The sequence below is a fragment of the Hyperolius riggenbachi genome, chromosome 8 (assembly GCF_040937935.1).
Source record: "Hyperolius riggenbachi isolate aHypRig1 chromosome 8, aHypRig1.pri, whole genome shotgun sequence".
Lineage (NCBI taxonomy): Eukaryota > Metazoa > Chordata > Amphibia > Anura > Hyperoliidae > Hyperolius > Hyperolius riggenbachi.
In genome coordinates this window covers 46,643,352-46,705,508 of record NC_090653.1, presented here as the reverse complement: position 1 = coordinate 46,705,508, position 62,157 = coordinate 46,643,352, and the positions used below count along the sequence as shown (strand labels likewise).

General features: G+C 44.0%; 1 protein-coding gene across 1 annotated transcript; it reads left to right on the top strand.

Annotated features, from left to right (window-relative positions):
- The first annotated feature begins 1,888 nt into the window (after positions 1 to 1,888).
- Positions 1,889 to 21,438, top strand: LOC137528115 (signal-regulatory protein beta-2-like). Its single transcript, XM_068249398.1, has 5 exons — positions 1,889 to 2,189; positions 7,748 to 8,065; positions 10,859 to 10,981; positions 15,861 to 15,883; positions 20,489 to 21,438. The coding sequence occupies exons 1-5, from the start codon at positions 2,180 to 2,182 to the stop codon at positions 20,624 to 20,626; spliced, it is 612 nt and encodes a 203-aa protein (XP_068105499.1). The 5' UTR covers positions 1,889 to 2,179; the 3' UTR covers positions 20,627 to 21,438.
- The last annotated feature ends 40,719 nt before the right edge of the window (positions 21,439 to 62,157 follow it).

Below are 62,157 nucleotides of genomic sequence, written 5' to 3'. Positions count from 1 at the left end.
ATGTCGCTCTCTGTGAAAGAAGAAAAGGAGGGTGTATCACCCTTCCACCAAGGGTGGAAAACTAGATATGATGATGTACTGAGGCGCTAATAGAATAAAATGCACTAAAAAGTTTAAAATGTTCCGTTGGCGGTGGTGGACAAGCCAAACAAAAACAGACACGATGCTGTCGATTGAAGTCAAAGATAATTTATTCACATGCTCCGAGACAAACTGCGACGCGTTTCACGGGCAAAATCCCGCTTCTTCAGGCATTAAAGTAGAGGAGTATCGCGTATATCAAAAAAGGGCGGCGGGAAAAAAGGGTGCGTAGTGTAAACGATAAGCAGTATTATCGTTTATAAAAATATTGTGTAGAATTTCGTTTACAAATAGTGTTTTAAGAATTTATAAATCATTAAATAATGTGTATGAGATCGGCAATTCTTAAAACATTAATCTTCCCTGTTTCTAAACGGAAACTTATATTTTCGTTTGTTAAAAACCTTCCCTGTACCTATCCCTAACCCCTAGACCCCCTGGTGGTGCCTAAACCTAAGACCCCCCTGGTAGTGCCTAAACCTAAGACCCCCCTGGTGGTGCCTAAACCTAAGACCCCCCTGGTGGTGCCTAAACCTAAGACCCCCCGGTGGTGCCTAAACCTAAGACCCCCCTGGTGGTGCCTAAAACTAACCACCCCAAAGCCCTCCCTGTACCTACCCCTAACCCCTAGACCCCCTGGTGGTGCCTAAACCTAAGACCCCCCTGGTGGTGCCTAAAACTAACCACCCCAAAGCCCTCCCTGTACCTACCCCTAACCCCTAGACCCCCTGGTGGTGCCTAAACCTAAGACCCCCCTGGTGGTGCCTAAACCTAAGACCCCCCTGGTGGTGCCTAAACCTAAGACCCCCCTGGTGGTGCCTAAACCTAAGACCCCCCTGGTGGTGCCTAAACCTAAGACCCCCCTGGTGGTGCCTAAACCTAAGACCCCCCTGATGGTGCCTAAAGCTAAGATCCCCCTGGTGGTGCCTAAACCTAAGACCCCCTATGGATAATAATGTTTTACAAACATTAATAAATAAAAAATGTAAATAAAAAAAGTAAATAATTTTTTGGGGTGGATAATAATGTTTTAGAAATGTTTTAGAAATAGTGATTTAGTATCTTCATAAACGTTATTCGTCACGAGCTCATTTTGTAAAGTGAAATCATCACAAACATAGTTATAAATCCTTAAAAATCTCCGGGCGCCGTTTGTAAAACGTTAATAATCTCCGGCGCCTTTTTTTCCCTGTTCGGCGCCCATTAAACGATATTTATAATGGGAGTGAATGGGGGAGCCCTTTTTGTCCACTTGTCTCATGCGCCCAAATCTCCTGCTTCCGGAGTATCACACAGCTCTAGGTCACCTCTGTAAGGCTTGGCACCTGTACAGAGGTGCCAAGCCTTATCTGGACCTAGAGCTGTGTGATACTCCTCTTATTTAATGCCTGAAGAACCAGTTCTGCCTGTCATTGCAGTGATGGGCTGACTCTGCATTTGCTTCAGTCTGCACATTACTGCAATGGAATTGTATGCAAGTCTGTGAGGATTCTCAGTTCTGCCTGTCATTGCAGTGATGGGCTGACTTTCCATTTGTTTTTGTCTGCACATTGCTGCAATGGAATTGCATGTGTGTGTGCAAGGATTCCCAGTTCTGTTTCTCACTACTGCAGTAAGATTGTGTGGGAGTGTCTGAACACCTGCAAGGTGAGTGCCTCATTAGTGGAGTATTTAAGATCCAGACTTCCCAGCAGCCTTTACTGTCGCATTGTTTGTCCTCCCTGCTTGTGCAGCCTCAGTGCTTGTTCCTGTCTTGCCTGAGTCCTTGGATTTATAATCTGTCTGTTTTCTCCAGTCCTGCATGACTTCTTGGAGTTATAGCCCGTGTGTTTGCTTCTGTCCTGTATGCTGAATTCTGGATGAATATCTACATACCTGCTGGTGGACTTGAAGTTATCAATACTGTCTGGGTAAATACTCCTGCAAAGCTGCTTCATGAGCATAATGTTGCATGCTTGTTCCTGAACTGTCTGGAATCTACCTTGAATATTTTTCATGTACATACCTTCACTGTAAATAAAACATCACTTTGCATCAAATCCTGGGCATCTGCATCTTTGGGAGTTCATCTGCACGAAGCTAAGCCTCGCCAGACAGAATGCCTGCTGGTGAGCATGACAATAACAACAGATACTGTTCCTTGTTACTGTTTGAAAAAAAAAGTATATATTGTTTGCTTGTAACATTGATTTTGTGAAATTTCAATGCCAATATATTTCTGGATATGTATTATCTCTTCTGTATGCTACTGTATACATATATTTTGGCAAATAAAAATCAATGCTTAAAAAAATACCTTTTAATGGCTAGCTGATAGAGTTAAATGATGCAAGCTTTCAGGGATCTAGTCCCCTTCTTCAGGCATATTTCCAGATGTTTGCTGAAGTAAAACACTGACGCAGGTAAAAAAAACTGGAATTACCGTATATACTCGCAAGCAAGCCGAATTTTTGACCCCCCAAAAGTGGGCCAAAAGTTGGGGGGTCGGCTTGTTGCGAGTGATGTGCCAGAATGGGTAGGTGGGTGGGCGTGGTAGTACCCCTCCCCGCTCCCCCCCCCGCGGCCGCCGCCGCCGCCATTACCTTAGGCGGCGCCGCTTCCTCTATCCCCGTCCTGCTCCGGTACCTGACTCACAGCAGCGCGTCCCTCGGCAGCTGCTGTGATGACGGAGGAAACCATAAAGAGCGGTTCCCATAGTAACGGCATCGCCGCTACAGGAAGCCGCTCTCTATGGTTTCCTCCGTCATCTCAGCAGCAGCCGCCGAGGGGCGCGCTGCTGTGAGTCAGGTACCGGAGCAGGACGGGGATAGAGGAAGCGGCGCCGCCTAAGGTAATAGCAGCAGCGGCTGCCGCGGGAGGAGCGGGGAGGGGCACTAACAACCTACCCACCCACCTACCCATACTGGGACTATACTGGGGCACTATGCTAGCCATACTGGGGCACTATGCTAGCCATACTGGGGCACTATGCTAGCCATACTGGGGCACTATGCTAGCCATACTGGGGCACTATGCTAGCCATACTGGGGCACTATGCTAGCCATACTGGGGCACTATGCTAGCCATACTGGGGCACTATGCTAGCCATACTGGGGCACTATGCTAGCCATACTGGGGCACTATGCTAGCCATACTGGGGCACTATGCTAGCCATACTGGGGCACTATGCTAGCCATACTGGGGCACTATGCTAGCCATACTGGGGCACTATGCTAGCCATACTGGGGCACTATGCTAGCCATACTGGGGCACTATGCTAGCCATACTGGGGCACTATGCTAGCCATACTGGGGCACTATGCTAGCCATACTGGGAACTATCCTAGCCATACTGGGCAATATACTAGCTATACTGGGGCACTATGCTAGCTATACTGGGGCACTATGCTAGCCATACTGGGGCACTATGCTAGCCATACTGGGAACTATACTAGCCATACTGGGAACTATACTAGCCATACTGGGAACTATACTAGCCATACTGGGAACTATACTAGCCATACTGGGCAATATACTAGCTATACTGGGCAATATACTAGCTATACTGGGACACTATACTAGCTAAACTGGGCACTTTACTAGCTATACTGGGGGACTACCTACCTATACTGGGCACTTTACTAGCTATACTGGGGGACTACCTACCTATACTGGGCACTTTACTAGCTATACTGGGGGACTACCTACCTATACTGGGCACTATACTAGCTATACTGGGGGACTACCTACCTATACTGGGCACTATACTAGCTATACTGGGGGACTACCTACCCATACTGGGCACTTTACTAGCTATACTGGGCACTATACTAGCTATACTGGGCACTATACTGTCTATGCTGGGACACAATGGGGGGGATCACGCGGCCAGCATTTCCTACCCCCGGCTTATATGGGGGTCAATCATTTTTTCCTGGTTTTCCAGGTAAAAGTTGGGGGGTTGGCTTACATGCGGGTCGGCTTGCTTGCGAGTATATACGGTACTCAAAAATGCAAAACATGGTTCCTGTGGGAACAAGTCAAAATATATTTTGACTTGGCTCCCACGCCGCCGTCCTCAGTCTTCTGCAGCTCCGGTACCGGGTCCCGTAACTTCAACTAGTCACGGCCAGTCTGACGTAAGAGAAGTGCGCCCTCTACATATCTCTCAAGCGACTGCTGGAGAGATACATAAAGAGCACACTTCTCTGTGCTCTTTGACCCAACTTGGGTTGAACACAGTCCTGTTTTTTTAAGCATTTATACATGAAAGAAACAGCGAGAGATAAGGTTTCACTACAGGGGAGTGCAATGGTTAATTATTTCTGATTATGCTGAGTTTTATAGTTTAAATAGAGTGTGGTTTGTAAACTGTAATTATGACAGAATGATGCAGTTATATATATAAAAAAAAGCCATACAACTGAAAATAAAAATATGAGACTCTTTTCTTTGAACTTTGCTACTAATATTCTATTCATTATCAGTACTACACATGCAATGTATGCAAAATAATTTCTTTATCTGCACTTACAGTTAAAAAATAAAGTATTTTTTAATCTCTAGCCATAAGGCATACATTGTCAATTCACCTATAACAAACATGAAATTACTTAAAGCGGAATATAACCCTGCATTTCAACTTTGCTCTAAAACATTATTTACAGCATATTATATGCAACCAGCATTTTTTTTTTACTAAACCAGCATTGGAAGGGTTACACACAGAGCTTTAAAGTTCTGTGGAGAGAAAGGCTGCAGCAGCCAAAATTTAGATAGATACATTTAAGTAAACACAATGTAACAAGTGAGGAATGTGACTCATTCTCTCTCTGTGTCCGGGAGCTCCTGCACAGAGTGTGAGTCACATTCCACACTTGTTACATTGTGTTTACTTAAATGTATCTATCTAAACTTCGGATGCGGCAGCATTTCTCTCCACGAAACTTTAAAGCTCTGTGTGTAACCCTTCCAATGCTGGTCTAGTAAAAAAAAAATGCTGGTTGCATATAATATGCTGTAAATAATGTTTTAAAGCAAAGTTGAAATGCAGGGTTATATTCCGCTTTACATGGAACACCTTTTGCTTTTGACACGTTATATATTAATATATTAATTTGTATGTTCTTCTGCTGTGTATCTGCCACTGAATTCATGGTGCCTACCATAACATCTTTATAGTTCCCGATGTTATTTCTTCTTCCTGATTACCAAAATGTACAGGCCTGCAGAGCTTAGGATTCCTCCAGATTCCTCCAGTGCTCATACAATTACAGGAGTCTTGTCTTAGTTCTGTTTTATTGTATACTAGAAATAAGCCTGTTTGTTTAAAGGATACCCGAGGTGACATGTGACATGATGAGATAGACATGGGAATGTACAGTGCCAAGCACACTAATAACTATGCTGTGAACCTTTTTTTTCTTTATCTGCCTGAAAGAGTTAAATATCAGGTATGTAAGTGGCTGACTCAATCCTGACTCAGACAGGAAGTGACTACAGTGTGACCCTCACTGATAAGAAATTCTAACTATAAAACTCTTTCCTAGCAGAAAATGGCTTCTGAGAGTAGGAAAGAGATAAAAGGGGTCAATAGTTCATAGATTTTAGCTCTGGCATACTTCAATGAATGTGTCATTGAGCAAAAACAAGAAAACAGTTGAAACTTAAAAAGTAGATTTAAACATAAAATAAGACTGTGGAATATCTTAACCTTCCTGGCGGTAAGCCCGAGCTGAGCTCGGGGTAAGCCGCCGGAAGGCACCGCTCAGGCCCCGCTGGGCCGATTTGCATAATTTTTTTTTTGCTGCACGCAGCTAGCACTTTGCTAGCTGCGTGCAGTGCCCGATCGCCGCCGCTACCCGCCGATCCGCCGCTATCCGTCGCGCCGCAGCCGCCCCCCCCCCCCCAGACCCCGTGCGCTGCCTGGCCAATCAGTGCCAGGCAGCTCTATGGGGTGGATCGGAATCCCCTTTGACGTCACGACGTCGATGACGTCGGTGACGTCATCCCGCCCCGTCGCCATGGCGACGGGGGAAGCCCTCCGGGAGATCCCGTTCTTTGAACGGGATCTCCGGATCTCCGATCGCCGCCGGCGATCGGAGGGGCTGGGGGGATGCCGCTGAGCAGCGGCTATCATGTAGCGAGACTTTGTCTCGCTACATGAAAAAAAAAAAAAAAAATTTAAAAAAAAAGATTTGCTGCCCCCTGGCGATTTTTTTGCAAACCGCCAGGAGGGTTAATAAGTCATTTTTAGGAGAAGAAAGATAGATGCAATTGTTTATTTGATTAGCTTATTTTTACTTCGGGTGTCCTTTAAAAACAGGCGCTAGGGTTTGGCCCTGATTCCCTTACCCCTTCTATCACCTTTTCTCCCTGCAAGGCGATGCGCACAAAAAGGTTGCACGACACGCGCACTCATGACCACGCTCCCTGATGCTCGCAAGCCACACAGCCGCAATGCATGCACACACGCCCGCCTCCATGCACTCATCCTCCAGTGCTGTGCCAAGTCTGTCCGGGTGCCGCACATACACGTTTGGCAAAATGCACAGACACAGGAGGACGCAGAGACGCCGAGATTATTATATAGGATAAAGAGATTCATTTTTATTTTTAACATGAATGAATGCACAAGAACTGCTCTTTTAATTAATTGTCGTTTTACGTAAAACAAGATGAAACACAATTATTGCTGAGAAGTAAGTATTTCTCGTCAGTTCCACTCTGTGCAATTCAAGAATAAAAGTACAATGCAGTGAGGCATCACCAGCGAGAGACTTGGATTTAAAAAAAAAAATGGCAATTTAGGCTCACAAGCAATTAACTTCCATTTGCAGAGCACAGAGTTTAGGGCAATTAAACTCAGCAAAAATATCAGCAATGCCGGTTTAGCACACATTGGGCTTGATTCACAAAGCGGTGCTAACTGTTAGCACGTCTGTGAAACCCCCCTTAACGTCTAAACGAGCTTTTTGCGCGAAGTGTCCATTAAAGCCTATGGGACTTTGCATGCACAAAACTTTGCGCGCGGAACTTAGCGTGCGATCTGGTTCAGAAATTCGGTGCTAACCTACCTAGCACCCTGGTTAGCACGTCTAAAGACTTTAGACGTGCTAAGTAGGTTAGCACCGCTTTGTGAATCAAGCCCATTGTGTGTTGGTTTCATAAATGTATGGGCCTGAGGGGAAGCCCCTCATAGAGAGAGACTGGTTTCATATTGGTTCTGACCAGAGAATATTACCAGCACTATTTCAGTTTCCAGACCAGATCTTGTGGTTCTGATCCAGAATATGGAAGGCCAGAAGTTAAATGTTTTTTCTGTTTTCTTATATTGAAATCTGCAGTGCTGACTTTGTGACTTTTGCTCCCGTTGCCTACATTTCCTTACGTACAGTTTTTTTTTCTTTAATGTAGTCTTTTTTCAAATTTTCTTAAGTTTAAAACTGTCCATCAGAGATACAACCTTGATTGTACAATCTAACCAATTCCATGTAGTGGAAGAGTTAATTGAGTGAAGATTCTTTGAATGAACACTTTAGGAAGTGCCTCATATTACAGAGAAGCTCTAAGATTGTACAGTCAAGATTATATAATCTTTTAATACTGTACTATCCTTGTTCTTAGTTCTGCACATTTGAGCTTGTTGTGGTTGTTCCCTTATGATATCTATTATGCTTAAAAAACAGGTTCTGACATTCCAAGGGTGGTGATGGAGCAGCCGGCAGTCGTCAGTGCTCAGTCAGGAGAGTCCGTGACTATAGAATGCAACGTGACAAACAAGTCTTCGGCCTACTTTGTGACCTGGTCACTGGGCTGTGGGAATCGCACACCTCTCCCTAATAGTGACAGAGTGCTCTACAGATCTTCAAACCAACACATTACCATACAGAACTTAACTGAGGAGGACTCTGGGACATATTATTGCCATGTGGAAGGAGCAGAGATGGGATTAGTAAGTGGGAATGGAACAAGACTGAAAGTAACTGGGAAGCCATGTCCAACAGGTATTTATAAATGAACTGCTTTGAGAAATAATATAGGTGTCGGCATGGGGGACGTAATTTAGGAAGGGAAATACTTCACAATATTTCTGCATTTTGCTTTTCCCGTCTTTTTTTTTTTTTTTTAATTCAGAAATCGTGCAAGCACTAAACTTATATTTAAAGAGAATATGTACTCTACAATTCTTACAATAAAAAGCATACCATTCTATTCATTATGTTCTCCTGGGCCCCTCTCTGCTGTTTCTGCCACTCACCCCTGCTGCAATCCTGGCTTGTAATTGCCATTTTTATGCAGTGTTTACAAACAAAAGACATAGCAAGTGATAGGCTAAGAGGAGCTCGGTGTGTGATTCATACAGAGTGTGCAGGGGGCCTGGAGAGGGTGTGTATAGCTTCTATCCAATCACAAGCAGCACAGCACATGCCTGCCTGACTGCCTCAGCCCAACAAAGCTGACAGGAGAGAAGATTAGATCATATAACAGAGATAATACAGCCACTGTGCAACTAGGAAAGGCTGCAGTTAGACAGAGCACATTAGAACAGGTATAGGAACTTATAGGATAGAAGAAATAAGGCTCAACATTTTGTTACAGAGTCTCTTTAAGGCCGGTTTCACATGAGCTTTCATGTAATTCTTGGCAGCGAATCAAATCATGAATGAGGCTCTCTAGCGCTCACTTCCTGTGGCCAAAATATGTATTACAAGCAAGTGTATTGCCAAAATCTGCTACTGCACACCGCAACACAAATTTTAAAATATCTGCAAGGCCATTGACTTACATGACTTCCGGTCAATGCACATCGCCGTGGATGACCCATAACGTGTTGATGCTTTTGCATCAGATGCAATGCTTCCGGTGCAGCGTAATGTGCATCCCTTGATTAAGGTCGGGCTATTGGACATGGAGCTTGCGTTGCTATAGCAGTGCATCTTCATGAATCAAGCCCAGTATCACTGTGGAGTAACATGAGTTGAATTTAACTTTGCAACACGCCTGCCCTATACTTGTGCCTCAGATTTGAACTTGTGCTGTAGAATTCATTAGTATTATTTATTGTATTTATTACAAGGATCAAGGTACAAGATCATGTGACAGAGTGAAGGTCTTAGAGATCCAATTCAGTCTGTGGGAAGGGTACTCGATGAAGGGGATGCACAGGGGCGTAGCAATAGGGGTTGCAGAGGTTGCAACCGCATCGGAGCCCTTGGGCCAGAGGTGACATGAGGGACCCTCTGGCAAATACAGTATTAGCTCACTATTATTATTATTATTTATTGTATTTATAAAGCGCCAACATATTACGCAGCGCTGAACATTAATTTAGGTTACAGACAATATTTAGGGGTGACATACAGCAATATGACAATACAGGAATACAAGAAAACCAGATCACACAGCACAGTATGAGTACCAGGTAATGCTTAGTCAGTCACTGGATTGAGCATGGAGTTAGGCAAGTTAGGTTCACTCAGATGCATAGCATGGGTTCACAGTAATGGAGGTGCATTATCAGGTAGGACACAAAAGGAGGAGGACCCTGCCCAAGGCTTACAATCTAGAGGGAGAGGTAAGGACACGAACGGTAGGGGACCAGAGTTCAGCTGTAGGTTTAGAGCACTTGGGCCTGTGCTCATAATAATCACTTCTATAGATACTTTGAACAGTGGTAATTATTAACAAACTGTTGCCCATTCCCCTTCTTACACCTCTTATACTGTAGTTGCCATTGGCAGGTTTTGGTACGCTGTATCAATTGTTACGTATAGAGTGCTTGGGGGGCCCCATTGTAAAACTTGCATCGGGGCCCACAGCTCCTTAGCTACGCCACTGAGGATGCATGATCAAATTGGATATGCTAAAAGGGGATGGAGGTTTAAGCATAGTAAGTTAGGGCATAGATGCAGGGGGGAGGCGATCTTGAAAAGGTGCGTTTTGAGGGCCTGTTTGAAGGTGGTGAAGAATATGTGTGTGTGTGTGTGTGTGTGTGTGTATGGTGGTGTCTGATTGGTGTTGGAAAGGAGTTTCAGAGGGTGGGGGCAGCTCTAGAGGTCCTGCAGTCATGCATTGGAGTGAGAAATATGCAGTTTTCAGGCGCAGGTAGTTGGAGGATCGGAGGGGGCGGCCAGGTATATGTTTGTGGACTAGTTCAGATATGTAGGTTGGGCAGGTCTTGTGTACAGATTTGTAGGCTAAACACAGAATTTTGAAACTGATCCTGAAATGAAAAGGGTGTCAGTGGGGGATTTACAGAGGGTAGTCGTGGAGGTGGAGCAATGGGAAGAGTGTATGAGTCTGGCTGCAGCATTCGTGGCAGATTCTAGGCAGGCAATGCAGTTCAGAGGGAGGCCTGACAGAAAGGAGATGCAATGGAAGCAGAAAGATTTGGTTGTCCATTCAAAATAATGGGAAGCATGAGAAATGCCCGTGGCGGATTTTGGAGATGTTGCGCAGGTGGAAGTTGCAGGACCGCCTAACGTTTTGGATGTGTGATGCAATGGAGAGCCCAGGAGAGACACCTAGGCAGAGGGCTTAGGAGGTGGGGCGAATTGTCTTGTTGTCAACCGTGATGTGCCCATGGTTTTTCCTTTGTGGCTAAAGGAGTGGTGGAGGTCATAGAGATGTTCTGGAAGTGAGCAAGAAGTGGCTAAAATGACAAATGTGATTGTTTCAGCCTGGCTATAAAAGCTCTGATAGGGCAACATTTATCTGTTGCTTGTAGGTTTATAATATATGTACTAAGGCTGTGATGTTCTGTTGTGTGTTGCTTTCATCTAATTCTCCTGTTTCAGATAAACGAAGGAAGGTAGAAGGAGAGGTACATAAGAAGGTGATTGTCCTCAGCACTCTTGTAGGACTTCAGACTTGTGTTATAATCATTCTGCTGGTGGCGCTTATGAAGTATTATCTCCCAGGTGAGGAATATTTCAATTTTCAATTAAAGGAGATTTCTAGTTGAAGTCTATGGACTATCTCCTAGTTTTAATGCTTCTGCTTCCTACTCCCCCCCCCCCCCCCCCCCATGTAAGCAGTGCTTGTATGAGATAAAGAATACAATCTGATTACTGGTTTTTTTCAGTGAACTAAAGGGCCACTATCACCCAAACTGTATAAAATGTAAATAGGGCCAGGACAAGGCTCTCCAACACCAGAGGCAGAGGATCCGAATTCCCCCCCCCCCCCAGTTAAGGTAGTCACATCTCCCCAGTCAGGGCCGGCCTTTGACCTGAGCGACCGGAGCGATCGCTCAGGGCGCCGGCTTCCAGGGGGGCGCTGCGCCGCATTCCTTCCGCCCTGGCCGCATATTGTGCTCACTGCTGAGGCGGCTGCGGGCTCCGGCTAGGTTGCGTCTGGGTCTTACTCTGGCTCCGCCCCCTGGTGGTGATGGGGGCGAAGACCAGCAACTGCTGCGGTGCTCTCTTGGAGGCAGTGTGAGACTCCGCCCCGCGATAGGAGGATGGAAGCGCGCACCGCGCAGTACGTGTGCCAGCCACCGCGCCCTGGCTGTGACTGACTGTCCTGCTCGAGACCTGGCCATCTGCATATGCATAGCCTGGGCGCGCTACCAGTAAAATTGAGAATTGCGCAAAAAAAGCGCATATGCATAGGTAGAATTTAGTTAGTGTTAGGTCCCCTCCCATGGAGGAAAGACTTCTTCGACAGTGGGAGGGACAAGTACCTAACAAATTGCAAATGGTTAGTGAAACTAACATCCTCCAAGTGGTAGACAGGTCATGTGTATGCTCATTGTGTATTTGAATCCCATGAGTGGGGTGTGCACTTTTTTGCAGGTAAGCACTCATCTGTTTTTAAGTAGCGCTGTTCATTTCTTTGCTATGTTTGACTGATTTATTTCTGGTCAGCTGCTCCCACTTAATAGTTTTTCTTTTGGTGTATATGCAGAGCCTCTGTTTGGGTTCAAGGTGCGTTTGCAGTTTCTGGGGGGGCTCAGCGCATCTCTGAGCTGAGGCCATTCAGAGGCGGCCTGGTGATGCGCTGATCCCACTTTTTTTTTGCGCAATTCTCAATTTTACTGGTAGCGCGCCCAGGCTATGCATATGCATAGGTAGAATTTAGTTAGTGTTAGGTCCCCTCCCATGGAGGAAAGACTTCTTCGACAGTGGGAGGGACAAGTACCTAACAAATTGCAAATTGTTAGTGAAACTAACATCCTCCAAGTGGTAGACAGGTCATGTGTATGCTCATTGTGTATTTGAATCCCATGAGTGGGGTGTGCACTTTTTTGCAGGTAAGCACTCATCTGTTTTTAAGTAGCGCTGTTCATTTCTTTGCTATGTTTGACTGATTTATTTCTGGTCAGCTGCTCCCACTTAATAGTTTTTCTTTTGGTGTATATGCAGAGCCTCTGTTTGGGTTCAAGGTGCGTTTGCAGTTTCTGGGGGAGCTCAGCGCATCTCTGAGCTGAGGCCATTCAGAGGCGGCCTGGTGATGCGCTGATCCCACTTTTTTTGCGCAATTCTCAATTTTACTGGTAGCGCGCCCAGGCTATGCATATGCATAGGTAGAATTTAGTTAGTGTTAGGTCCCCTCCCATGGAGGAAAGACTTCTTCGACAGTGGGAGGGACAAGTACCTAACAAATTGCAAATTGTTAGTGAAACTAACATCCTCCAAGTGGTAGACAGGTCATGTGTATGCTCATTGTGTATTTGAATCCCATGAGTGGGGTGTGCACTTTTTTGCAGGTAAGCACTCATCTGTTTTTAAGTAGCGCTGTTCATTTCTTTGCTATGTTTGACTGATTTATTTCTGGTCAGCTGCTCCCACTTAATAGTTTTTCTTTTGGTGTATATGCAGAGCCTCTGTTTGGGTTCAAGGTGCGTTTGCAGTTTCTGGGGGGGCTCAGCGCATCTCTGAGCTGAGGCCATTCAGAGGCGGCCTGGTGATGCGCTGATCCCACTTTTTTTGCGCAAGTTCAAAACTTGGCAGGAGTATATCTAAGGGACCGCATGAACTCTTTCTGCATAGAGGTTCTAACACTGCATGCATCCAGGGTGTGCTGTGCTGTCCCTGGGATTTTCTGTGCCCAGATGTCTTCCTGCTGTGGCTTCTACTAAGCTTCAGTACCATGAAATCCCCCTCTGGCATGTTATGTGCATCTTTGGTCTCAGAGATGACACACACAGCATTGCTTATTAGGCCAGATTGAAATCTAATATAGGCCATTATTACTATTATTAGAAATCTGTTTTTATTTTATCATGTAATGTTGATCCTATTGCTATATGAATCTTATTACTATATACTACCTGTTACCCACTAAGTGTGTGTGTGTGTGTGTGTGCGTGCGTGCGTGCGTGCGTATATGTGTGTGTGTGTGTATGTGTGTGTGTGTGTATATGTGTGTGTGTGTGTGTGTGTGTATGTGTGTATATGTGTGTGAGTGTGTGTGTGTGTGTATATGTGTGTGAGTGTGTGTGTGTGTGTATATGTGTGTGTGCGTGCGTGCGTGCGTGTGTATATGTGTGTGTGTATGTGTGTGTGTGTGTGTGTATATGTGTGTGTGTGTATATATGTGTGCGTGTGCGTGTGTGTGTGTGTGTGTGTGTGTATATGTGTGTGTGTGTGTGTGTACACGGTGTTTGTGTGTACCGTACACACACCGTGTGTGTGTGTGTGTGTGTGTGTGTGTGCACGCGCGCACACGACGAGATGAAAGAGGGGGGCACCAAAATCAGGTTTCGCTCAGGGCGCTGTGAAACCTAAGGCCGGCCCTGTCCACAGTAGCCAGATTCACTCATAGGTAACCAGATTCTCCCTCAGTATCAGTAGCCTGATGTCTCCCCCAAGTATAGGTAGCCTTGATTCCCCATACCCCCTCTTCCCAATATAGATAGCCAGCTCCCCCTCAGTATAGGTCATTTGATGCCCCCCCTCCCCCCACAATAGAGCTAGCTAGATTCACCCCTCAGTATAGGTAGCCATTTTCCCCCCAACACTAGTGTAGGGAACGTGGATTCCACCTCAGCATAGGTCACCTGATGCCCCCCCCCCCCTTTAAGTATAAGTAGCCAGACTTCCACACCAGTTTAGCTAGCCAGATCTCCCTCAGTATAAGTCACCTGATGCGCCCCCCCCTCCAGTATAGGTAGCCAGATCCCCCTCAGTATAAATCACCGGATCCCCCCCCCCCCCAGTATAGGTAGCCACATTACACCCCAGCATAGGTAGTCAGATTACCCCCTCTGTATCAGTAGCCTGTGGTGCCCCCCTCCCCTACAGTATAGGTAGCCAGATCACACCCCTCTCCATGGGAAAGTTGTGCACGAGTGCGTTCATTCTACCAGGCATACACAGACCGTACTCACACATGCGCAGTCCGCATGCAGTTGTCCACAGCTGTGAGTGTGGCCCGAAGATGAAGACCCTATGCTGGTATGGTGGGCTATGGTAGAGTCACTCCTCACTTCAGGTGTGCTTTCATTAACACAAATGGGATCTCACTATGCTTCCAGCAGCCCTGCCTGTGGTCTGATATAACCAAGGGTTGAAAAAATATTAACACCGAATAACCGCGTTTTTTTAATTAATTACGGGACAGACCTACAGATTCACTTCTGATTTCAACCCTGGTCATCCTCAGTAGATCTAGCCAAGAGAGTGGATTTTTAATCACCCTTATATAAACCACAGTGGTCAGACAGTCCACTGAGCACATTACCAGAGAAAGATTCTGAGGGTGTGTTAAGGTTCTTCATGTTAGATTTGAAATCATGTGACAGCATGAATTTCGCATAATTCTAATTTTGCATCATAGTTTACAGTTACAATGTAAAATCGTAATGTATTTAGTTTTAAACCATAATCAGGAAGAGAATCATATGTGAATGGTTAAGTTTTGCAACAGTTCTGCAATCAATTCAGCTGATCTGCACACACAATTTTACTGGAGGGTGGCCGACTGCACCCCCCCTCCCCTTATGATCTGACTCACCGGATGTTGCGGCCAGTAGGGCTCGTTGTCGCTCTTAGGGTATGGGCCACCCCATAGCCTCTCTGGCACTCTCCAACAGTCTTCAGCTTTTGTAACATCTACATTATAGACAGCTTTCAAACTTTAGAAAAAAGCAGAGGACGCCTCCACAGTTACTGAGAAGGAACATGACTCCAACATAACACAAAGTAAGCAGAAAAGTATTCAAAATATGACAAGCAATAAAATCAGTATCCAGGTTAGGTCAGTCAGGTACTCCTTATTTTTACTGTGTCTTTGTTGCTTGCAATGTATTGATTGCCAAGTGATTTCGTAGTTAAAGCGGAATATAACCCTGCATTTCAACTTTGCTCTAAAACATTATTTACAGCATATTATATGCAAAAAGCATTTTTTTTTTACTAGACCAGCATTGGAAGGGTTAAACACAGTGGAGAGATATGCAGAAGTTCAGATTGTTACATTCTATTTAGTTAAATGTATCTATTGAGAAATGTTACACACTCTTTGGCTGTCCTCCAGCTCCTTCTCAGACAGAGAGAGTGAATCACATTCAACACTTAGATACATTTATGTAAACAAAATGTATCTATGTCAGCTTCGGATGCGTCTGCAGAAATCTCCAGGAACTTTAAAGCTCTGTGTAACGCTTCCAATGCTGGTCTAGTAAAAAAAAAATGCTAGTTGCATATAATATACTGTAAATAATGTTTTAGAGCAAAGTTGAAATGCAGGGTTATATTCCACTTTAAGGTGAGAACAAGTTATTGAGATAATTAATGAGCAAATAATTGTACCTTTGGGCCTTGTTTCTAATTTTCCTTTTACTGCTCTTAACAGGTTTCCTGGTCTCCAAGAGTAAGGTATGTTCTAGATATATAATAAAATATCTATGCATATGCTTTGGACCACAAGGGGTTTAAATATTTTTTTCTTAAATTGATATATTCAATTTTTTGAGCGTAGCCTTGTAAACAAATAAAACATCCATTTTATTTACACTTACAATATTTAAAATGTACTTGTATGTGAAAATCTAATCATCAATATATTCCCAATCAATGCATGTGCGTCATCTGGAAAGTAAAGACCGTCTTTTTTTAATAGGCTTGCTATAGGTATAGAGGATGTATTTTAATGTAATATTACTTTTAGCCACTAGATGTCCCCACATAATATATACTGTGAACAAAGTATTGAGAGTAAGTAATAAGGTAATATCAAACTCTTTTGAGAAATTTCCTACTTGGTGGGAGCTTTAAAAATATTTTATTGATACGGTTCGAAATCATCTACTTGGAGTAAACTCAGGAGATAAGTTAATGGGATATGGCTTAATGGCCCATATGCAATTCATTTTTTTCTCCAGAGTTTTATCCTAAGTGATGATTTTTCATCTTCTTTTTAAAATAACTTTTCAACATTTTGCAAATTGAAAAGGTACCAAAAGTAGAGGGAAAAGCACTATCAAAATTATTTTGTTTATTTTCTTACTTGCTTGCGGTTTAAAATACATTTTATTGACAAAGTGTGAAAATATGAACTTGGAAAAAAACAAGGAGGGAAAGTTAATTGCATATGGGCCAATGTCTCCACACAATCAACTCCTTTATTTAACCACTTCTCATTCCAGGGTTTTTTCCCCTTTAAGATTCCTAACAATTTTGTCATTTCAGCTGTGACTATTGTTACATCAATAACTTTTTGACTACCGTATTTTTCAGACCATAAGACGCTCCGGACCATAAGATGCACCTAGATTTGAAGGACAAAAACCAGGGGATTTGTTTTTATAGGATTTATATATACTGAACCTGATGCGCCCATGGTGCAGGGGCGTCTTCTGGAGATTCTCCCCCCAAGCACCTTATGTCAGTGTCTTGAAGCAGAGATTAGACTGTAGGCTAAAATCTTTGATCTGCTACAATACATTGCACAACAAAGTCCATTGGTACACTAGACTCAACAATCAGTATTTACCAGCCAAATTTACCAATAAATGTCAACCAATAACACATTAGGGCAGCTGAAATAATAATAATAATAATAATAAAGTGCTAAGTGCAGTCAATGCATATAATAAGAAACCAGCTATACTCAGTGGATAACAACTGAAAAAGTGATATAAGCATAAATAGCAGCTATAAACAGAGTGTGCTCCCACATACAAACATAAACACAGTTGTGAAACCACATTACCACCACATGCAGAGAAGCCCATCTGTGAATAAAAGCAGCTTTCCCCAGGAAGACCAGTGAAAAGCACTATCAGTGTCAGATGTGCAGCCGGTTAAGATCACTCTCAGTCGGTGCCGGGAGCGGCGGTTCTATTCTCAATTCTTCGGCAGGCACGGTCACATACTATGTCTTTAAGAGACCCTTGCTTGATGAGGTCATCAACCAAGGCCCCTTAGCTACAGTATGTCATCGTGCCTGCCGAAGTATTGAGAATAGAACCGCCGCTCCCGGCACCGACTGAGAGTGATCTTAACAGGCTGCACATCGGAGGGAGGGATGAGAGGATCAACAGGGGCCATTACTGTTGTCACTAGGCTAGACGGGCTGTCATTGAAGAGCAGGTGAGAGCGGAACGGGCTGCCACCACTGCGCACCAGAGAGAGGGAGGGATCAGCGGATCACTGGGGGCCATTGCCGCTGTAACTGCACCTGAAAAAGAGCAGGGTCAGTGACACTGATCAGGCGGCAGCTGCTGCGCATTAGAGGGAGTAAGGGCCCAACAGACTGCCAGGGATTCATTTTAGGGGAGGCTTTGGAGCCACGTTCGGACCATAAGACGCACCAACATTTCCCCCCTTTTTTTGGGGGGGGGGGGGGGGGGGGGGAAGTGCGTCTTATGGTCCGAAAAGTACGGTACTTATGCCATCGAAGTCATACACATGTAGTTTTTTTCAGGTCAATCTAGGCTTTCTTTGGAGAGTATTTGTTTTCAAGAATTTAATTTTACAGGCATTTTGATATGGAACAAATAGGTGTAAGTGCAGAAAATACACATTTTTTTTCATATTTCACCATTCACAAATTTTACATGAGAAGTGCAACAGTTATAAAACATATCAAAATAGGTTACTTGTCTTTTCCCGGTTAAATTAATAGCCTACGTGCCATATTTCATCACCAGTTGGGAATGTTGCAGACCATTATCGGCAGCTTGCTTGTTTGTAGCGATTGGACCCGATTGCTATGGCGCACAGTTTGGGGACCCCAGTGCTGTACAGATACATTGCTAGGCAACAGCACAGGAATGCATATGTACAGTGTTGGGTCCCGGAGCTGTCGCCCTATCAATTGCGTGCAATCGCTACTGGACGGCAGCCATTACAGGTGTCCGCTAATATTATGGCTAAGTATAGGTGACACAAGGGGTTAATTAGTTATGTAGGAGTTAATATTTTACGTGGGGAGGGAAGAGATACACTTTATTATTTAATGGGGACACTGTCACTTTAATACTTTTGTTTACTTTTTTTAATTCTTGGTATCATTCACAGTTAAAGTCATTGGGAACCGCTTTATAAAAAGAAACCAGATACTTACCTAAGGAGAGGGAAGGCTCTGGGTCCTAATGAGCCTTCCCTCTCCTCTGCCAGTGCCGTCGGTGCAGCGCTGCCTCCCCCGTTCAAATCCCCCACCGCGAGGGACTTCGGAAGTCTTTGGGAGCTGAGTCCTCCCGAACGCAGGCAGCTCCATACTGCGCATGCACGATTGCGTGCTAGAGGGCGCTCGCAGTATGGAGTGGTCCATCTTCGGGAGTACTCAGGCTCCCAAAGACTTTCCAAAGTCACCTTCCCCGGTGAAAGGAGCAGTATTTGACCAATTTAGTCAAATACTGCTCCCGGGGACAGCGCAGCACAGAGGTCACCGGGAGAGTAGAGGGAAGGCTCATTAGGACCCAGAGCCTCCCCTCTCCTTAGGTAAGCATCTGGTTTATTTTTTATAAAGCGGATCCCAATGACTTTAAATGAATGCACGTTCGTGCACGAGCAGGACGGACGGGGGCGTGCACGTGCGGGAGCTCTCAGCAGCCTTTTAACTGCAGGACGTGAATTTCACGTCCTGAAATCTACAGGGAGGCCAATTAGGACAAGTGGTTAAACATGAAAGCAAACAGGTCTTACTTTATGGATGACCCTCCTAAAATAAAATGTTTCCTTAACTGATTAAAAGAAAAAGGTCTTCACTCTCCAGATGATCCTCATATATGAGATAGAAACAATAATAATACAAATAATGGGTGATGGGAACAACCTGTACCTTGTACACTTCTACATTTGTCTATTTCCTAAGTTCTACACTTGTCTATTAATACATTCTACACTTGTCTCTTTAGTACATTCTACACTTGTGTCTTTAGTACATTCTACACTTGTGTCTTTAGTACATCCTACACTTGTCTCTTTAGTACATTCTACACGTAGCTATTTTGTACATTCTACACTTGTCTCTTTAGAACATTCTACACTTGCCTCTTTTGTACATTATACACTTGGCTCTTTAGTACATTATACACTTGGCTCTTTAGTACATTTACATTTACACTTGTGTCTTTAGTACATCCTACACTTGTCTCTAGTACATTCTACACTTAGCTATTTAGTACATTCTATACTTGTCTCTTTAGTACATTCTACACTTAGCTATTTAGTACATTCTATACTTGTCTTTTTAGTACATTCTACACTTGTCTCTTTAGTACATTATACACTTGGCTATTTAGTACATTCTATACTTGTCTCTTTAGTACATTCTACACTTAGCTATTTAGTACATTCTATACTTGTCTTTTTAGTACATTCTACACTTGTCTCTTTAGTACATCCTACACTTGGCTCTTTAGTACATTCTACCCATGGCTCTTCAGTACATCCTCCACTTTCCTTCTTAGTACATGCTACCATTGGCTCTTTAGTACAGCCTACACTTGGCTCTTTAGTACATTCTAAACTTGTCTCCTTGGTACATCCTACACTTGGCTCTTTAGTACATTCTACACTTGGCTCTTTAGTACATCCTACACTTGGCTCTTTAGTACATCCTACACTTGGCTCTTTAGTACATCCTACACTTGGCTCTTTAGTACAGTCTACACTTGGCTCTTTAGTACATCCTACACTTGGCTCTTTAGTACATTCTAAACTTGTCTCCTTGGTACATCCTACACTTGGCTCTTTAGTACATCCTACACTTGGCTCTTTAGTACATCCTACACTTGGCTCTTTAGTACATTCTACACTTGGCTCTTTAGTACATCCTACACTTGGCTCTTTAGTACAGTCTACACTTGGCTCTTTAGTACATCCTACACTTAGCTATTTAGTAAATTCTACCCTTAGCTCTTTAATATGTTTTACACTTGGCTCTTTAATATGTTTTACATTTGTCTCTTTGGAATATTAAGCGAGTGAAATTAACTATGATGAAATATGTGTAATCTCTCTCAACTCATATAGGATGAGGCAGAAGAGATGGTGGCTGATCATGGACTTCATTATGCTGAGATCTTGAGAAAGGATGCCCCACAGCACCCCAGGACCAGGCTTGTGGAGGACACGGTCACATACACAGCTATAAGCACTTGTAAAAAATAAGCCTCTTATCTCGCCTCTCTATACAGAGTATTTTCATCTAAAATGTCAAGATATGTAGGAGATATGTGACAGAAATAGGGGAGGCTCGTGTGTATGAGAACTCATAGATAGGCATAGGACCTGTTTGGTCAGCTGATACATTTGCAAAGCTTGGATTTCCTGTTATTACTTCCTGCTTTAACACATGATTATGACCAGCAAATCAGAGTCTTACAAATCTATAATGAAACACAGCTTTTCTATGAATTCTCATAGACACAAACATCATTAGTCAATATTATTGGAGGCTGAAACTACTGACTGGCCCATGAGGTTATCATCAATAATATATCATTATTTTGTATAAATGTGCATCTGTGTGCAGCACAGGGCCATTTTATAGCTAAGGTAAAAAAGCAGATGCCTAGGGTTACACCTGCAGGAAAAGACACCACAGATCTCTTCTTAGCACACTGGGCCTGATTTAATTCACTTTTTCTCCTACGTTTTCTCCCAGGTGATATTTTCTCATTAGAAATAAAATGCCTTTTAAAGTGGTACAAAACCCAGCATTTCTTCTTTGCTTTAAAAGATTATTTACAGCATATAATATACTACCACAATTTTTTTTAGCAGGACAGCATTCAAAGGGTTAAAGCACAGGACTTACTTTTTCAATAGAATGCTTCCTGCAGGGAGATTTGCATTCAAACGGGTGATAACATTATCTTGTGTTTACTTAATTGTAGCAGAGAGGAATGTAAACATTCCCTGACTGTGTACATAAACTTCTTCTAATGTGTCCTGGACAGGAACACTGCTCAGAAATCACTACTGGGTACAATACAATATAAATACACCAGTTATGAATAAAATGTAATGGCAGCTTTTAGAGCAAATAAAACTGTACTTTGGGAACTTGTAATTTCTAAATGAATAATAATACTTATACCCAAAAGCAAATACGATAAGTGTATGGGATATCAAAAGTAGGAAAACACATTTTTATTGAATATTACGTTAGAGTTTAATAATGCTTTAAGCCATCAGCAAGCCAGAAAATACACAGAATAATTTTGATGGCACTTTTTCAATTGCAGAGGGAAAAAAGTTATTTTAAACAGAAGATGGAAAATCATCAAAATTTAAAAGAAAAAGTTAATTTGATCAGGCCCACTGTGTTTTATGGAATTCTTATGCTAGGACTACACGGTTAGTTTTTTTTAGCTGATTAGATGGTTCGATAGATAACATGTCCGATCTCCCTTTCGATCCTTTGGCCACTCGTTTTCTGATAGAAGTGAATGGAAAAAGATAAGAAAAACGAGCGGAAGATAAGAGAATTGACTGCAGATTCGAGCGGCAAAAACAATCAAGAGCAGAAACGCACAGCAGAAATGAACCGTGTATTCCCAGCATTATACACAACTGGTAGTTCCATTAAGAAAGGGCGGAGGGTAGTTTTAACACCTAAGTGATTGCTGTCACTAAGGAGGCATAAATAGTGTAAGAATGAGATTGTAAGTGCTAATAATGTGTTATTAAGTGTACATTGTTTTAGATTTAGCAGTAGGAGAACAGAGGCGCCAGCAGGATAAAAGTGGATAAAAACTTTAAAATTTGCTGGGAGGAAGTGGTGGACTTACCTCCATAAAGCAGACACGAAAGACTGTCTGAATAGTAGTCACATTTATTAATTAGTACCCCAAAACAGTGCAACGCGTTTCGCAGGCCCAGCCCGCTTTATCAGGCAATAAAAATGGGGACAAGACAGAATTTCAGCAATAGCAGGTGTAGCGCCTCAGCGCCTGAGGCGCTATTGCTGAAGTTCTGTCTTGTCCCCATTTTTATTGCCTGATGAAGCGGGCTGGGCCTGCGAAACGCGTTGCACTGTTTTGGGGTACTAATTAATAAATGTGACTACTATTCAGACAGTCTTTCGTGTCTGCTTTATGGAGGTAAGTCCACCACTTCCTCCCACCAAATTTTAAAGTTTTTATCCACTTTTATCCTGCTGGCGCCTCTGTTCTCCTACTGCTATACCGTGTCCACCCCTGGTGGAGGGGTGATCTACCCCCTTTCGCATCTACAGAGAGCGACTTCTTATCCCTGAGTGAGGACAGGTCTAATCTCCTCACCTGCCTATACAGTGGTTGCCTGTGTGGTAACCCATGTTTGTGAGTATAATTTTCTCACGATAACCTTTAATTCATTTATGCTTAACATACTACACTATATTGGGCTCTCGGTTTCTCTACACTTTATTGTTTTAGATTTGGTCTGAATTTCCATGCAATTATTCCAACCTTTACTTTACCACTAAGGTGTTTTTCCCCTTATGGACCAGAGCAATTTTAAATTTCAGTGCTCCTCCCACTTATTCATCAATACCTTTATCACTATTTATCGCACAGAAATGTTCTATATATTGTTTTTTCCGCACTAATTAGGCTTTCTTTGGGTGGTTGTAAGAAAGGGCGGAGGGTAGTTTTAACACCTAAGTGATTGCTGTCACTAAGGAGGCATAAATAGCGTAAGAATGAGATTGTAAGTGCTAATAAGGAAAAATAAGCAAAAATTGAAAAAAATATGCTATTTCTCAATTTTCAACCCCTATAGTTTTAAAAGAAACAATGTTACTGTAGATAAAACTTACCCATTGTATTTTCACATTTGTCCAAGCAATCACGACATTTTAAATAATGTTCCTATTACAATGTATGTTGACAATATATTATTTGGCAATAAAGGTGTATTTTTTCATTTTATGTTTTTGGTTTTTTCATTGTACTTTATTAATAATTACAATACCTAATTTGCAAAATAACAATAATATACCCTTATGGCATACATATTGGATATAAAAAGCTAAGTCCCTAACTTAACAATTTAATATATTCTTTTTTTCTTTTTTTACAAGTCATTTATTTTGGTAGCTATGGGGGTAAGGCAGGGGCAGGAAGGGGTTGATGATTTCTATTTATGTGTGTAGGGTTTTTTTGTTGTGTGTATGTGTACTTAACTTTTTCCACTAGATGACTGAACCACAGCTTTCTTTGTTGAAAAGAAAGTGAAAGTTATTTTTTTTTCACTTTGAATGCATAATATCTGCTGTTTGTTACAGCAGATATTATCTTATCTTACTAATATTATAAATGAAAAAGTTTGAATGTTTGTATGCTTTCTACGCAATCACACAACAATGGCTAAACGGATTTGAATGAAATTTGGCACACACATAGAACATTACCTGGAATACCATATAGGATACTTTTTATCCTCATAAACAAAAAGTAGAGACAATTGGTCATTGGGTGACTGGGGTTCAAATTCAGTAAAGGGGGTGTAGCCACAAACAGCCATTTAGATTTGTTTCATTTCAATGCAAACTATTGATGCCAAAGACAGCAAAGCTCACAAACTTGAGTGATTGAGTACTTGTGTGTTAGGGTTAGAAAAAGTGAGCAGAGCCAAGGCAGCCAAATACATACCCGGGCAACGTCGGGTCATCAGTGGGCAGAGACAAATACAAACGTCACTGGGAAAATGTCAACTGTAGACATTCTTACACTGTTTATGGTATGATTCTCAACCTTTGCACAGTTGGTCACTGGTTGACTGGGATTAATATTGAGTAAAGTGGGTGGAGCCTACAAAAAAACAATCAAAATTCACCTATTGATTTTCTAGGGGAATATTTCATTGCTGCCATTCTTGCACTGTTAATGGCACAAGTCTCACACCTGATACAGTTGGTCATTGGGTGACTGGGGTTCAAATTCAGAAAATGGGGTGCAGCCACAGATTTGTTTAATTTCAATGCAAATTACTGATCCCAAAGACTGCAAAGCTCACAAACTAGGTCATTGAGTAATGGACTAATTGTGTGTTAGCGTTAGAAAAAGTGTGTTGAGCCGACACCAGTCAAATATATACCTGGGCAACGCCGGGCCTCAGCTAGTTTGTTAACCTCCTTGCCGGTCTAAAAAATCCGGCAAGGAGGCAGCGCCGCACTTTTTATTTATTTATTTTTTTTTTTAAATCATGTAGTGAGCCCAGGGCTCGCTACATGATAGCCGCTGAGCGGCGGCATCCCCCCAGTATGCAGGAAATCCCGTTGAGAACGGGATTTCCTGCAGGGCTTCCCCGGTCGCTATGGCGACGGGGCAGGATGACGTCACCGTCATGGACGTCGGGACGTCACAGGGAATCCCGAACCGCCCCTCAGCGCTGCCTGGCACTCATTCGCCAGGCTGCGCAGGGGTCTGGGGGGGGGGGGGCGGCTCGTCACGGCGGGTCGCGGCGAATTGGCGGTGAGCGGCGGCGATCGCGTACTACACGCAGCTAGCTGCGTGTAGGAAAAAAAATTATGCAAATCGGCCCAGCGGGGCCTGAGAAATCCTCCTGCGCAGGTTACCCCGAGCTCAGGATAACCGGCAAGGAGGTTAATAAGGCTTTTAGATTGGCCTTAAGAACATATTTTCCAATACACCAATCAGTCTTCTAATTGTTGCCAGGCGTGACACTCATAGACTTCACTTCGATAGATGACTCCTGGGACTTCCAGGCGTAGACATAATGCCTTCCACATGATAAGTAGTTAAATAGGCAGCCTGTTCACAAACAGTCTATTTTGATTTTCTTATAAATTGGCTTTACACCCCTCAATGCAAAAATACAGAGACATGCTAAAATACATTTTAGCCAACTGCATTGAAGTCAATGGGCATGAAAAAAAACCTTTTGAAAAAAACTCTAATTTTTGCAAAAACCTATATCTTGTGAAAATCGATTACATTTTTGCAAAACGTTCACCTCAGGCAAATATCTAAATTTCTATGGGAAAATTACTTTGGAGAAAATTCAAGATCAACCCCTATAATCTGTGTATCCTACTCAAAGTTATTTTGAGAAATTACATAATTTCTGTAAATAACCTGTTAATTGGCTATCAGTACTTGTAAAACTATTTACTGTAGGCTACAATCTTCTGATTTATCACAGGGCTAAGGGGCAAAGGAACAAAAGGTGCTGTGTTTGGGGAACGAAAGGGCCAGAAATGGCTAGGGTGCAGCACATTAGCTAAGTGGTTATATCTCTTTTCTTATAGTTCTGGGGTGCTGTGTTTAAGCTTCATGTCAATGCAGCTGAACAAACAGTTACCAGCATTCTGCAGTCCGGTGACACGTGTTGCAGAGAGGACAGACAAAGGGGCATCACAGTGAAATATAAGATTTTGTGATTTCCCTAAAAGCAAGTTTCTATTAGAAAGAGCAACACATATTAGACAGTGCTTTGGTTCACAAAGGTCATCTGGATAATTTATAGCCCAGATACAGATCCTGCCATGCCAAGACAAGGGAAGCTTGGCTGCGTGATCAGGGCTAATATCTTTCTTCTCTCCGTCAGCTCACAGCCCCATCCTCTTAGTGCAAGTTCATTCAGGAGAAATTACTGCTGTGAGAGATCGCGGAAAAGCCGCCGCGTGTGCTACTGAGGAGGCGGCTGATTCCACGTCCAGCGTGGCGGTTTGCACGCGGAAGCGTGTGTCTAGTGGCAGGGCGGAACGCGGAAAAGCCGCCGCATGCAACAACAGTCAGGCGGCTGGTTCCGCGTCCAGCGCGGCGGTTTGCACGCAGCAGCGTGTGTCTGGTGTGGCTGGGTCTGTTAGTGCACACAGGTTTAGGAATACACGCGCGTGCGCTGAGAGGCAGAATTCTTATACTAGGCAGGGAGAGTCAGCTGACCACGCCGATCAGCTGACTCCTGAGCAGGATACTATTGGTTGAGCAATTAGGGGTGGTGCTGGAGAGCACTACTCCATATATAGTTTCTGCTGGCCAGTTGCAAGTTGTCTGCCGTTGCGATCACTACGTGGAAGCACTCAGACCTCAATCAGATCCTACAGTGTGTTTGAACCAGGTGGACCTGGGAATTCACACTTAGCCAGATTACTTGAACTGTTATTCTGTTTATGCTCAGACTAGTTCCAGGGTGTAGAGACCAAGGACCTCACACCCAGCTTAGGGAACTGTACTATCATTTGTGTTATACTCCAGACTAGTTCCAGGGTGTAGAGACCAAGGACCTCACACCCAGATTAGGGAACTGTACTATCATTTGTGTTATATTTCAGACTAGTTCCAGGGTGCTGAGACCACGGACCTCGCACCCAGACTAGGGAACTTTATTATCATCTGTGTTATTTTTCAGACTAGTTGCAGGGTGCTGAGACCACGGACCTCGCACCCAGACTAGGCATTGTTTGATATCTATTATGACTTATTGCTTTTCTGACTACTCCTCTGACTTCTGATTCGGTACCTCGCATATCTGATATTCCGTTGCCAGATCCTCTTGCCTTGGATACCGAATCAGCCTTCTGTCTTTGTACTTATCTGTCAGTGTGTTGCCGACCTGGCGAGCCCGACCTCGAGAGCTATCTCTCCTATTAAGAGATAGTCTCCAGACCAGATAGTGACATCCACCTTCAGGTGTCACTCACTCTCTGGCCTTCCCTATCTTCCGCCTGACTCCACCCCTTGAGGAGTCTTGGGCTGCTGGAAGGTTCCTGTGCTCTCAGAGCAGTGTCTCTTTACTGTCTATTATCACCTGCTCAGCAGGTGCATTACTCAAAGTACTACTGTTGCACCAAACACTCACATACCAAAAGGTGTCCAGAGGTTAGCAATATATCTGTATTATCGGTGATTCTGCAGATCATCAATAATCGGGTATATATCTGCATTCTTGGTGATACTGCAGATCACCAATAATCAGATTCTCTCTGCGTGCTGACACCGATCGTTACAACTGCACTTTTGAATGTCTTAGGTAAATAAATAGGCTGCCTGTTTATTTACCGAACACCTTTTACAGCATAATGAGAATGGACTTACATTGCTCTGAGCTGACAAGAGGAGAGAGATGGCTATAATCATGCAGCATAACTAATGCAGAATCCATCCTTTCCTTTGCCTTGCGAAGGGACACAGGATCTGTATCTGAGCTGTAAATTACACAGATGACCTTTGTAAACAAAAAGCACTATCTGATATGTGGTGCTCCTTCTAATAGAAACTTACAATTATGGAAATCCCAAAAGCTCATATTTCACTGTAATGCCCCTTTAACCTGACAGATACATGTCAAATTGCACAAAACATTGCCTCTAACACCTCCAGCTTATGCCCTAAATGTTCTCTGCTAAACTCAACCTTCCTCCACTTACTGTGGCAACGTTTCCCAATCATTGACTTCTGGAAGCAAGTAATTACATTTTTAACATGGGCTTGCTAGTAACCCTTGACATTAAAATGTTTATATTTAACCTAGCTGATGAAGACACTAACAAATTTGACAAAGCCTTCATTGTAGAAACAACTTTTGCTGCCAAGCAATGTATCGCTTTTCGATGGTGGCCCCCAATCGGTCCTACGATATGCGATTGGAAAGCTGAAGTCAAGAGCTTTCTACCTTTTTAAAAAAAGTGTGTAACAACACAGGGTCTGCCCAACCAAATTTAACCAGATATGGGATTGCTGGCTAACAAACACCAATTTGTAACCCAATTTTGTGACTTCCTCTCAACATATCTCTGTGGTTCTTCTCTTTTTAAACGTAAAGGACAACTGAAGTGAGAAGAATATGGAGATTGCCATATTTAATTGCTTTTAAACAATACCATTTGCCTAGGAAGCTCTGCTGGTCTATTTGGCTGCAGTCATGTCTGAATCACCCCTGAAACAAGCATGCAGCTATTCTTGTCAGATCTGGCAATAATGTCAGAAACATCTGATCTGCTGCATGCTTGCTCGGGGTCTATGGCTTAAAGTATTAGAGGCAGAGGATCAGCACGGCAGCCAGTCAACTGGTATTGCTGAAAAGAAAATGAATATGGCAGCCTATCTCTGTCACATCAGTTGTCCCTTAATTCTCTCTATCAGTTTTTGGTTATGTAAACTGTAGACTCGCTCTATTTTTGTCATATTAATGACTAACGCCATATATGCTTTGTGTTTGTACCTTTTGAACCTGTACACTGTATTGTTTAGCGCCACTACCATTTTTCAATAAAACCTTTATTCACTGAAAAAATTGCACACAAACAGTACATTGCTAAGCTGATAAAAGCAAATGGCTGCTAATTTTAATTTAATTCATTAAATTAAATGTAATTCATTAATGTTGAATATTTTGAAAGGGTCATAGTGGAGAAACAGAGGGGCATAGCAACATTGGGGAAGCCTCTTTCAAGTTAACTTTTTTTTTAACTTTAGTTGTTTTTTAACTAAATAAATCTTAAATTTTATCTAAAAAAAAAAAAATGAAGGCCCGGTCCACACTATGCACGGTTGCAGAATGCAATCTGTGGTCCGGGCTCCGGTTTTCTAAACCGGAAAGCAAACGGATCCGTGCTGCCCTTTTGCAGCATACGTTTCAGATCCGTTTACGTTTATCTGTGGGTGGAGAGGGGGCCGCCATGCTGGAGGGGGTAGCAGGTAGGAAGGGTGCAGCGGGCACAGTAGTGGGAAGGGGGGGGTCGCTCCTCCCTCACCTGGGACCCCCCTTCCACGCTCCCCCTCCAGCTAGTTTCTGCGAGCGGGGAACTCACTCACTTCCTTGTTCCACCGCTCGACCTGTCACTTCCTGCAAGACCGCCCAATGAAGTACAGAAGGCGGCATAGCAGGAAGTGACACGGCGGGCAGCAGAACGCAAGGAAGTGATTTCGCCGCTCGCTACTCAATTGATTTAAAAAAAAACTAACTGGAGGGGGATCGGGAAAGGTGGCTCCTAGATGAGGGAGGCGACCACCTCCCCACCATTGTGCCCACTGCCTGCTACCCCCTCCAGCATGGTGGCCCCCTCCCCACCCACAGACACTGGCACTGGCTGGGACACTGGAAACAGATCCGTTTCTGTGTCCACAGCTGTCTGTGTAGAAAGAGATCCGTTTTGCATTGGGTTTCACTATCCCTGTGTATCCGGGGTCCGTGAAAACCTCTCAAATCCGGACCCTCTGTTCAGTTTTCAAAAGCGAATCCCTTGGATCGCCCATGGATCCATTTTTGAAGTAGCTGAAGACAGGCCCCTATTTTTAACATTTGTATTCGTGGCTCCAGTTTTGGTCCAGGCCCAAAACCGGAACCACAGATACGTTTTTAAAACAAATGTGAACCAAGTCTAACAATGTATCAGAACTACACAAGTCATTTTGTAACAGAAAGTTATCAAAGTGTACCTTGTCCAGAACCCTGTCACTTGTTGTGGAAAACAACTTTTATTGATTTTATCAATAAATAACAAAAGAACAACAAACAAAATCCCCTCTAACCTCCCCCCCTCCCCTCCCGCAGTCCTCCCAAGTCCACAAATTTCAGTTCAATGCCCACCTCAGGGCAAGGTCAAAATTCACTGGAAGAAAAAAGGTTAAGTAGCCAAACAAGACCTATTGGATAACACAATAGTGAACACTCTACATCACATATCAATTTTAAATTTGAATAGCCAATGAGTCCACCCTGTCACTTGTTAACAAGGTATGAGTGAGTTCCCCTCACAAAGACAACCCCACACAAATCCTTTTGTTTGCACATCAGAAACTATCTTCAGGAGACATTGATCAGTACTGTAAAACAAGAGGCCTGTGAGGCGCTACACCTGCTACTGCTGGAATTCTGTTTTGTCCCCACTTTATTGCCTGATGAAGCGGGCTCGGCCTGCGAAACGCGTTGCACTTTTGGGGTACCATATAATAAATGTGATTGCTACTTTTCAGACAGTCTTTCGTGTCTGCTTTATGGAGGCAAGTCCACCACTTCCTCCAAGCAAATTTTAAAGGTTTTATCCACTTTTATTCTGCTGGCGCCTCTGTTCTCCTAATGCAGGAAGGAAGTAATTGCTCTGTAAGCTGAAGCCACGCCTCTCTGCTGACTCATTGTCTATCATTGCTATAAGGGTCTAGTATTGAGGGAGGGGCTTCAGACTACTTTCTCCTGTAGCCACATGGGCATGCAGGAAGGAAGTGTTTGCTCTGTCAGCTGAAGCCACGCCTCTCTTTTGACTCATGGTTTTCAATTCATCAAAGGCTGTTCGAAAAAAAAAAAAAAGACAGGAAAATACTGCATTCGGTATTTTAGACTTTATTTTGCTAATTCATCAAGATTTTCACAGGTGCAGTAGAAGTTTGGTAATTAAGTTTGGTAGAAAACCTCCTGAGAAGGCATCACATCCTATCAGTGGGACTTGCAGGAGATAGAGGCTGTTGCTTTTGGCTCTCTGCTCCTGTCAGTCATAGGTAATTCCTCTCTGCTTCTGTGAGTGAGTAATCATTGAACATGGTACTGAGCTTTACCGCATGCTGTAATCTTGATGAATTGACATTTGCTGACATTTGTTGAGGTGTTTACTGCATAAGTCGATAATTTACCTCACTGCTCAGTAATCTCAGCTTGCCAGCTTGCCATGCGGTAACAGCCTTGATGAATTGACATTTTATCAAAATTCTCAGAAAAATCCGCAGTTTTCAGCATTACCGAATGCTTGATGAATTGAAGCCATAGGGGTTGATTCACTAAACAGCTCTATTTCATAACGCTAGAGCGATACATGAATTCCGCGCATTATTGCGTGCGTAAAACTTTACGTGCGGTAAAATCACACAGCGTGCTGTATAACTACATAAAGCGCAGTAGGGATACACAGCATGCATTACAAATTCACAGCGCGCTACAACTAGATAGCGCGCATTACTTTAAGCGCATAGAAGTTTACGCACATAATATTAACATTTGTCAGCTGTTTGCCTATATAAGGTTTGATCACCAGCACCTGCTTCAGAATAGTTTGAGACTGGGCAAGTAATTGTTATTTGCTTGTATGTGTCCTTTACATTTTTCAGATGTTTTTGGTTGATGTGTATTTTTTCATTGTTTTTTTAAGTAGCAATTCAATTGTGTTGGTCATATGTACAATGCCAAGCAACCATAACTTTTATTGATTGTATATCACTGTAGGCAATGTAACATGGGGATACTGTGTAGTGTGACTTGTGTTGTGTGCTGTGTAATATGTGTGGTATGACTGCATACTGTGAATTTTGATGGTATAGTTAATCAAATGTTATTGCTGTCATAAATGTTTAATGTAAAACACTGTGAAGCTGCAGTACACTGATGGGGACACTGTGAAGCTGCAGCATACTGCTGGGGACACTGTGAAGTTGCAGTACACTGCTGGGGACACTGTGAAGCTGCAGCATACTGCTGGGGACACTGTGAAGCTGCAGCACACTGCTGGGGACACTGTGAAGCTGCAGCACACTGCTGGGGACACTGTGAAGCTGCAGCACACTGCTGGGGACACTGTGAAGCTGCAGCACACTGCTGGGGAGGGACACTGTGAAGCTGGGACACAGTGTGTGCAGGAGCTGACATAGAGGTAAAGGGGACAATTGGCCCAGGGCCCCTGAGCTCTACAGGGGCACCTACACTGCCGGACCCCAAGTTGCCCCCCCCCCCCACTGCACCCCAGGCTCCCCCCATAGGGAACATGTATTTACATGGTGTTGTTGGCCCCTTACAGATACTCGAATGTGCTTGATCACATAAATCAGTATTTATGACATTTAAAAAGTATGAATAGCTCTGGACAAATGTTAGGTTTTTTTTATAAATATATATTTTTGTTTACATTTTCCTTCAGTGATGGAACCGTTTGAGGTTTGGCTGGCTGAGTGCATGTTAGGCAATGAATGCTAACTTTGCTATGTTTTTAAAGCATGCAGTATTAATCTACACACTATTTAAATTAATAACATATAATTATATATGCGCATAGTTCTTTAACGGAGCGAAGTATTACGCGTTATTAAAAAACATCAACGCTCTTTATTGTTTCACTGCCAACCGCTATCTAATGAACGTGCACTATACTGTACTTGCTGATAGCGCAATTGCTTGTAGCGTTATGACGATAGCGCACACAGCGTTACACCGTACGCACATTTTGAAATAGCGCTGCTTAGTGAATCACAACCTGCATAAATCTACATCTCACTTTAAAAAAAAAAAATCTTTTACATTTAGATCAATGTTCAAACCCAAAGGGTACTAGGTATATATCCAGTAGCTTTCTTTTTATAAAGCTGCAAATCAGCAGTTTCAAACTGGATACCAGGATTTAACTGGTATTTGCATTTTACTTTTAACTCATTTGGACTTGAACTATGATATTGTGCATTGTTGAATAGGCTCAGAGGGTCCCAACGCTGGAATGGCGAGTTCAAGTGGGGTGGGGGAATCCCGAGCCTGACTCAGGGTAGCCACTGGGCGGTCTATGCAGAGCCTTATGCACAGCGGGCGTTTCGACTCACCTCCCTCGGGATTCAGACACTAGCAGCCATTCTCCTTCCTGTCCTCAGAGGCTGTAGATTACTCTGGTGAGATCACTGTTTGTTGTCATGATGACAGATAGGGTTACTGCGCCACCTGGAGGATGGAGCGAAAATTGCAGCGCTGGATCCCAGGGAGGTGAGCTAGCGCAGGGACTGCCGCAGATCTCTCTGCAGTGTGATTTTTTTCCTGGTTTAAGGTCTAAAAGTGTGGGGAAAAAAATTGCCCCGCTTTTAGACCCTAAAATCTGAAAATAATCATACTGCCAGGGAGGTTAACCTATATTTGTGGATTTATCTACTTTTCAGGCCACAAAAAGCAATTTTTTAGTTGAAAGGTTACAAATATATTTGTACCTGTCTGTACAGTTCTATGTTCTTTCTTTGAAGAACAAGCAGCAGTTTAGCATTGTATTTTTTCTTTTTTTTAAAGCCTAATACCTAATACCTCTCTGAGCAAATAAACCCTACATGTGAACCACAGTTTCCCTGATGACTGCAGTAGAATAGCTGAGGAGGGGCTCTGAGAGGATAGAAATGTGACATTGAGAGAACGGAAGCTTTTATGTTAATCTTCGTTCTCTTCAGCAGTGTAACCAACAAAATTAAGGTTCTCCTGTCTTTTTACAAAGGTCCTCTAGTCATTCTCTTCTTCTATCTTGTTCTGCAAACTGGTAAGAATTACTTTTTTATTTATATAATGTTGACGTCTTTTACAGCCATTACTGAATATATAGCTATGGTCACTAACTGTCTCTCAGAGGGGCTCACACTATCTATTGGCATTACACCATAGATATATTTCCCTATCACAGTTTAAGGCCATTCTGCGAAAAATCCAATGAATTTATCTGCAAGTTTTTGGAATTTGAAAGGCCTGTGGGAAACTCATGTAAATATGGAGAGAACATACAAACTCCCTGAAGCGGAGCAGTGCTTTTCAGCGCTGCTAGATTTGGGCGCAGCCGGCGCCTCCATAGACTTCAATAGGAATCATTCCTATTGAAGCGCTCAGTCAGTAACGTCGGCTCCGTCAGACGACGGAGCCGAGGTTGCTTAAAAACATAATAATTTGGCCTCCAGCAATCTCTGGAAGCCGAATTATTTCATTCCCCCACTATCCATGTCGGCCTGGAGGGGGAATAGTAATTAAATCGGCCCGGACTTGTGCAGAAGCAGGATCAGCTATATACCGCTGTATCCTGCGCCCAAGTCTACCGGCGCCGATTTCAAATGTACTCCCCTGAAGATAGCATCCTGGCCCAGATTCAATCATTGACCCAGCGCTGCAAGGCAGGAGTCCAATCCATAATGACACCTTGCTGCTCCTGTGTGTAATGCCTAATACACACAATGAGGTTTTCTGGCAGATTTCTTTCCAGATCACTTATTTCCAAAATGTCCGATCTGATTTCCGATCGATTTTCCGTTCACTTCTATGAAATCGGAAATCAGATCAGACTTGCTGGAAATAATCGATCTGTCAAGAAATCTACCAGAAAATCTCATCATGTGTATTAGGCGTAAGATAATGTTTACTATGAAAGAAGAACCATTTACAAATAAAAATTAATAAAATTGTCTACTGGATTCAATGTGTCAAGCCTTATGTATTTTAAATCAGCTCATTATGTTTGCCAATATGTATTCAAAATTGTGAAAATTATTTAGATTTGATTACCCTTATTCAATGCATTTCTTCTCCTAAGTTTTCTCCTAATTTATATGTTTTACACCTTATCACTGAAATGCATTTTAAGCCACCAGCAAGCAAGAAAATACTTATTTTGACAGAACTTTCCCCCCTACTTTTAGGTAATTTTGCAATTGCACAGTGCTGGAAAATTATTTTAAACAAAAGATGAAACATTATCTTCCAGAAGAAAACTTAGAAAAAGTGAATTAAATAAAACAGAAGATGAAACATTATCTCCCAGGAGAAAACTTAGAAAAAGTGAATTAAATAAAACAGAAGATGAAACATTGGCCCATATGCAATTCACTTTTTCACCTAAGTTTTCTCCTAGGAGTTAATTTTTTATCTTCGATTTATAATAATTCTTCTAGCGCTTTGCAATGGAAAAAGTACCAAAAAGTAGTTGAAAAAGTACTATCAAAACTATTTTGAGTATTTGTTTGCTTGCTGGTGGTTTAAAGGGCATTTTATTGACAAGTTTGAAAATATGACCTAGGTGAAAACTCAGGTGAAAAAGTGAATTGCATATGGGCCATTATCTCATTATCTCCCAGGAGAAAACTTAGAAACAAGTGAATCAAATAAGGGACATTGGGCCATATACAATTCTCTTTTTCACCTAAGTTTTCTCCGAGGAGATAATTTTTCATCTTTGATTTTAAATAACTTTCCAGTACTTTTCAACTAAAAAAGTACCAAAAAGGTGGTAAAAAAAGCACTACTTAAATTATTTTGAGCATATACTTGCCTTCTGGGGGCTTAAAATGCATTTTATTGACAAGTTTAAAAATATCACCTAGGAGAAAACTCAGGTGAAAAAGTGAATTGCATATGGCCCCTTGTTTGCATTAACATTATTATAATTTTTCAAAATAATAGGTTTTGTAATGGTAATTTTTTTTTTATTAAAAACGTTCCTCCATATTATACATGAAGATATATTCTACTTTTTTGTCTACATTGTTTGCTACTGCAATGGCAGATGGCTGTATTAAAAATAATAATTTCAACAATAATGGAATATTCAGAAGTAAAAAAAAAATTTGCCAAACTAAAACATATTTTTTTGTTTTGTTTTTCTGAAATCTTTACTGTAGCTGTTAAAAATTGTTTTTAAATTCGATGTTAAGACTTGATTGGTTATATATGCTGCAGCAAATGTAGCAAAATAATAAATGTCTATGTCTGATATGCTGGCGGTTCAGACACACCATAACATCTGCGAGATATATATAGTACTATATTTCCTAGCGATTAAAGTACAACTTGTACTTGAAAATATTTCTTTTTCTGCACTGCAGGTTTGTAGAATTTTCTTTGTAAATGTCCTCAGGACGTTTATCCTTTCCCATTCGCCAAGGAAAAAAGGGGGGAAGGAGGTTGTGGGAGGAAACCACGAGCCGATATAGTTTAGTAAGTTAGTGGCAGAGGGATCAAAATGACGTGAATAATTCTACTCACTTTTATGGGCCTGTCAGTGGCACAACAGTAAGCACATGGGGATGAAAAACCAGTCCCCAGTCAGGTTAAAAAGTTGCTCTCTGCAATTATGGACAAAACAACAAAGGGATATACCCTCCACACCAGGTGGTATGATAGTGTACGTGGCTCAGAGTCACCTAAGTGAAATAAAATGATTAGAACAGTTTAAGAATAGTGGAAGTAAAAGTAAACTTACCTCCTCGTGGGGAATAAAACTCAATGGTAAGTTAAGAACTGTCATTTTATTGATCCAAATAAACAAAATTCTCATAGATTGCAATGTGTTCCTCAGGACGAGCTTCCCACTTCTGTAAGCAAATAAAGAGAGTCAGATCTCCAATGAGCCTAGCCACCAACTACCTGTATATTTGAAATTTTTGTGGTCTTGATGTTTTGGGTTTTTTTAGCATCTAAATGAAAGTCAGGCACTGGATTCAGTGTCCTGGATTTACATTGCTTTATTCCCAGTGAATAATATAGCTAGTGATGGATGTCTTCCTAATGCTATGACTAGTTTAATGTGTGTTATTATTAGTAGGTTTCTAAGGAGCAGTTTACAATGATATATTGAAAACTTTATAATTTGTGTACCCATTCTAAGAATGTTCACAAGGATTAGATTATTATCATGATGTTTGTGTCATTAGAAAATATTTACTTGGTACTTGGACTTGATATACTTAACCAAGAACAACAAATTTAGAGTTTTAGAAAATGATAAATCTTATTTAAACAACACCAAATTAGGATTTTAGCTAATTAAAAGCAATAGTAAATGCTTGGAAATTGTTTAGAACCAATTATCATGTACTACGATTAAATATATATTTGTCAAAGAGTACTTGTGATAATGTTTAATATGCTAGCAGGTACTTGGTGAGTTCAGGGTTTTAAAAAGGGGGTATACCAATAAAATGTTGAGAAACACTGCTCTAGAACATGCCAAATCAAATTTTTCATAAGTAAAAATATTAGTATTTCAGAAATACGTAATTTTTTTTTTAGGACTGTTATATTTTCATAAACCAACCATTAACCACTTGAGGACCCACCCTTTACCCCCCCTTAAGGACCAGCGCTGTTTGTTGTGATCTGTGCTGGGTGGGCTCTGCAGCCCCCAGCACAAATCAGGGTGCACGCAGAGCGATCAGATCGCCCCCCTTTTTTCCCCCCTATGGGGATGATGTGCAGGGGGGGTCTGATCGCTCCTGCGTGCAGGCATGTTGCGGGGGGGGGGCACCTCAAAGCCCCCCTCCGCGGCGACATTCTCCCCCTCCCTCTCCTACCTTTCCCCCCCGGTGATCCGGGCTGCACAGGACGCTATCCGTCCTGTGCAGCCAGTGACAGGCTGTCCCCTGTCACATGGCGGCGATCCCCGGCCGCTGATTGGCCGGGGATCGCCGATCTGCCTTACGGCGCTGCTGCGCAGCAGCGCCGTACAATGTAAACAAAGCGGATTATTTCCGCTTGTGTTTACATTTAGCCTGCGAGCCGCCATCGGCGGCCCGCAGGCTATTCACGGAGCCCCCCCGCCGTGAATTGACAGGAAGCAGCCGCTCGCGCGAGCGGCTGCTTCCTGATTAATCAGCCTGCAGCTGGCGACGCAGTACTGCGTCGCTGGTCCTGCAGCTGCCACTTTGCCGACGCACGGTATAAGCGTGCGGTCGGCAAGTGGTTAATGTTAGTAACACTCCAGTGAAAAGATGAAGACCGGCACCATCCAGTATAACTTGCTCTTTAAAATTTATTGACAAGACATCTTGACATACAAAACGACGTTTCGGAGGATGATCCTACTTTCTCAAGTTCCTGTCAGGAACTTGAGAAAGGAGGATCATCCTCCGAAACGTCGTTTTGTATGTCAAGATGTCTTGTCAATAAATTTTAAAGAGCAAGTTATACTGGATGGTGCCGGTCTTCATCTTTCCTTTGACGAATAGGGCCCGGCCGGAAGTGCTGCTGGACCTTTTGACCTGGCACATCAATTTGCAAACGTAGGGGAGTGCTGTCTGCTACAAAGTTACCAGTAACACTCCAGTGGTCACTAGCTGATTTCATTGAAGATCAAAGCACACCTAGAGCGCCTCTGAACACTTTTTAAAACGTTTGTGCTTTCAAAAGCGCTTGACTAATGTTCCTCTCTGGGATGCATCACACCAGAGCGATGTGATTTTTCCCAAAATGCAACCGTGGGTCCTGCAGCATTTCTGAGGCAATTCAGCCTCAATGTTAAGTATAGGAAAGTGGAAAATCGCTCTGAAAAGCGATAGAACAGAGCGATTTTCCAAACGTTTTTTGTAATAAAACCAAAACACTTGCAGCTCTTTGGAAACTTAAAAAAAATGCTACACAGAAACTATCCGAAAATCGATAGGTATAAATAGAAAATCGCTAGGCACATGCCTAGTGTTGCTTAGAAAAATCACTTCTAAAAGCACTGTGCGTTTGCGATTACACTAGCACTTTTAGGTGTGCACTGGCCCTCTTTTGACATGTTTTGACCTTCCCTGCAGTTAGGTGAACTTAGCTTAGTTATGGCCTGTAGGCCATAACTCTTACTAAATAAATGTATCCAGTTAAACTGGAGCCATAAACAAAACTTACATTTCAAATGTTATTATTACACAGTGAGGAAGCTATCTAAAGTGGGTGAAGTCTTTTTTCCTATCTTTAATTGTGAGTACAGTACTAGTTTGGAGGGATAAAAAAAAAAAAAAAAAGCTTAAAGAGAATCTGTATTGTTAAAATCGCACAAAAGTAAACATACCAGTGCGTTAGGGGACATCTCCTATTACCCCCTGTCACAATTTCGCCGCTCCCGCCGCATTAAAAGTGGTTAAAAACAGTTTAAAAAAGTTTGTTTATAAACAAACAAAATGGCCACCAAAACAGGAAGTAGGTTGATGTACAGTATGTCCACACATAGAAAATACATTCATACACAAGCAGGCTGTATACACCCTTCCTTTTGAATCTCAAGAGATCATTGTGTGTTTCTTTCCCCCTGCAGTTCTCATGCACTGAAGTTTCAGGCTGCTCGTTTCTTTCTGCAAACAGCTTTGCGCTTGTCTAATTCCTCAGTATGTGAAAGCCCAGCCAGCTCAGAGGACGGTTTATCCAGCTTGTAAAAGATAAGAGAGAAGAGAGAAGCTGCCCTAATCTAAATAGTATACAGGCAGTGTGCATAGAGGGACCTGGAAGGGGGAGTTCATAGCAGAACCACAACACTGAAGAACTTGGCAGCCTTCCAGACACAGGCCGACAAGTCTGACAGGGGAAAGATACATTGATTTATTACAGAGACTGTGATAGCAGAAAGTGCTGCAGTAAGCAAGAACACATTAGAATAGCTTTTAGAACTTGTAGGATGATAAAAAACAGGATGCAATTTTTGTTACGGAGTCTCTTTGAAGAGACTCTGTAACACATTTTCAGCCTTAGTTCTTCTATCCTATAAGTTCCTATGCCTGTTCTAATGTGCTCTGGCTTACTGCAGCCTTTCCTAATTGCACTGTCTCTGTAATAAATCTTATCTCCTTTCCTCTGTCGTGTCTGTCGGGCTAAGGCTTTAATGTGTGGAATGTACAGGGCTGCCTGTGATTGGATAGAAGCGATACACACCCTCTGCAGGCCCCCTGCACACTCTGTATGACTCACACACTCTGTTTATGTGAGCCTATCACAAGCTGGTTAGTTTGTTTGTAAACACTGCCTAAAACTGTTAATTACCAGCCAGAATTGAAGCAGAGAGTGGCAGAAACAGCACAGAGGGGCACAGGAGAAAATAAGGAATAGAATGGTATGCTTTTTAGTGTAAGAGTATTAGAGTACAGATTCTCTTTAAAGGACGCCTGATGTGAGAGGGATATGTAGGCTGCCTGCGATATTTATTTCCTTTACAGCGATACCAGCTACCTGGCTCTCCTGCTGATCCTCTGCCTCTAATACTTTTAGCCATAGCCCCTGAACAAGCATGCAGCAGATCAGGTGTTTTTGACATTATCGTCAGATCTGACAGGATGAGCTGCACACTTATTTCTGGTGTGATTCAGACGCTACTGCAGCCAAATAGACCAGCAGGACAGCCAGGTAACTGGTATTGTTTAAGAGGAAATAAATATGGCATCCTCTATATCCTTCTCCCTTTAAATCCACAGTTCTGTTTTCCTTTTTAACATGACAAATCTCTCACTTATAATAAATTATTGAATGGAATATAAACGAAATCTCTGGTCACACATATATTGTTTTGTTTGTGGCTAGGATGAAATCCAATATCATTTATTTGTATTAAAATTTGTTGTATTTATATATTAAACTTGTTATATGCAAATGCAGGATCACTTCCTTTCCACCCCCCACCTGACCCTCATTCCTGTTTCCCAAGCTTTTTTTTTTTAAGAAGAGCAAACATAATACATCTCTACAGGTTACCATTTAGGATTAGTGCACACCAAAAATCGCTGAGCATAACTTCAAATGCTTAGGGATTTTTGTAGTGATTTGCAGTAGCGATTCTGGGCATGTGCCTAGTAATTTCCTATTTATGCCTAGCAATTGGAGTGTTTGGTTGTAATGATTTTGTAGTTCTTGTAAACTATGATCTGGAAATGAACAGCTTCGGGCAAAAAAAAAGCTTTAAAAAATCACTCTGTTCAGCGCATTTTAGAGCGGTTTTTCATTTTTCCTATACTTTACACTGAGGCGTTATCCCCTCTTCAAAATGCTGCAGGACCCGCGATTGTGTTTGGGAAAAAAATCACATTGCTCTGGTGTGAACAAGCCCATGCAAACACATAAGCCAAGCAGTTTTTGAATTGCTAGAGATTTTAAAAGTCCTCAGAAACGCCCTTGGTGTGCACCAATCCAAAAGGCTGGTGCACACCAGAGCATTTTTTTCAAAACGCTTGCAGGGTGAAAACCGCTTGGCTAATGAAAGTGAAGGGGATGGTGCACACCAGAGTGGTTTGTTTTTCCCCCAAACGCAAACTCCTGTCCTGACGCATTTTTTTGATTTCTGAGGCGTTTCTGCCTCAATGTAAAGTATAGGAAAGTGGAAAACCGCTCTAAAAACCGCTAGATCAGAGCAGTTTTCCAGGCGTTTTTGTTACAGAAGCTGTTCAGTAACAGCTTTACTGTAGCAAAATATGACATCTACTACACAAAAACGCTCCCAAAAAACGGTAGGCGTGTTTAGAAAACCTCTCTTAACATGCTTAGAATTGCCCTGAAAATCTGCCTCAAAAACCTCTATCGTTTTATGGATCTGCTAGAAAGGTTTTTGGTATGCACTGGCCCTCAATGTTATTTCTTCTCCCTGCTTGCCAAAGTTCAGAGGCCTCCTGCACTCAAAGACGCACATGAGGAGCGTCTTAGTGTTTTTTTGATGTATTTAGTGAGATGCATTTTTAATTTTAATATGATGCATGTATAAATACACCAGAACTAATCTTTTAATGCACTGTTATTTCCACTTCAATGTGAAACACCATTATTGCCGAGAAATAATTTAATTCCACACTTCAAGAATAAAAGTGTAATGCAGTGAGGCATCACCAGAAAGAGACTTGGGAAATTAAAGAAAAATGGTATTTATTGCATTGAGCATTTGATATAACGTGCCGATGTTACACAATAGCACATGACGGGAAGTGAAGCGATTGCAGTACTTTGCGCGGATTCATCAAGGAACTTAAAGATCCAGACAGCTGTGACGGTGCAAAACATCATTCACAGGATTGCGCGCCTGTACCCATCTTGCAAGAACGCAGAAATGAACACTCTTCACTCAAAAATCTCCGGTCAGCGGAAAAATAGTTGGGAAAATGCATGACGGGTACGGACCTTTACTGGTCCTATTTCTACATAGTTCCTAAAATAACTGGTGGGTAGAACCAATTGTAATTCAAAATGTAATTTTCGTAAACATATTGGGCTCAATTCTGGTAGCGTTTAGTAAATAATTACCTCATGAAATCGGGTTTACCTCATGAGGGAAATCAACTTTTGAATTCTGGTAGTTTAAGTAAAGTTTTACCTCATGTCATTTCATGAGGTAATTCATGTGGTAATTTTCTACAAAAAATGTGTGGTATTTAGTAGTGAAATACCTCACACTTGAATTCTGAAGTGAAATAAGGTGCGTGTTTTCATGCCTTTTACCTCACATAATTAGACCTACCTCTATCGCATGATAAATGCAGTGCTGTGACAGAATTGTGATATCTGTCACATAACATGGAGCCTTTTCAGCTTGTTCTTTGTTCCGACCCCCCTCCCGACCCCAGCCTCTAAAAGTGCTCCGAAAAAAAACCACAAAGTAAGTAGCGGTGTTATTCACAGAGATTAGGTCCGACCAGATAAATTTTAGATAAAATTATCAAGTAGTTACATGCCCCATGATAATTCATCAAGTAGTCAAATGGCAGCAGATTTTCCGACAAAATGCAATCAGATTGCCGGCAGATACCCCCACAAAATGCAGTCAGATTGGCAGCAGATATCTCCACAAAATGCAATTCGATTGGCAGCAGATATCCCCACAAAATGCAATTCGATTGGCGGCAGATATCCCCACAAAGGCAATTAGATTGGCAGCAGATTTCCCCACAAATGCAATTCGATTGGCGGCAGATATCCCCACAAATGCGATGAGATAGGCAGCAGATTTCCCCACGAATGCGATGAGATTGGCAGCAGATTTTCCCACAAATACAATCTTATCTTAGGCAGTATCGCTAAGCCGATTCAGGATAGATATCATGCTGAAATCTCTCTAGTCGATTTGCCCACACATTTGTAGATATATGGGAACTTTAACAATCCAGCACGCTGTATCCCCCTGGTGTATTTTTGTGTCCCCCCCTCTCCTCCCTCATGCCTGCACTATCCCCCTCTAATCTGTTTAGACCCCGTGTGCAGCGCTGTATGCTAAGTGCCCCCCCCCCCCCCCCCCGCCTGCCTCTGATCCCTCCCCGCAATGCCTGCGATATGCCCCTCTAATTTACTGGCCTCCGATATCCCTCTGAAATGCTCTGACCCCCGTGCTTTGCCCGCAGCGTCAGCAGTAGCCGCACAGAAGAGGAAGTGTATGGGAACGGGTGTCTGCAGCCCGCGCAGCGGCATGGATCAGCTAAGCCGCTGCCACTGCAGGCAAAGCACGGGGGTTAGAGCATTGAAGAGGGCAGGGGCGGACTGACAACTCATGGGGCCCCCGGGCAATAGGAGATTATGGGGTCCTCATACCAGTGTTTCCCACCTTTCACGTTATATTTTTACAGACTAAGATATAATAATTTACTGACAACAGTAAATATGTTATATTGTGATATTTTATATTGATAAAAACCCTTGCACCAAAAAATAGGTGTGGTCACGCAACATAATGTGGGCATGGTCATGGGTGGGGCAAAATATGCATGACCTTAGCAGTGGTGTAAAAGGTCTGCCGAGGAAGTTTGAACTCTGCCACGGTGTATCCCCCAAAATACATGTAATCTGACAGCATTTCACCAAAAATCCATGCAATTTGGCAGAGGTTACTCCAAAATACAGATAATATGGCAGTCGTTCCCACAAAATAGACGTTATCTGGCAGCAGCGGTTTCCTCAACATACACATAATTTGGCAGCGGCTCCCCAAAATATGCGTAATCTGGCAGCGGATCACCAAAAATACATGTAGCAGCAGTGGTTTCCCCAAAATACACATAATCTGGCAGCTGTTTCCTAAAATACACTTAATCTGGCAGTAGCAGTTCCCCAACAATAGTTAATCTGGCAGCAGTTCCCCCAAAATAGGTGCCCCAGTATAGGTAACCAGGTCTATAGGTTTTCCCAGTGCAGGTATCCAGGTCTAAAGGTGTCCCCAGTATAAGTAGCCTAGTCTACAGGGGTCCTCAGAATAGATAACCAGGTCTATAGATGTCCCCAGTTAAGATAGCCAGGTCTATAGACCTCCCCAATATAGGCAGCCAGGTCTACAGGTGTCTCCAAAATAGGTAGCCAGGCCTATAGGTGTCCCCAGTACAGATAGCCAGGTCTATAGGTGTCTCTAGTATAGATGGCAAGGTCTATAGGTGTATCCTGTGTAGATAGCCAGGTCTATAAGTGCCCCCAGTATATGTAGTCAGGTGTATAGGTGCCCCCAGTATATGTAGTCAGGTGTATAAGTGCCCCCAGTATATGCAGCCAGGTGTATAGGTCTCCCCAGTATATGCAGCCAGGTGTATAGGTCTCCCCAGTATAGCCAGGTCTATAGGTGCCCTCAGTATATGTATCTAGGTCTATAAGTGCCCCCAGTTTATGTAGTCAGGTGTATAAGTGCCCCCAGTATATGTAGTCAGGTGCATAAGTGCCCCCAGTATATGTAGCCAGGTGTATAAGTGCCCCCAGTATATGCAGCCAGGTGTATAGGTGTCCCCATTATATGCAGCCAGGTGTATAAGTGCCCCCATTAATGTAGTCAGATGTATAAGTGCCCCAGTATATGTAGCCAGGTGTATACATGCCCCAGTATATGCAGCCAGGTGTATAGGTCTCCCCAGTATATGCAGCCAGGTGTATAGGTCTCCCCAGTATAGCCAGGTCTATAGGTGCCCTCAGTATATGTATCTAGGTCTATAAGTGCCCCCAGTATATGTAGTCAGGCTTGTAGGTGTCTCCACTCTCCAGGAGGGGAGACAGCCAGTGAAGGAGGGCGATGGGCATAGCAGTGGAGAAGGGGGGAAGTTTCCTCCCCTTCCCTCACCTTGGGGCCCCCCTTCCTGGCTCTCTCCTCCGGAATCTGTAAAGTGTGCACAGCGGGCAGCGGCTGAAAGCGAGCAGAAACTTACCGCTGTCAGCCACCGGAGGGAGCACTGATCTGTGTGCCGCTAGTCTGGGCTTGAGGAGACCAGAGTAATGGCACACAGATCAGCGCTCCCTCCGGTGGCTGACAGCGGTAAGTCTCCGCTTGCTTTCATCCGCTGCCCGCTGTGCACACTTTACAGATTCCGGAGGGGAGAGCCAGGAAGGGGGGCCCCAAGGTGAGGGAAGGGGGGGGAACTTCCCCCCTTCTCCGCTGCTATGCCCATCGCCCTCCTTCACTGACTGTCTCCCCTCCTGCTCGGGGTTCTCTGGCGGGCGGCGGTCTGCACACACGGGTCTAAAGAGATTAGAGGGGGATAGTGCAGGCATGTGGAAGTCGGGAAAATACCTCACTGATTTACGCATTGTTTTCCCCCTGTGTTGGTGATCTACCGAACATCATGCGCAGTCGGGAAAATGTATCAGAATTCAACTAAGAAAAAAAAAATAACGAGTGAGGTATTTTCCCGACTAATGCTTTCTTCACCTCGCACAGCTACCAGAATTGAGCCCATTATTTCTGTTTCTTCTCCAATCCCTTTTTTTAAATGATCTCATGTCTTTCATTCTAATTACAAAAGCACATTTTAACCAAATGCATTGAGGTCAGTTTGAGCATGAGAAAACACATTTTGCACAGATAAATCAGAAAATGAATGAGTATGTTGGATACGAGAAGACACATTGTGAAGAAAGTTCAGAGCTGACAAGTATCCTCATGTCCGACGGCAATCACTACCTCTGCATCGAAGAGCCACATTAACTGTCATAATCTTTACCTCCAGCCATTTTCACCAAAGTCATTTTCGCATCGAAAATGCTATTTTCAATTTTGAAATTTTTTTTAGCAAAAATAGCTTGTGCAAAAAAAAGCAGAAAATTGTTATTATACCTCAAAAATTGTAAAAATTAAGAAAAACCTTATTTTTACCGTGAATATTTTTATCGTGAAAATTCACGAAAAGTGTGGAAATGGGAAAAATAACAACTTTTTTCGATGGCATTTTCACTTGAAATAGTATATAGAATAGGTGTTTTTACCTTCAGGACGAAGGCAATTTTCCCCTGTCAGTGCTCCTCCCATTCATCCGCCAATAACTTTATCACTACTCATCACACGTAAATGATCTATACCTTGTTTTTTTGCCACCAATTAGGCTTTCTTTGGGCTGTACATTTTGCTAAGAATTATTTTATTCTAAATGCATTTTAACAGGAATAATAAGAAAAAATTGAAAAAAATCATTATTTCTCAGTTTTCAGCCATTATAGTTTTAAAATAAAATGTTCTACTGTGGATAAAATCCACACATTTTATTTGCCCATTTGTCCCGGTTATTGCAACGTTTAAAATATTCCCCTAGTACAATGTATGGCACACATATTTTATTTAGAAATAAAGGTGCTTTTTTTCAGTTTTGTGTCCATCACTAATTATAAGCCCATATTTTTTTATTTTTTTTTAAACATGTGTTTTTATGTTTTTAGTTAATGGGCAGGGTGGGGAGTAAATCAGTTTTGATTTAATGTGAATTGTGTTTTTTTTTTCCATTTGCACTTTAATTTTACTTTTTGGCCACTAGGTGGCGCTAAGCACTCTCCTGGAAGATACCAGGGAGTGCTAGATATTTTTTTTTACATTTCATGGTTCATGAATCAAATACCTCCTGATTGGAGCCATTTGATTCATTTGCAGGGAATCGTTTGCCTCCGGGGAACACTGGTTCCTCTGCAGCAATCAATCCCCTGTAATAGAGGCAGGGAAGGAGCCACCTGCAAGCGGATATGCATGCACAAGGGCAGCAACACTGCTGGACGAATATATTCATCCAGATTGCCTTTGAGTGGTGATTTTTGGACAAATATATCCGTCCAGATTAAGCTTATGTGAAAAGAATATTGGCATTTTCTCTTATCACTGTTTGTGACAGCAATCTTTGAAAAGTTACAGTGATAAGGCCAAAGCTCTCACCAGGAATACAGGCATTAGAGAGGCTGTCAGCACACACGTGGTGTTTTTTTATGTAGACTTTTTTTTTCTTTTATTTCCTAATGTTTAAATGACACAATATTGTACAAATTTACCAAATCCATGTAGTAGAAGAGTTAATTGAGTGAAGATACTTTGAAAGGTCAGTTAGGAAGTCCCTCATATTGCATAGAAGTGGTAAGATTGTATAATCAAGATTGAAACATTAATAGGCACCTTTACCTTCAATAACCCAACACTGTAAATGATTTTGGACTGTTTTAATACTCAATTGTCTTTGTTCTGCACATTTGAGCTAGTTGTGGGTGTTCCCTTGTGATATCTATTATGCATTAAAAACAGGTTCTGTCATACCAAAGGTGGTGGTGGAGCAGCCGGCAGTCATCAGTGCTCGATCAGGAGAGTCCGTAACTATAAAATGCAATGTGACAATCCAGTCTTCAGTCTACTTTGTGACCTGGTCATTAGGCTGTGGGAATCACACACCTCTCCCTAAAAGTGACAAAGTGGCCTATACATCTTCAAAACATCAGATTACCATACTGAACTTAACTGAGTGTGACTCTGGTACATACTGTTGCCATGTGGAAGGAGCAGAGATGGGATTAGCAAGTGGAAATGGAACAAGACTGAAAGTAACTCAGATACCATGTACGACAGGTATTGGAAAATTAAGTACTTTGAGAAAAATTATAAGCAACAGCACATGTTCTCCCCCAATTGGTGTCCTCCTGTGTCCCTCATATGTCCTCCTGTGTCCCCAGTGTGTCCTTTTCTGTCCCTAATGTCTCCCCTTCTGTCCTCAGTGTGTCCCCTTCTGTCCCCATGTTTCTCCTTCTGTCCACAGTGTGTTCCTTTCTGTTCCTGTGTGTCCCCTTGTGTCCTCACTTCTGTCCCCTGTGTGTCTCTAGCTCCCCCATGTCTCTGATCCCCCCTCATGTGTCTCCGTTCCCTCCCCCCCATCTCCACTCCCATTGCGCTGTGTCTCCTGCTCCCCCATGTATAAGTAGCAGTGTCACGAGCATGTCTCACGTAATCCATGGCTCCCTCGGCAATTGCAGACCTCTCCTGTCCTGCACAGCTCCACTAGTGATGACTTCTGCTCATGACGTGATCAGCAGAAACCAACACTATGGGAGCAGTGTGGGAGAGAAGAGGTCTGCGATCACTGAGGGAGCCATGGATTAGGTGAGACACGCTCCCGACACTGCTACTTATACATGGGAGAACACAGCGCAGAGGGAGTGGAGACACGGGGGGGGGGGGGGGGGATTGGCGACACACGGTGATGAGCAGGAGTCACAGCAGGAAGACAGAGACACATGGGGGACAATACAGGGAGTCCATGACATTGAGGCGAGTTCTTATCAGCGGGGTTCATAAGTCGGGTATTCCCTGCATTCGGCATATATGAAGCAGGGACTTTTTCTCTCCAGTTTGGGGGGAAAAAAGTGCATCTTATGCGGTGGAAAATATGGTACTCACTTCCAGGAGCATAATGACAGTGGGCCAGGACTCCGAGCAGAAATCTGTTTGGCCTGGTGCCCGTTACTTCACGGGCAGGCCTTTTTTACTAACATATATTCGATGAATTAAAAAGCCTCAGCCGTGACCATCCTGCCCCTGCAACGAACAGTCATCATCAACACGTACACGCATGTTTGCAAACCACGCGAGTGCAACCACAGCCCACAATTTTTATTTTTATTTTTAAATTGGATATATCTGTGTGTGCCACCATCACCTGAAAAAGCCTTGACTGATTTCAATACAGATTGCTTACTACCTGAGAAGATATGTACTGGGCCCCACCCTGCTCACAGATTTCACCCATTCACATAAATGGGAAACATTTAAAATGCTGCTGTTCTCACAGTAATAAAGCCAGAGTTCTCAAACTTGGCACAGTTGGTCACTTGGTGACCGAAGTTAAATATTCAGGGAAAGTGGATGGATCATAAAAGAGCCAATCAAATTTCAGCCATTCATTTTACATGGGAAAATGTAAACTACAGCCATTCTTAGAATCTTAGACTGTTAATCGTAGGGTTCTCAAACTTTGCACACTTGCTCACTGGTTGACTAGGATTTATATTTAGGGAAGTGGGTGGAGCCTACAAAAGCCAATCAAAATTCCCCTACTGATTTTCAAGGGAAATATTTAAGTTGCTGCCATTCTTTCACTGTAAATGGCAGAGGCCTCAAACAGCCAGATTTGTTTGATTGATTTCAATGGGAAAATTTAAACAGCTTCCATTCTTACATTATTGATGCCAAGGACCCCAAAGCTAACAAACTTGGTCATTGAGAGACTATGTGTCAAGGTTAGAAAATGTTGTATAAATATATACTTGGGAAGGCTCCTTTCAATGGGAAGGGCAGTCCTTCATAGGGTAATCCATTGCACCCTGTTTCGACATTTGTATGGTTTTATAAAGACAGAATTTCTTTGAAACACCAAGGCCAACTTTTGCAGTACAAAACTTGATTCAACTTTATTGGCACAAAAAGGCCTGTGTCAAAAAGCAACCATGCAGCTAAACGGGGAGTATTTAGCAGCATGGTTGCTTTTTGACACCAGCTTGTGGGATGGTGTTATTGCATCTGGGTGGCTCAGATGCCCTTTCTTTATATATAATTTGTGCAAATTATCTGGTTTAGTTGCCAATTGGGTCTATGAGAATTTTATACATACAGAGGCCTGATGAAGGGTTTATGTCGCCCGAAACGAACATGTGTCTTTGCCTGAAATTATAACTGTTCATTACGTCAAGCCAGATTATATATCTTGTCAGTCTCATGGTTATTGTTTTGTCCTTTTGTTGTTCATGAAGATTGAATTCTTGGATGAGAGTTTTTATAAAAGCACTATTTTTGTATTTTTGTGCCAATAAAGTTGAATCAGGTTTTGTACTGCAAAAGTTTCTAAAACTATACAAAAGTTAGAAAAAGTGGCACAGAGCCAAGTACATACCCGAGCAATGCCGGGTCTTCAGCCAAAGTAAAAGCGGAATTACAGTGTTTACTCACTACAGTTTAACCCCTTCCCGACCGCCTAAGCCAATAGCCGTCGGGAAGATGACAGCCCCAGGACCAAGTCCTGCTGTGGGGTTTTGCAGGGGATCTCGCGTGCCTATGCATGTGAATCCCTGCTTAAAGTAATCCAGAGATGAATAAAAATACTTTTTTGCTTACTCGGTGCTTCCTCCAGCCCCAGAAGCATTGATGCGTCCCTCGACGTCCTCCTGCGGTCCTCCGTTAGGCTGCAATCTGCTCCGGTAATCGGCTGTGTGACATCAGCAGGGGGCCTTCTGCGCATGTGCGGACCTTCAGTCAGACTGAGCCGTCTACTGGGGTTTCGTTGTGGCTACACGGAGGATTCCGGGTGGACCGCGGGAGGCATGCGTGAGGACGGCAAGGGATGCATCCAAGCTTATGGGGCTGGAGTCTTTTTATTGATCTCTGGGTCACTTTAAGTGACGGAGCAGAGCTCCTTCATCAGTCTACCAGCGGCAATTGCCACTAGAAGACTGTTAGACGGCGCCATCTATTTAAATTGTACAGTGCAGCAATCTATTGCAGCACTGCATTGGGGACAACGGTGTCACTCAGCTGTCCCCTAGAGAGGCTCTAATCGCAAACCCCTCTCATAGGCTAATGCCTATGAGAGGGGCGGGAGGTAAGCCTTTGGTCCTGAACTGGTTAAGGGAATTTTTGGATAGCTGCATGCTGTGTAAGCTCAAGGCTGCCATATGTATTTCCTTTTAAGCAATACCAGTTGCCTGGCAGCCCTGCTGATCCATTTGGCTGCAGTAATGTCTGAATTACACCAGCAACAAGCATACAGCTAATCTTGTCCTTTTATCTGCTGCATGCTTGTTCAGGGTCTATGGCCAAAAGTATTAGAGGAAGAGGATCATCAGGATAGCCTGGCAACTGGTATTGCTTGAAAAGATAGGAATATGGCAGCCTCCATATCCCTCTCACCTTGAGCTTACTTTAAAACTCACATAGTGCCATTACTGTGCTCCACTGATAAGCAATCTCACAAGCTAACCTGTCATGTGGCAGCTTTTCTAATGTAATAATGTTGTGTTGCTTTCATCTGTTTCTCCTGTTTCAGCTGAAGAAACGAAGGAAGAAGGAGAGGAACAGATGAAAGTGATTGTCCTCAGCACTTTAGTAGGACTTCAGACTTGTGTTATAATCGTTCTGTTGGTGGTGCTTCTGAAATATTATCTCCCAGGTATGGAATATATTGATTATAAGGAATTTCTGGTTAATGTCTCTGCACTGTCTCCCAGTTTTAATGCCTCTGCTTCCTACTCCTCCTCCATCCCAAACACACATACTGTAAGCAGAGCTTATATGAGATAAGTATTTTGGTTACTTAAAGGGTCACTATTGCAGAAACTGTAAAATGTTAAATACATATGCTGTATAATCATATGTATAAACTGTACACAACTGGGACAAGGTTCTCCAGCACCAGAGGCAGAGATTCCAAAGTGTGCCCCCCTCTTCCCCCAGTAAAGGTAGCCACACACCCCCAGCATAGTTAGCTGGATTCACCCATAGGTACCCAGATTTCACTCCAGTATGTGTAGCCTGAGGCCCCCCAGTGTAGCTAGCCAAATTGACCCCTTCAGTATAGATAGCCAGGTCCCCCAACACCCGAAGTGTAGGCAGCTTAACCTTCCTGGCGGTAACCCCGAACGTAGTTCGGGGTAAGCCACGCAGGAGGTTTTCTCCGGCCCTGCTGGGCCGATTTTCTTACTTTTTTTTTTGCTGGACGCAGCTAGCACTTTGCTAGCTGACCCAGCACACTGATCGCCGCCGCCCCGCGCCCGATCGCCGTTATCCGTTGCAGCGCGCGCCCCCCCCCAGACCCCCTGCGCTGCCTGGCCAATCAGTGCCAGGCAGCGCCGAGGGGTGGATCGGGACTCCCAATGACGGCACGACGTCGCTTACGTCGGTGACGTCATCCCGCCCCGTTGCCATGGCGACGGGGGAAGCCCTCCAGGAAATCCCGTTCTTTGAACGAGATTTCCTGATCGGAGATCGCCGAAGGTGATCGAAGAGGGCGGGGGGATGCCGCTGAGCAGCGGCTATCATGTAGCCCTGGGCTCGCTACATGATTTAAAAAAAAAAAAAAAAAGAACACTGCCGCGCTGCCTCCTGGCGGAATTTTTCATACCGCCAGGAGGGTTAAAGTGGATCTCCAAAAATGAAAAACCCTTTAGCACTGCTGTAAAGAAAAGTTATATTTACCTGCAGAGTCTCATCCCATGAAGCCATCCCAAAGCCCCTGCATCACTCCACTTCTGGCGCCTGGCCCCGCCTCCCCTCTATCCCTGGAGAAAAAACGCCAAGCTATTTACTGCACTAGGTAGCTAGATTCACCCCTCAGTATAGGTATTGTCAGGATCTCTCCTGTAGCATGTTCTGTTGGTTGCAACCGGGCAGTTCTGACTTATCTGCTTGCATTCGGTTGCGCATTCGCAAAAAGTCTCATTGTCATTTGCAATCACTCTGCAGTTCAGAGCAGCTCAGGATGCTGTCATGATTGCTCCTATTGCTTACTGCAGTTGAACTGCAGCCAGATAGCCCTGGATTTCCTACATGCATGTTGTTGCATAATATTGCATGTATTTGTTATGAGAGTCCTTTTTCACAGTCAGCTAGCAGCTTGTAATCAAGCCAGCTCAGGATTGAGTAATTACCATTCAGCTGTGTGGGAATTTGCATGCCTGCATCCATTGGCTGATGGCAACATAAAAGTCTGACTCCCATTTCAGACTCCGCCCGACATATCGTACAGCTCCCTGAGTTATTGCTGGGTCCATGCTTTGAAAATATTGTGTATTGCCTTGCTTTGTATTTCCATGCCTGCTAGATGTTTGCTGCACTCGCGGCGGGTCAGTGAAGTCCACTATCCTGCTAATTGGAGACTGCCTTCACCACGCTGGTGACTGGTAGTTAGCCATCTTGCCTTGTTCCTGAGGACGTAACTGAAGCAGCAGTTGCCATTAGTTATGCTCCTACCTGTTTGTCTTGTCTATGTCAGTGTGAATGTTTGCCCTCGCTGGGACAGCGACTAGATTGGCAAAGCATTCCATCTGTCTGTCTGTTTGTCCTGTTATTCATCCTGAGGATTAGTGCAGCAGCCATTGTATATTAATGCGATTTTCATTACTCAATTAATGTATTTCAATGCGACTGCCAGACTGACCATTCTCTCGCCTAGTCCTTTGTACCACAGCCATCTGATCTAACGTGTATGACCCTAGCCTGTTACGACTACGTCTGTTGTGCATTGTATCACATAGCATCTAGCATGATAGGTGGTATTGGAAGCCCAGAGCTGCAGTTGCTCTGGGCAATCTCGCTCCCTTGTTCATTACTCTTGTGGCCACCTGTGTATCCTCTTCCATTACTCATCTACATAGTCTTGAGCACACACACTGACTCAGAAAGTATACCCCCCAAGCATTACAGGTAGCCAGCTTCTTCCTACCCCCAGAATAAATAGGCTTATGTCTCCCAATATTGGTAGCCTGATGTCTCCCCTCAACATTGATAGCCAGATTCCCCCTCAATATAGGTATTCATGTTCGCTTCCTCCCAGCATAGGCAGCCAGATTCATTCCTCAGTATAGGAAGCCTGATTACACTCATCTTCGAGGGAAAAAGTTGTGCACAAGTGGCTTCATTCTACCAGGCATGCACAAACTTCACTCATGCATGCCCAGTCTGGACACAGTCTTCCACAACTGAAAGTGTGGCCTGAAAATGAAGAGGGAGCCTGCCTTGAAATGGTGGGCTCAAGGTAGATCTGGGAAGCCTCTTTGCAGTCTGTAAGCATCAGTCCACCCCCTCCCCATTTCTGGTTTACTTTAACCACTTCCCTACCACAGGCGTTTTTCCTCTTCAAGACCAGAGCAACATCACGCTCCTCCCATTAATTCGCCAGTAACTTTATTGCTACTTAACAGGCTTATCTTATTCTTGAGTGGTGCTGTTGTCATGGGCCTTCTTTCTCTCTCTTGTTCTATATTATCTTTTTGGGCCCTAGCACGCTCATAATCTTTATATATTGCTCAGTGTTGCGGACAGTATTGTTCTTGCTACTTAACAGACTGAAATGATCTTTATATTATTTTTTGCAGGACAAACTAGGCTTTCTTTGGGCAGTACTTTTTGATAAGAATTATTTAATTTTATATGCATTTTACAGGGAAGAAGAAGAAAAAAACAGCAAAAATGCAGTTTCTTAGCTTCCAGCCATTGTAGTTTAAAATGAAATGTGCTATTAGATAAAACAGACACATTTTATTTGCCCATTTGTCCCGGTTATTATATGGTTTAAATTGTGACCCTAGTACAATGTATGGCAATAATATTTTGTTTGAAAATAAAGATGTATTTTTTCAATTTGGTGTTTTTTTATACTATAAAAATAATTACAAGCCTTTATTTACAAAAGCAACAGTAAAATATCCTCATGACATACATATTAAAAAAGTACCTAGGTAACTATTTATGTAGTTAAATTATGTAATTTAAAAAAAAAAAATAACAATTACAAGTGTGTTATTTTGGTAACTCTGGGGTAGGGGTGGAAGGGGTTAAAAATAATAAATATTTATTACATTTTTGAATGTAAAAGTGTATTATGGTCAGGGATGCCCGGATACCCCTTTTTAAAATCCGAATTGATTCAGAACTAGATAGCTAGAAATCAGGATCTGAATCAGATATCAGAATCCGAACGTTCCGGAATCCGAATAGAATCGGATATCCGAACCTATTATCCGGGAAATCCGAATTAATTTGGATATCCGGATACAAAACCGGAAGTGGCCTTTAACCCTCCTGGCAGTCTATTAGAAACCGCCAGGGGGCAGCGCAGCACTATTTTTTAATTTTTTTTTTAAAATCATGTAGCGAGCCTAGGGCTCGCTACATGATAGCCGCTGTACAGCGGCATCCCCCTGCCCGCTTTGATCACCTCTGGCGATCTTTTATCAGGAAATCCAGTTCAAAGAACGGGATTTCCTAAAGGGCTTCCCCCGTCAACATGGCGACGGGGCGTAATGACGTCACCGATGTCATGGACGTCGTGACGTCTAAGGGAGTCCCGATCCACCCCACTGATTGGCCAGGCAGCGCACGGGGTCGGGGGGGGGGGGGGGGGCGGCACGGCGCGACGATCGGTGGTGAATCAGTGCGGAGCAGCAGCGATCGAAATGCACATGCAGCTAGCAAAGTGCTAGCTGCGTGTTGCAAAAAAAAAATTATGCAAATCGGCCCAGCAGGGCCTGAGAAAGCCTCCTGCGCGGTATAGCCCGAGCTCAGCTACACCGCAATTGTGTTTTGGGTTAAATATACCCGGTATCAGCAGCAGTGGAATGTGGCACCCTGGTGGTGGGAGCAGCACAGGCAGCAGGAGCAGGGTAATGCAGCAGCAGCAGGTGTAACGTGTGCCAGGACTCAAGCATGCCGGAGATTGTACCGTGGCACGTAGCATTGGTACCACGGCTGTAAAAAAATTGTGAACCAGGCGGCTTAGTTAGTAGTAATAATTAGCAATTAGGAGGAGCCAGGAGGTTGTGGTGGTGGTAAAGGGTGGTAAGGCAGGCATAGTGATTCCCAGCCACTTCATGTTCCCCTCTTGCCAACAACAGGGAAAGACTTGCCCAACAGGGTCTGGCAACAATTCTTGCTTGCACGGCAAGTGAAGGAGGGAGCAGAGGAGGCCACTGAGGACTGGCTGGCTGAACAGGCCTCAGTGTCGTCAGGAGTGGCAGAGGGGGTTCTGGTGCTCTGATTCTGACCACTGCCAGCGCCAGCTTGCTTCAGCCTGATGATGTGAGGTACTTGTACTTTATTAAAATCGGGGTTGGACTTTAAAGAAAATCAGCACGGAGTGGCAGACAGCAGAATAGAAGAAAGTGCACACTAACTGTCTAACTGTCACACTGACACTGCTCAGCACAGCAGCACTGCAGTAATCTATAGTAAGCTAACACAGTACTACTCTAACAACTAACTAGCACTGCAGTACTAACTACACAATAACACAGTAATCCTATTCCCTAACCTATACTATAGCTAAGGCTAATAGCAGGCCTGTGACATATAAAAAAGTGACCCTTGCGCTTCAACTCCAGGATACCAGAACCAGTCAAATCCAATATCCCACTTGATAACACTGGGAAATCACACGTTGTGCTGCTCCAAATTAGGGAAGGTACAACAACATCTGAGAAAAGAAGGAGCGCTCTAAGTGCGTTACCAGGTTGGAACTTTATTGTGCATAACAAAAGTGAATACTCACAGGATGATGAATTAAAATTCGCTTATCAGCGGAAAAGCCACCCGCTACACCCCTCTGCGGCAAAGCTGTATGCGTTGTGGCCAGCAGATCGGTGTCCGATGTTTCCAGGAGGCTCGTCTTGCGAGGCGGTGGGCGGGGCATATGGATGGAGTGCGTGTGACGTCATTACGCGTTTCGGATCTGACGAAGGCGCAGCACGCCGAAACGCGTAATGATGTCACACGCACTCCGTCCATAGGCCCCGCCCAACACCTCGCAAGACGAGCCTCCTGGAAATATCGGAGGGGTGTAGCGAGTGGCTTTTCCGCTGATAGGCAAATTTTAATTCATCATCCTGTGAGTATTCACTTTTGTTATGCGCAATAAATTTCCAACCTGGTAACGCACTTAGAGCGCTCCTTCTTTTCTCAGATTGGAGCCCTCTTATTGGCTCAATGAGTTCAGGAGGAGGGGCTGGCCAGGGTTCCCTTCTGTGATTGGGATCTAGGGCTTATGCTGGGAGCCCTCTGATTGGCTCAATGACGTCGTGGATGTCATCTCCATAGTTACAGTATCCAGATTCGGATATCTAAGTATCCAACCGGATTCCAGATTTCAGATAGATATCCGAGTTAACTCGGATAGCGCTATTCGGATTTCCGCAGATATCCGGAATCCGAATCCGAGTTCGGATAGTGGAAAAAGTTTGGATTATCTGGGTAGTTCGGGTATCCGGAATCCAGATGAGCACCCCTGATCAGGGTTGGGAACAGCTGATCCTTAAACCCCATTCACAGAAGGACGGATGCGATGAAGTGATGGAAAAGTTGTTTTAAGGGGTCTAACACCTGGAGGGGGGCAAGGCGGAGTGGGATACATGCCCAAAGTCCCGGGGAAAAATGTGGATGTGACGCAAAGCAGCGTTTTAAGGGCAGAAATCACATTTAATGCTAAATTGCAGGCCTAAAGTGCTTTCAAACATCTTGCATGTGTATAAATCAATCAGGGAGTGTAACTAGAGTGCTGCTTCACACTGACACACCAAACTCACTGTGTAACGCACCGCAAACAGCTGTTTATGTAGTGATGGCTGTGCTGGACTGGTGCGCACCGTTGCGAGAGTGCAGGCGATAGCGGTTTTAAAGCCCATATGGTCGCCTGGCTGTGGTAGCTCAATGATAGAACAACAGTGACTGTCCAGCTGATCAAATTTGGTCTGACCACGATGAAGCAACGACCTTATTATCTTTTGTGTCCCATCCCCACCCGAGACACTCAAATAGCCATTGCTTCATTGTAATACGCAAGCCCCTTCACTGCGGCAAGGTAATGATTACGAAGGGGGATGGGCACATGTACATGCCTTTTGTTTTTTTGTTGCAGCCGCCCGCAGTGCAGCCAGAAAAATTAGGCAGGCATGTACACGCACCAGAAAAATTAGTGTAGCGACCGCTACTAGCAGCAGCCTTAAAAATTCAGGAATCCGCCTAGAGTCCTGGACCCTGTTGGTGGTGGCGGAGAAGGCAAGCGGCCTGCAGGCAGAGATGCTGTGTGTGGGGACTGACTTAGTCTTCGGTCGTGCAGTAGCCCTCCGTGATCCATTCCTCATTCATTTTGATAAAGGTCAGGTACTGAACACTGTCGTGACTTAGGCGACTTCTCTTCTCAGTGACTATGCCTCCAGCTGCACTGAAGGTCCTTTCTGAAAGGACGCTTGCGGCAGGGCAAGAGAGAAGTTGTATGGCAAATTGGGACAGCTCTGGCCACAGGTCAAGCCTGCGCAACCAGTAGTCCAAGGGTTCATCGTCGCTGCTCGCAGTGTCTACATCCATACTCAAGGCCAGGTAGTCGGCTACCTGCCGGTCCAGGCGTTGGTGGAGGGTAGATCCGGAAGGACTATGGTGAAGAGTTGGACTAAAGAATGTCCGCATGTCCGACATCACCCTGAGATTGCTGAAGCGTCCTGTCCTTGCCTGCGTGGACTTGGGAGGAGAAGGGTTACTGCCAGTGGTACCTTGATTGCGTTGTGCAGCCACATCACCCTTAAATGCATTGTAAAGCATCATCGACATCTTGTTCTGCAAGTGCTGCATCCTTTCCACCTTCTGTTGAGTTGGTAACAGGTACGCCACTTTGTGCCTGTACCGAGGGTCTAGTAGCGTGGCCACCCAGTACAGGTCATTCGCCTTGAGTTTTTTGATACGGGGGTCCCTCAACAGGCTGGACAACATGAAAGAGGCCATCTGCACAAAGCTGGATGCAGACGTACTCTCCATCTCCTCTTGCTCTTCCTCAGTGACGGGACGCAACTCCTCTTCCTCCCCCCAGCCACGAACAATACCACGGGAACGTGGAGCAGCAGAAGCCCCCTGTGACGGCTGCCGCGGTTGTTCTTCTTCCGCCGCCTCTTCCTCCTCCACAGAAACACCTTCCTCATCACCATCATCAGAGTCTGACTCCTCTCCTTCCCCACACGACTCCTCTTCTTCCTCCTACTTCTCCCCCCTCTGTGCTGCCGCAGGTGTTGTGGAAACATCGGGTTCGAATGTAAATCGCTCCCACGACTCCTGCTGCTGTAACTGTTCTTGTTCACGCTCCTCCACAGCTGTATCCACCACTCTACGCACGGCGAGCTCCAGGAAGTAGGCGTAGGGGATCAAGTCGCTGATGGTGCCCTCAGTGCGACTCACCAGTTTGGTCACCTCCTCAAAGGGCTCCATGACCCTGCATGCATTTCGCATCAGTGTACAGTTGTTGGGCCACAACATCCCCATCCTCCCAGATTGTGTCCTTGTACTGTAATGATACAGGTACTGGGTGACGGCTTTCTCCTGGTCTAGCAGGTGAGAGAACATCAGCAGGGTGGAATTCTAGCGAGTCGGGCTATCGCAAATCAGGCGTCTCACCGGCAAGTTGTTTCTACGCTGAATGTCCGCAAAGCGTGCCATGGCCGTGTAAGAGCGCCTGAAATGCCCACACAACTTCCTGGCCTGCTTCAGGACGGCCTCTAAGCCTGGATACTTGGACACAAATCTTTGCATGACCAGATTCAGCACATGTGCCATGCAGGGTACGTGTGTCAGCTTTCCCAAATTCAATGCAGAAATGAGATTGCTGCCGTTGTCACACACCACGTTGCCGATCTCAAGCTTGTGCGGGGTCAGCCATTGCTCCACCTGTTTGTTAAGAGCAGCCAGGAGAGCTGCTCCAGTGTGACTCTCCGCTTTCAGGCAAGACATGTCTAACACTGCGTGACACCGTCGTACCTGGCATGCAGCATAGGCCCTGGGGTGCGGGGGCTGTGTAGCTGGAGAGGAGATCGCGGCACCAGCCAAGGAGGAGGAGGAGGAGGATGACGACAGTGAAGAGGTAGTAGCAGGCGGAGAGGAGGTGGCTGGAGGCCTGCCTGCAAGCCGTGGAGGTGTGACAAGTCGGTCCGCTGCGCAGCCACGTACTCCCTGCTTGCTGCCATCGGTCACCAGGTTGACCCAATGGGCTGTGTACGTAATGTAGCGGCCCTGCCCGTGCTTTGCAGACCAGGCATCCGTGGTGAGGTGGACCCTTGACCCAACGCTCTTCGCAATAGATGACACCACTTGCCTCTCAACTGCACGGTACAGTTTGGGTATGGCCTTTTGTGAAAAATAATTGCGGCCTGGTATCTTCCACTGCAGTGTACCAATGGCCACAAACTTACGGAAAGCATCCGACTCCACCAACTTGTATGGTAATAGCTGGCGAGCTAATAGTTCCGCCACGCCAGCTGTCAGACGCCGGGCAAGAGGGTGACTGGCAGACATTTGCTTCTTGCGCTCAAATACTTCCTTCACGGACATCTGGGTACTAGTGTGGGCAGAGGAGATGGAACCGCTCAAGGGAAGAGGCGGTGTGGAGGAGGGTGGCTGTGAAGGTGCAAGGGAGAAAGCGGATGAAGACGATGCACCTGAAGGAGGAAGAGGAGAAGGAGGGTGGCTTGTCTTTTGAGGGGTGCTGCTTTTCCTCAGGTGTTCTTGCCATAGCTGTTTGTGCCTTCTCTCCAGGTGCCTTCGTAAGGCACTTGTCCCTACGTGAGAGTTGGCTTTTCCACGACTCAATTTTTGCTGGCAGAGAGAACAGATGGCTTTGCTCCGATCTGAGACACACATGTAAAAAAATGTCCAAACCGCTGAGCCCCCCTGGGGTGATGGCGCTACGGTGGCATCAGCAGCTGATGTTGAAGGGCATGTTGGCTGGCTGGCCATAGCTGGCGATACATGGCGCTGGACACTGCCCCCAGCTGCCCTCCCTCTACTTCTATCATGGAGTCGTCTCCTCCTACTCCTCTCTGACTCCCCCTCTGAACTGTCCCCCTGGTCATCTCCTCTACTGGGAACATATGTGGCATCCGTATAATCGTCATCATAATCCTCCTGCCCAGCTTCGCTTTCCTCAGACACCTCCTCAACTGCACCAACTTCAGGTGGTTCATCATCCCCCTCCTCACACGTTACGTCCATATTATCGCCACCTAACTCAGATGTATGAGGTGGTGTACCTGCGCCGCCTTCTTGTTGTTGCAGTAGTGGCTGGGAATCAGTGATTTCACCAGAACCAAATAACTTCTGCGAAGTGTCAAATGCAGCGGAAGTGGTGCTTGTTGTAGCGCTGGTGGCTGTGTTAAATACTCAAGCACGTCCTCACAATTTTGGGAAGTGATGGCACGTGCCTTCTTCTGAGCACTGTATTTTGGCCCAGGTCCGCACGAAATCACAGCAACACCACCTCGCACAGACCTGCCGGTGCCTGGTGGCCTTCCTCTGGGTCTGCCTCTACCTCTTCCTCTACCTGGTTTGTCCATTTTGTCCATCTCGGGGGGATGCTAGGTATATGCAGTGAGGTGGGTTCACTCAACACAACAGGTAGTTAGATGCAGTGAGCTGGGTTCACTGAACAGTAAAGGTACTTAGATGCAGTGAGGTGGGTTCACTCAACACAACAGGTAGTTAGATGCAGTGAGCTGGGTTCACTGAACAGTAAAGGTACTTAGATGCAGTGAGGTGGGTTCACTCAACACAACAGGTAGTTAGATCCAGTGAGGTGGCCAGGTGGGTTCGCTCAACACAACAGGTAGTTAGATGCAGTGAGCTGGGTTCACTGAACAGTAAAGGTACTTAGATGCAGTGAGGTGGGTTCACTCAACACAACAGGTAGTTAGATGCAGTGAGCTGGGTTCACTCAACACAAAGCTAGGTATATGCAGTGATGAGGTGGGTTAAGTAAACACAACAGGTACTGGGTATATGCAGTACTGGGTAGTACAATGTGCAGCTCCCTGTCACACACACAGGTAGTCACTGAATGTGCTAGGCTGCTGACAGTGGCACACACAGTATGAATAGAGATGTGGCGAATGGTTCCCGAACCGTTCGCCGGCGAACATCTCTGGATACATGGGGCTTTTACTACTTCCGGGTCGCTCTGACCCGGAGTAGTACGCCTGCGCTGCCCGGGGAAGCGCGTCCTAGATCGCGCTCCTGTTCCCGGGCACTTTCTGCGCATGTGCGTGACGTCATGAACGACGTCCCGCTCATGCGCAGAGAGTGCCCGGCAACAGTTCGCAACATCTCTATTAGCAAGGCTGTGTATGCTACAAAAGTGTCAGTTTGACCCACAGAATAAAAAAGAAAAAAAAAAAGAATAGCATTAGCTCTGAAAAGAGCTGTTGTTGAAGGTTGCTTTTAAAGCAATAATACTCTGCCAGGAGCAAGCTAAGAAGCCTAGAACCTAACTAATCTGTCCCTAGGAGAAAAAGTCTGCAGCAGCTGTCCCTTTCCTCTCTCTAGCAGG

What these genes read in the sequence shown, in the direction of transcription:
- LOC137528115 (XM_068249398.1), top strand. An exon ending in TGGGAAGCCATGTCCAACAG is followed by an intron (nt 8,066 to 10,858) that starts GTATTTATAAAT and finishes CTCCTGTTTCAG; the next exon opens with ATAAACGAAGGAAGGTAGAA. An exon ending in TCCTGGTCTCCAAGAGTAAG is followed by an intron (nt 15,884 to 20,488) that starts GTATGTTCTAGA and finishes CAACTCATATAG; the next exon opens with GATGAGGCAGAAGAGATGGT.